At 43.9% G+C, this 60,948-nt stretch overlaps 2 protein-coding genes across 7 annotated transcripts in view; both read left to right on the forward strand.

Annotated features, from left to right (window-relative positions):
- il12ba (interleukin 12Ba) overlaps nt 1-509 on the forward strand; it is a 4,087-nt gene extending 3,578 nt beyond the window's left edge. For both annotated transcript variants that reach the window (XM_026357144.1, XM_026357145.1), the window contains exon 8: nt 1-509. This exon is cut by the window's left edge and continues 444 nt beyond it. The gene's annotated coding sequence lies outside the window, so the exon portion shown is untranslated.
- A 7,041-nt stretch (nt 510-7,550) lies between these two features.
- Nucleotides 7,551-58,998, forward strand: ebf1a (EBF transcription factor 1a). Of its 5 annotated transcripts, XM_026358177.1 has the most exons (17): nt 7,551-7,684; nt 8,564-8,720; nt 9,773-9,836; nt 10,585-10,640; nt 11,929-12,002; nt 13,531-13,599; nt 36,116-36,197; nt 37,054-37,195; nt 39,494-39,624; nt 40,964-41,090; nt 48,203-48,291; nt 51,587-51,652; nt 52,241-52,403; nt 53,610-53,789; nt 55,806-56,003; nt 56,217-56,285; nt 57,533-58,998. In XM_026358177.1, the coding sequence occupies exons 1-16, from the start codon at nt 7,551-7,553 to the stop codon at nt 56,282-56,284; spliced, it is 1,800 nt and encodes a 599-aa protein (XP_026213962.1). In that variant the 3' UTR covers nt 56,285; nt 57,533-58,998. The 5 variants fall into 5 exon arrangements, with proteins under 5 accessions (XP_026213962.1, XP_026213963.1, XP_026213964.1 ...); XM_026358178.1 differs by lacking the exon at nt 56,217-56,285 and having other exon boundaries at nt 57,530-58,998; XM_026358179.1 differs by lacking the exon at nt 56,217-56,285.
- The last annotated feature ends 1,950 nt before the right edge of the window (nt 58,999-60,948 follow it).

Below are 60,948 nucleotides of genomic sequence, written 5' to 3' on the forward strand. Positions count from 1 at the left end.
TGAGTGTGTGGCTACTGGTGGAAACTCTCTGCCTCACTATAAAACAAGTGACAGAGCTTTTCAACTGTTGCCCAGTAGCTGGAGGCATCTGTGGTGCTGTGTGGTTTCTCTCCAGTCACATGCCATGGGTTTGTGTAGTCATATTATCCCATCGACTGATGCTCTTGCTGTCACCATTCTTCTCTTGGTTGCCCACGTTTTTAAAAAGCAGCTACATTAAAAAATTTACAATCCGTCATGTCAGACCGGTCCCATCACGTGCATTCGGTCTTCTGTGACTTGCCATCACCAACGCATACAGATGTTATTTTCTCCCCTCTGTGTCACTATAAATTAAGAGAGGATACAGTAATGTGAACACTTATTAACATACTGATACTTTATTTTTCTTCTTATGTATCTTATGTTGGATGTTGTATTGTACTGTGTTGTGTGTGTTGTCTTTGGGTAATCTACTGCACCACTAACAGTGGCTTTTTGTGGACAATAAAGTTAATATTGATCAATCATCGTGCATCTGCTTCACATTATTGAACACATTAGAACAGTAAATAACTATAACTTTACATCCCAATCAGCTGGAAAAACAACAAAAAGCAGGTTTTCTGTGAAAAAAAATAAATAAAAGGTTAACGAAAAACATTTTTAAACTCCCTTGACTATATATATATATATATATATATATATATATATATATATATATATATATATATATATATATATATATATATATATATATATATATATATATATATATATATATAGTAACCTGACTGAGATTGATGACTGAGTTCACAGGCAGAGTTTCTCAGTATGCTTTGTTTCCCTATGACGGTAAGTCTTGTATTGAGTATATTAATAGAATAACTGGTAACATTAGGGTATTGACCTCTAAAGGCTAAGGGGCTAGAGGCTGCTGGCATCCTACAGCCTTTTGTATGATGTGACTCCTCATCACATGTTATGGACATGAGCTTTCATTTGATATTCTCTGGTTGCTTTTAGATGTGATGATAGTACAAATAAAAAAAGAGTCGAGTCATTCTCTAGCATTTTTTTTAATGAAATGTTTTTTTGTTTGTTTGTTTGTTTTTGTTACTGTATCCCTAATCTATCTTGATCGTTACATCTGGTCTAGATCTAGATTTAATTAGGATTTATCTCGTGAACAAACAATAAAAGGTAATGGCAACTTTTCCCGAGGTGTAACAGAACAACAACAGCAACAACAATGCCAGGAGGAGCTTAGAAGAAATTCACATATTAAATCATCTGTAAACAGCAAAAAACAGTGGCTTTGGCTTTGTGGCTCTTTACCCCACTTCAGGGGAATTAATCACCCTCCAGAGATCTGAACCTGAAATTCCAGCATAACTAATAACAAAATCGATTTACAGACATGTATATGGCCAAAATTCCATATCACATGCAAGAAAAGCCCGAATAGCTTAACCAACATCATACCAATAGAATAGTAACTATCACTCTTCCCTTTATTGGTCTGTAACTTGGCTTGTCAGGAGGTTGTGGTTAACCTTCTGTTCACTTCCCTGTCAAAAGCAGAAGAGTAAGTCATGTAAGCACTTTCAGAGCTGACGTACCACACATATTAATCCTGACACCCCTGACCTTTGCTTTTTTCCTTATGTTAGAGAGGGCACTTACTTATGGGAAATGTTTCTAATTTTGTCCCTCTCTGATTTTCTAGAGCCTAGGCCATACATTACAATAAGCTGTTAAATAACCTCAACAGTTAAAGACACTCACTTTTCAATCAGATATTATCAAAGAAGCATCTAATTCCTATTTGCAAAGTTGGAACCTGTGAGTCTTTGATTTGTTACAGTAACAATGAGTTGAACATTTCATACAGTATGTTCATCCTATAATTAAATAGGATTATCGTAATAAAAACGCACCTAATACAAGAAGCCGTTACTTTTAAATTCAAAGCACACTGTGATGGCAGAGACAGTGACGAAGACAATTCACTTGTGAATACTGCCTATCACTACGACAATGAACTGTGTACAGTATGTTTCAGATGGTTTCCCTGAAACATACTGTATATGTGACAAATAAAGGCCAAACGGTGCCAGTGAAGTCAGATCAGCGGACCCTTCTATGAAATCATTGGCACACAGCATGTTTAGTCATGATCTTCCCAGCTTTGATGTAACCACTTACAACTTCTTGAGCTGCTCTTTTTTGGGTAAGTGAACAAAGTTAACCTCAGGAACTTTGGGTGAGCTATTTTGGGTTTTTAATTCTGAACCATGAAAGCAGAGGGGAAAGTTCCTCTTAGGAATACTTTGAAGCCGACTGAAACTTGTGATACTATGTCACTAACTGAGCAAAATTAGGACTTGACTGTGACACATTTGAGAAGGGCCAATACACACTGTTAAGGAGCCACTTCAAGTGTCCTTGTTTTCCCCGAGAACATCCATGCTTTCAGCTGTGCCAACTAAATTGTTTTCTAATGATCTGTTTGCTTTTTAATTTAATAAACCTGAGTTAGCAAACACTGCAATACACAAATAGTTCGCTGATAACATGCCCCTGTACACTTATAGTCCATTGAAAGAAAAATTAAAAATAAAAAACTTTCCAGCTGTGATGGTTATTTACAACATTTACAATGTCCGCACTGTCTTTCTGATCAATCTGCTTTTCTTTCAAAAGAAGGGAAATTTCCAAGTGACCTTGAACCTTTGAACAAGGATGTTGTTAATAAAACAAATTGTTAAGTCTAATTAACCAAAACAGTAAAAAAAACAAAAAAACAATCATCATCATCTAACAATCACAGGGCTCTCGGCTTATTTATTATTTACTTTATTGAATAAAAAGTCTGTGTGTGTGTATATATCTATAACTATATATATATATATAATATATATATCTATATATAGATATATATATATTATATAGATTATAGATAGATAGTTATAGATATAGATATATAGATGAAGAAATATATATATATATATATGGGTTTTATTATATGTGTGTGTGTGTGTGTGTGTGTATATATATATAGATATAGATATATATACACACACACACACACATATATATATATATATATATATATATATATATAGTGTGTGTATATATATATATATATATCTATATCTATATCTATATGATAGATAGATAGATAGATAGATAGATAGATAGATAGATATAGATATAGATATACATATATATATATATATATATATATATATATATATATATATATAGATAGATAGATAGATAGATAGATAGATAGATAGATAGATAGATAGATAGATATAGATATAGATATACAAATATATAGATATAGATATAGATAGATATAGATATATATAGATATACAGATATATATATATATATAGATAGATATAGATATAGATATACAGATATATATATATATAGATATATAGATATAACCCACTAAATGAATCTGTGGCTGTTTTGATGGTAGGATCAATTATACGATCAATGTAGGTCTCAAGTATAGTAATTATTCTCAAACAAACTTTTTATTTTGCCCAAAATTGTAATGTTCTGATTAGATATGACAAACATTGCATTGTTAGAGCTGTTCTGAATTTTAACCTATAGCTGCTATGTGTCTGCTCAGAAATGAAACTGAGAAGTTGACCTCTGCCTTCTGTGGCTATGACAGGACAACTGTCCCCACAAAAAACTAAAAGTTCTATCATTAAGTTGAAAACTGAACTCAAAACAAAGACTTTCATTGAGTCAGAACAAGAACCACAAAATCAAGAATGTTTGTAAAGCTCCGGCAATTCCCCTTCGCGCCAGTTTCTGTGCGTTGAGTCATTTGGTGGCTGGAGGGTTAAACCTGACTCCTCATGATTTATTCTAACACTTTACCTTGTGATGTCGACGAAATCAATTAAATTCCCAACTTGTTCTCTTGAATCCATAGGCCCATTGACCTTGCCCGCATTTGTTGCCCATGTTAATTAATGGGCACAGAGAAACAGCAATTTGGACAGATGGCATTTATCTGCATGCTACTTAGTATGCAGGCTCTCCACTTGAGTGAAAGTTGATCCTACACGTTTAACCGTGCAGTGTCTCTTTACGTCCACTAGATGGCAACAATGCACTAAATACAGCAACAGTGCGAATTAAAGAGCCCTGAAGTGAAGTGGAAGAGGTCACAATAAAAGTACCACAGATGCGTTGCACGGGAAAATCAGTTTACTATTTTACTAATAATACAAACTATTTATTTAATACAGTTATTACTAACGTTTCTAATCAGATTTACTTTACTTTAAATCTGTACTTTTCCCCATAAAGTGGTAGTAAAATATTTTCTTTTGCGTTTTAAAAGCTGTTTCCGTGTACACAGCCACTATAGGATGATTTTTAATGTTAGTATGATGAAACTGCGTCCAGCTGGCATCCTGTCCACATGTCTAAATGGTTAACATCTATATTTGTCTTTTTTTTATGTCGACTAGAGAGCATATTGTTAGACAGAAGGCCCATTCTCATAAGCATATGCCTGATTTTTACAACTAGTTATTTTTATGACTCTTCAAGTCGATCAGGCCATTATTATCATCAGCCCAACCTTTTGATTTACGACAACATCTGGTGGTTGTACAGGAGGCGGGCGGCGGCGCCTGCATCTTCTTTCTGATCAGTTACTTCAAATTGTCTAATAGAGTTATAACACAGGGAATTTATAACAGCCTTCCCGCATGTGGACACCTGATATAAGTCTTCTACACGCACGTCTTTGCATCATTTACATTCCGTGCGCATTCCTGCGCATGGGCCCTTTTGCAAATCTGCGTGGGTGCCACGGAGTTGGTAAATCGCAACATTTACATGGCTGGATCATCGAGGCAAAAGTGACATCTCTGTTTTTGGATACTGATACGGTGATATTTGGGCTAACAGTGTGTGTTGGTGCCCGGGGATATAAATATAGGCCACCCCAGGGGCCTGGAGTGTTCGCACTGGCCCCGCATGCCGACCAAGGCAGACAGATCATGGAGAGAGCCGGTCACAATCAAACAAATGTGCTGAAGGATAGCTCTGAACGTGTGTGTGTGTGTGTGTGTGTGTGTGTGTGTGTGTAAACCTGGGGCAGGGTGAGAGACATTTTATCTCATGTTGCTTGTATTTACCACCATTTATTGTACCGTGCGCTCACGTGGCGGGGTGCTCACATTTCTCCTCTCACAGCAGGAGACATAAATAAACAGCTATAGACAATGACGAGATGATTGCGGGGGTTTGGTGCCCAACCTTGACCGTTTATGGCATTTATAAGACTCCTCACAGGGAAAGAGGACACAGGCGCCTCGGTCACTCAAGAACATGTCACATCAGTTGCGCAAATCTCAGTAAAACTGGATGCGGATGACTAGAAATACAAAAGTGTAGTTCAATATTCAAACTGTACGCGGTTTGTTGTGATACTCTTAACATTTTGGGGCCTCCTAATTCGACAGTTTTACTCAAGTGTGATCCCGATGGCACCGACGTGTCAAAACTGATGTAATTCACCGATTCCTGATAAAAAATCGTCATTTTCAAAGATGCCCCCTTGTGATAAAAGCGACTCTCTCGTTCTTCCCATTTCATTATAATTAACCAAACAGTACTTATTGAACAGATGGCCCCCAGACAATTCAATTTGACAATTTCGAAATGACTCTGTAATGATGGGGGGGGGGGGGGGGGGGGGGGACCAGGACCAGGACTGATGGACAACATGAGGAGAGCTGTACCATCTCCACTATCTTCTGTCTTTCTTTCTTTCTTTCTGCAGGATGAAGTTAAAAACAGATGTCGTGCACTTGAGCTCACTTCGCAGTTTCACGCTTCTCTGCGCAACCATGCAAATGTTTCGTTACCCTTTTTTGTTGTTGTTGTTTGTTTGTTTGTTTGTTTGTTTGTTTGTTTGTTTTGGGGGGATGTTGTTTTTGAGTGATTGCATTATTTTGGACAGCGGGACACAACAGAGTTTAGCTGTAATCCTCATATTTATGTTGGATTCAGCATTTAGTCCCGCAAGATTTATGTAATGCATCTAATCAAAGCTGATTTCAAACCATCGGGCTGTAACAGAACACTGGGCGCAGCGGCTGCCAGGCTTTTTGGGGAGCTGAAACTTTTCGTAAGCTCATAATCTGCCAGAGTTGATACTCTGAATGAGCACTTGGACTGCGCAACACACACTTGATTCAGTTCCTACGAGAAAACACTATCTAAATTCCATTTGACGTTAAATTAAGGAAATTTGTGGTGTCGGTTGTGCACAATGTAGACAATTGTCAATGTTGAGCTCATCTGACGCACAGGACATAGTGAGGAAATCTGCACACAAGGTGCAACTGCTGCTCACTTTAGTTTTGCCCGTTGTGGCTAAAATAATAACGAGGTGAGATGCGTTTTATCTGAAAAATAAAGATGGAGTCAAATGGTTTAATGTTTTAATGTCTCACTCCACTCTTAACATTTCGGCGGACAAACTGCATGGATTAAACCCATGTCCTCCCCTGAGCTGATGTTTGATAGCCGTGAATACATTAATTGCAACTCTCAGCACATGCACTTAAAAGACACGGCGCGTACACACACACACACACACACACACACACACACACACACACCGTGCTCAGCTTTCGGTTAAGCGGCCGGGGCGGGACACTGCGTGGGGACGAGGCGGGGACAGCAGGCAGGCGGGCGGGCAGCGAGCTGGTCGGGTTGGTGGACAGCTGATAGTCCGCGGTATTAACTGTGTTTGGGGGCGTTCACGCTCGCTCTGCAGACCACGCCTCTCTCACCTACTAGTTCTCTGCTGTTTGGCATCCCAGAGATGGTCCAAAGTGATTCCTCAGGGAAGAAAAGAGCGCAAATCACCCGAGCAGGAGCTGACGAGCAGAGGAGACTCTGTTACCCAGGACTGCCTCTTAATTGCGCGTAATCTTCCGTTTCATTCATCTGAAGAGAGGAGAACACAAATAAATAAGCGGAGCGAAGGAGGGTGAAACGTCTTTCATCTGTTTGGTTTTCTCTCTCACTGTGGACTGTTCCTGATTTTTTTTTTCTTTCTCTTTTTTTTTTCAAAACTGACATTTTGCTTGTGTTTTTGTCAGCTGCACCTTGATCCGGGGGACTGTCGCCAACTCAGTGCAGCCTCTCATCTTGCGCTTCCCCTTTCATCGCTCTCACGTTGTTCATCTTCATAGCTGCCGCTTCCCCTCTTTTTCTTCTGGAGTCGCTGACATGAGGTGCAGCTAACCTTGGATGCTGACAGCTCCCCTTTTTCCTTCCACATGTCGCATCTTTTGTTTACTTTGACAAACACGCGCAACTAAACGCCAAGTGAAATAGACCACGCCACTTTGCTCCTCTGACAGCGCGATCAAACAGACACAAGAGGAGGGGAGGCAGGAAAAAAAAAAAAGGAGGTAGCCAAGGAGAGGAGGAGAGAGAGAGTGAGAGAGAGTGAGAGAGAGGGGAGAGAGTGTGAGAGAGAGATAGCGACAACGTGAAGGTGCGTTTTGATGTTTGGCATCCACGAGAGCATCCAGAGGAGTGGGAGTAGTATGAAAGAAGAGCCCATGGTGGCCGGGATGAACGCGGTTCGGACATGGATGCAGGGCGCCGGAGTGCTGGACGCCAACACAGCCGCCCAGAGGTGAGCCCGAGGCGGCCTTCGCGCTGCGCTGACGCCGGGGGAGAGCGCGTTAAGATCTGCGCTGTTAAACGCGGAGCTGCTGTGTCACTCGGGGCGGCACGCGTTCCCAGAGGATGTAGTAGTTGGATAACCCCAGTCCCCGCCGGCTTTAGAAGTTTTCAGATCTAATTCCGTGTTATCGTCACAAAGTAGTGCATGTGCCTGAAAACTGGGTTGAGATATTTCTGGATGGAAATCACCGGTGTCTTCGAGCGTTTTCAGGCTGGTAGAGTTCAAATTTAGGCCCAGATTAACTTCGGTGTGTGGAAAGTGTTCTGTGAGTTTGTGTTCAGGCTTGTCAGCTCACCTCAGTGGTTGCATCTCAATTAGACTGTGAAAAGCAGCACAGGTTCCTTTTAATCGACTGACTGCACCTCTCAAGCTTAGATTCAAATATTTTAAAATCTTTTTCTTAAAAAATAAAATGACAATGCTTTAATATTTAGCGTATTATTAATCAAGTTATTGAGGTTTAAAATGAGAAACATTTTATCGACTGTAGGCCTGTCATCAAGAAAACAATTGATGTCTTTAAATTAGAGTTTTATTAGTATATTTAACACTTTTAATCTTGTAGCCTAATGCTATAATTTACTTATTTAATTACTGCTGCTAATTTAGCTTTAACTGGTTAAACGCGCGTTTGTGCGCATTAGAAATACGTTTCTTTATTTTATTAAATGAAATTGAATTCCAGAGAGTGGAGTCGAAGAGAAACACGAGCGGCTGAAGTTTGCGTTTTTTAAAGCAGATCTCACTCATGTTGCATTTCTTTGTTGAACTGATTTATTTTTAATTGCCGCCGTTGTGGATGGTGCTGGTTTGTGCTTGTGTCCGCAGCGGAGTGGGTCTCGCTCGGGCACACTTCGAGAAACAGCCGCCCTCCAACCTCCGCAAGTCCAACTTCTTCCACTTCGTCCTGGCTTTATACGACAGACAGGGTCAGCCGGTGGAAATAGAGAGAACCACCTTTGTCGACTTTGTGGAGAAGGAAAAGGTGAGTTTGAACATTTCACCAAGACTTTTTTTCACCACATGACAATTTGTAATAAAATTCTGACAATAAGCCCTCTGTGTAAAAACTGTAGCGGTGCATTGACTGATGACTGACACACTATTCTGGCCTGTTATGTCAAAGTGATAAATTACCAGACGTGTGTTAACAAAGTGGCCAGACGCACACAGCAGGGATCATTGGTCCTGAAGGCTTCCCTGATGTGATTTTTACATGTGGTTTCCTGAAAGCCTTGCACACTTCAGATTATTCCTATAATTGCAAAGCCTCCTAAATTATTTTTAACTAATTTATTTGAACGTAAAAAAAAAAAATCAAGTGCATAAAAAACTTTTAGTTGCCACTAATAATATTGACTCGTATATTTTTTTTAATGACAGTTGTGCACAGCGTGGATCCTGCAGGTGTTGTCAGGAAAGATATCACATTTTTCAAACAAGCATCAATATTAGTGTGTGATATGTGTAATAGAGTAATATTGATCTTTTTGCACTGGCGTTAAAGGCGAGTGTTTACTCGCTTTCTGAATGTCTGGGTCATTTCACAGCATTTAATGTCGGCTTCTTTATTATTTATTAGATCCAAATGTCCCTCTACTGTTGGTCACTACTCACAACTTATTTTAACATTACGCCGTCCTTTATCGAATATAGAAATAATAAAAATCTTTTAAATATGTTACATTTCTGCAGCAATAATAACAGTAACACTAACACTTTCCATCTCCACCACATGTTTATTAAGTTTTAAATATGTCCATTAAGACGCTGTATTTTCAAATGATCTCATTATTGCCAAAGTGGAGCTGCCCGCGTATATTTTGTCAAATGTCCTGAAAAAGTTGCTGAAGTTTCAAACAGGCACTTTTCTTTCCTTTCCCCCTGCCTGAGAAGAAATGAAGTGATTTCAAAATCGATCCCAAAGAGACGTGACACGTTGGTCATCCACAAATTCGGAGCTCGGTGCGCAGTAAAAGTCCCAGGAGGAGATGGTTTTCTGGCTCTGACCGAGTCTGTTTGGTTTAATTTTCATAGGAAACGACGGGGGAAAAGACCAACAATGGGATCCATTATAGGCTTCAGCTCCTCTACAGTAACGGTGAGTTTGGCTTCCCTAATTTTTATGGAGCTCTAACAAAAGCAGTGAGTGAATGATCCGCCAAAGCAAAGCGAGGAAACTCAGGAAACAAATGTTTTAGGAGGTCACATCGTTCATCTTTATTTATTTTAACTGTTAATCTCCACGAATCAGTGCTTCATATGCTTAATAAAATGCTTTAAAATGCTTTTCTTGATTTGAACACTATTATAATTATTATTATTACTATTAATATTATTATTATTATTAATATTATTATTATTATTATTATTATTATTATTATTATTACTATACTGTTAATCGTCTTTGGTTGGCCTGCTTTGGCAGAAGTAAACAATCCAAGGCAGCAAAATGAAATGTTTCTCATTCTCCTTTTCATGTTTATTTTTTTAGTCTCAGTGCTTCAGTTGAATTATTAAATTATACTGATTACAATTCAGAAAAACGTGTGTTTCTTCCATCTGTGGCTTTTTCGCAAATCACTTATCAATAAATGTTTTTATAGATAAAATCAACACGGTGAAGAGATTAAATTACATTTTCTATTTTCAAGCAAACTGACAGGATGCAACATATGCTGAACGTCATTAGTAGCAGTTTGGACTCATTCAGTTTTGCTGAAGTGCCTCATGGGGAAAGTCTGAATGAATAAAATCTGAAATATCCCCCATGAAACCTGCAAGTTACATGGTAACCATTACTCACTCTCTCTCTCTTTCTCTTTCTCTTTCTCTCTGTCTCTCTGCAGGGATCAGGACTGAGCAGGACTTGTACGTCCGTCTCATTGACTCCATGACTAAACAGGTAAAAGGTTTTGTCTTAAGCTAAGAGCTCAAAGAGCCAAACTCCACACCGCTTCTTTGGTTGTGTCGGTCTGAATGTTACCCCCAACTCCAAAGCCACCCCCCGATCTCTACCTCCTCCTTCTCCTCTTCCTCCTCCCTTGCCCTGCTGCATGCCTATGTCTGAGACCCTCAACTTCAGCACAGCACAGCCGGCTTGATAAACGACCTGTCTTACCTGTGGAATACATTTACAGAGGCCCAGAAAAGTAGAGGACATGTGTCCTCATACTATACCTTTGCACAGCAGCCAGTAAGTGGAGATTGTGTGCGTGTGTGTGCGCGTGTGTGTGTGTGTGTGTTTTTACAAGCTCCAGGCAGTATATATGTATGTGTGTGTGAGAGAGAGAGAGACTGTGATTGTGCACATACAGTGTGTGAATATCTCAGTGAGGTGCACAAGCAGTTGTGTTAGTGTTTGAGAGAGACAGTGATGCATTCCAGCTCACTCTTTGAGGACCTTGACCCTCATTTCCTCAATGTGAAACAGAACAAACTATCCCAAAGTGTGTTGTGGCCAATTCAATCACACAAAGAAACACAGCGCTGCACATGCAGGCTGGTGTACCCTGATGGAATTCCCAGTTAGGACGAATTAGACAATGAAGAGAATAAGACTCTGCTACGCTGTTTTCATATCAGGTCGTTTGTTTTGCCAATTGTGCCTCTAGTGCCATTAGGCTTGAAGAGAGTTTGCCTTAGAATGAAAGGAGTTGGAGGGGATGTTGTTTGTGTGTGCACATGGATGTGTGCATTTGCATGTTTATCTGCGTGTGTGGCTGTGTGTGTCTATGTGCAGGGTGATCACAGCCCTGGAGAGCATGTTGAGTGGGGTTGGAGGGGTAACCAGACTAGATTTTTGGACGCTGTGCTGTATGGACCAGATGGTGCACTATACTCCAGTCTGGCAGTCCAACTGCTCACTGTACACTGCGTATAAACACTTGTGCACGCACAAACGCATACGCACACGCAGGAGTACACACACGCACGCATGGGCGTGCACACACACACACAAACAATCTCTCTCTTACTGTTAGAACAGAGCGTTCCTGTTCAGGAGGACTGGATTCCCACGATACACACATTTGCCAGACAGTCTACACTCCTCCCAGATGAAACATACACACACTCTTCTGTTTTTTATTTGCTCCTGCATGATGGTTGACTTTTTTTTTTTCAGCATGCCTCATAAAATATTTAAATCACCGTTATTTTAATATTCTGTTTTTGTTTTTTCTCTGTTTTAGGCAATTGTTTACGAGGGTCAGGATAAAAATCCAGAGATGTGCCGGGTCCTGTTGACCCATGAGATCATGTGCAGGTAAGACAAAACACACCCAGACACAACTCTGCTTTTTTTGCTCAGTACTTTATAGTCCAGATCAAGATGAATGTTTTTCTCATCTTAGCGTTGTATCTGCTGGTGTAAAGAGGGGGCATGACATAAGGAGCACTGCTAAATTACAATAGAAATCTTATCATTTTCCTCAAAGTGGGTTGGGGAGATGGGCCTTGGCCTATTTCTGTTGGTAGGGGTGTGTGTGTGTATGTATTTGTGTATATGTGTGTGTGTGTTCATCCCTCTCATGTTCAGCTAATTAGGACAAGGAAAAGCTCATTACTCAAACCCATCCTCCTTAGTCTGTGTAATACATGCAGTTTGCTGTGTCCTGACAGTGAGCTATGTGCAGAGGAGAACAGACTCGAATTACACATAAAACACACACACACACACACACACACATTCACAAACTCACTTAAAAGTAGTAAGCTAGCAGAGCCCTCATAGGCCGTTGCCTGCGTTTAGAATCGATAAAAGCATCGCACAGCATGTGATTGCCTCTCACAAATCAGCCATGTAGAAATACATGTAGGGCTACATGTAGAAAAATTGCTGGTGGCTAAAGTGTAGCCACTTCCTGGTTATCACACAAGGCAATTTAGACCACTTGTTTTCATATGCTGCAGGAAACGGTCAAGATCAGAAATTTGATCTGGCTCTCCAAGCCTCCTGTCCTGAGGGACTCCAGAAAGTAGGGGAGGAAGGGGGCAAATCTCTCTCTCCCTTCTTCCTTCCCTCGTTTGCGTCTTTCTCCATCGCCTCCCACACACATACAGTTAGGCACAGGTACACACACACGCACGCACTCGCGTACTGTACAGACAGATGAGCAGACAGAGAAGAAAAGGTAGACACAATGATACCTTTTGGGGGAAATAGGGGGGTTGACGTCTCACAACACACAGTTACATTGTGCTGCAGTCAAATGATTCAGAAAGGACTCGTCACATCAGTATGCAACCCCCTTCTACCCAGCATGCACTACTCCCCTGGTCCAGTGGGACCACTCTGTGACCCACTTCTGAGAGGAGAGAAAGAGCGAAAGAGAGAGAGGCGGGATAGCGGGAGGGGACGAGCACTGAGGGAAAATAGAGAACATAAGATGTCTGGTTATGTGATGTCTGACAGAAATGGAGCTAACCTGAGCCCTGGAGGCTAATTCAAGTTTGTATCCAGCACCGTTCAAGCTCAATGTTTTTTTTTTTTTAGTCTTCTCCTGCAAACTTTGCCTAAGATCATCCCGCTGATCTCACCTGCTGTAGCGACAGAGCCCTAGCTTTAACTCGGCAAGCCGACAGAAATCCATTTCATGCTCGGTCTTAAACTCCACAGAAGTCTCACGCCCTTTTACTTCTTTTTGTCTTTCCTTTACACTCATCTGACTTCCTCTCCTCTGTGCTGCAACTTATCTTGCTCTCTGTGTTGTTCACATCTTGCTGAACTAACTCCCCTTTGTCCCTTTGTCTCTGCATCCCCCCCCCCCCCCCCTTCTTTTGCCTCCCTGCAGTCGTTGCTGTGATAAGAAGAGTTGTGGCAACAGAAACGAGACCCCATCAGACCCTGTCATCATCGACAGGTAAGAACACTTTGCCCTTTAACCCCTGCAGACGTGATGCTGCGCTGTCGTCGTGGACACAAACAGCGCGTGTGACTGTTTTGTTGTTTAAGAAGAAATGTGCACAGAATACACAGAACAGATCAAAAAAATCATGAGACAATTTCAATGCAGTTTCCAGTAAAAAGAAGCAGCTAGAAGTAATTTTGGACACGTGATCCGACTGAAGGCATGTAACCTGCAGGCATCATACAGCAGGCCACAGGTTGTTTAAATTTCAGCAACCATAATCGTCTCTGTTAGCGAAATGTGTGAAACAGCAGTAAATAATATTCCAGTGGTATGTGTGTGAAGTGGAGGAGCAATCACAGAGCCACTGAGCTCTGCTTCAAGTGTGGTCAAACAGTGTTTGTGTGGTTGGGCTCATGACTTCGCTGATGAGCAGTTAGGGTTACAGCTACAGCCTGGTGTGTTTCTGTGTATAAATCTTACTCAGGGACTGGCGTGCCACTGCTTCTAGTGACACTCACACACACACACTCACACACACACACACACGCTCTTTTTCTTTGAGCGTACACCTTCTCCCTGCCGTCATAAAGCACGTCTGACTGATACAGCAGCTCACATGATTTACAGCTAGTTGGACAAAAAGCAACGCCTTGCAGATTACAGTCCAGCCTGTGCTGCCTGCATGTGTGTGGCACACGTGTGAGCGAACAGTGTGAGGGAAATTATTTGTTTATACTCGAACAATTGTTGAAGCGTGCAGATTTAAGACTGCTCTGATCAAGGCACATGCCGAAGTGATTTTCTTTCCCCTGAAGAGTCACAGTTTCTGTAGTTTGTGATTCATAACCCGTCCAAACAATGACATTATCAGGTAAATAGAAGTAAAACCTGGATTCTTTTGAGTTTTACGTCTGATTTGAATTTGTCACATTCAAGTGTATTTTTGTGTGAGTGTTAATGAGGCAGTGACCTGTGCTATCTGATGAACACAGCTGTCCTGTCCTCGCTGCTGCTCTGTCAAAAGCTACTCTTTACCTGTGTGTGTGTGTGTGTGTATCTGTGTGTGTGACTTTGTGCGTGCATGCGCCACCCTGATTCCGCTCCAGTGAAGCGAAAGGCCTCACCTCAGCGCTCCCTGAGACAGCTGCACCCCACCACGTGGCCTCAGACAGCACGCCTGCCTATCACTCTGTGCCATATTTTTGATTTTTGTTTTGCTGTGTGCATACTTGTTGAATTCATCATCTGCTCACCCAGTCGCTGCCGCCTTTGTAGCCGCCAGCCCGACGCGCCACGGCGAGACTTGGCCTTCAGTTTAAGAGAAGCCACCTTGGTGAAACAGGCTGATCTGTGCTGTGAACAGCTTTCCCATACTGAGCATGTGTTGTGGTTGCTCACTGGCGGTATTCCCCCGACACCCAATGGCTCAGGTGTGAGGGCAGCATTAACGAACAACAAATTAGAACAGGGGCAGGGAAAACAACAGCAATATCTCTGTTTTCCTCTCCAGCGAGCACTCTTTCTGGACAGGAAAATAGGTCAGGTGAGAAGAGAGCAGTTGGGGGGTTGGTAGCTAGTTTTAAAGGACGGACTGAAGGGGAAAAAGGAGAGAAGGGTTTTTACGTTTACTCATTTAGAACGAATATATTCTTGGCAGTTGTAATAATCAGGGATTCATAAACAAACAAACAACTGTAAGGGTGAAACTGACTCAATTACCACGAGTTCCCCTCCAAATTCATGAAGAAATACCATCAGCAGCCCCTCTCCACCCTTGAAGTTATTTAGTTCGTTAAATAAGGGCTCGTTAGCCCTCTGCTGTTTCGCAGAGATGATTAGATTTTACAGCCCTAATTAGCTGGGCTAGCTCTAACTCTTCTGGAAGAGTAATGGGTCTGATTGCCTAATTAGCTCTCTCGTTAAGATGGGAGAAACAGGCCACTGCAGCAAAACCGCAGGAATGAGGAAAAATAAAGTCAGCTAATGAGAAACTTATTTGATTGTTAGGAGAACAAATCTGGTACAGTGTGGATCGGCAGCGCTCTGGGTACTGTACTCGCTCGGTGGGAGAATCTCTCTCACCCCCCTCTTCATCTCGCCTCCTGTTTAAAAGTGAATTTGTTTGTGCTTTAAAGCGTCTACAAGGAGCAATCTGAGTCAGATTTTAATTATGAAGCATATTTGTTTAGACTATGATAGAAAAAGGCACTTTGACTCAAAAAAAAAAAATTACTGAAGTTGAAAGAAACATCCCCGCAATCTGTCCTGCTTTCTGGTTGTGCTGTCATTCAGTTTTACTGTATCAGTTTCAAAGTCTCTGTGATTGGAATCAGTGCTCAAGATGAAAACACCTCATGTTGTATTTCAGCTCTGGGGTTGTAAGTTGTCTGAAATTCAGAGAGACTTTGGCAATGACACGTTCTGTCTGTGCTCGACACTGGGCAGGGGAAGCAGCTGAAAGGTGAGGAGCTCCTGCGCGCCTCTCAATGTCTTCCCCAGGGATACGTGTGGTCCACTTTAGCCTCATACAGAAACTGGATAACATGAGGGGAGCCCTTAACCACCCCACTTCCACCTCCACCTCTTTCCATCACTCCTGGTTAGTGTGGGGTTAAGTATATGCAGCCACTGCCAGTCAGCATATCATTCGCCTGGAAGGGCCTCAAATCACAAACACATTTCCCTCTCACCCTTGTGCACCTTTCCTGTCTCTCTGCATAACCTCTCTCAAATCTCCCTCACCTTTGCTGCCGTTAATTTCCATATAATTGTGGACTAATCTCGCAACTGTCTGTCCCTCCATCCCATGTGTCCTCTCTTGGCTCCTACCACCTGTGTCCTGTAGCCCTTTTCCTGCCTGTCCAGCTCCCCCAAGCCTGCTGCAGGGTCTCCCTCAGGCTGGGGGAGCCTCTCTAGAGGGAGAAAAACTCTCTGTGACCAGAGATAAGGATCCACTGGATAGCCCTCCATATCCCATAATAATCCCCTTTTTCCAGTCTCTGTATGGAGGCGGTGGGTGTCAAGTTTACATGCACAGACAATGTTATTTCAGGTTTATTGCTGTTTTTTGAGTGTGCGCTTGTGTGTGTGTTTGCATTTGCACACACGCTGTTGATGTGGCCCATTTCCTTGCATGCGTGTCTGTACTTGTGTGTATCCGCATTGATGTTGGTTGTTTCCCCAGGAGTGTGTGTGTGCGTTGATAGAGGCCATTTCCTGGTGAGTGTGTGTGTCTTGAGTGAAGAATGTCGGGCAGGAAGTGCTCCTCCCGGGGAGGATGATGTCATGGCCGACGGTTTCCTGTTCTGTTAGCCAGTGGAACGGGCTGACTCTCAGCTTCATAGTGAGCAGTTAGCACTTGTGGATCAGAAACGTGCTGAACAGTTTTGCTTCACCTCTCTACACTTGGTTTGATGGTGCACCAGTTCGCCCAACACATCTGGGAAGAGCACCTAAACTTCGCCTCTAGTAATGGAATGCATTTTCTGAATCCTCCTCCTCTCTGTCTCCCTGTCCAGTGGGGAACCCCCTCTTTGTTTTGGTTGTTATCTTTGCATGCACTTCCTGGGGTGAGAGGTCATGTGTTGCCTTGGCTGGACTAACATGCGCTAGTGAATAATGTATGTCATTGACTTTATGTCAGCCCTGCCAGCCCCCCAAGCCGAGCCCACCCATGTTTAATTCATCCATCTCATTTGTGTGTGTGTGTGTGTGTGTGTGTGGCTGCAAATGCGAATGTGTGTGTGTCATTTAGAGGCCCAGTCTGCACCTGTCCAGCCATTAGCCCCCTTCTCATTTGCATTTGATGCTAATGTGGTTTACTGGCAGCGCCTTCCATCCCCTCAGCTTAGTTTCACTTTTATATCCGTGTCTGTGTGAGTGAGAGGGTGAAAACACACTTACACCGCTATCATCTATTCTTGTGACTGTATCTGCTGATTTGTCCTAATATCATCGTCATTATGTTCTGTTTTTTATCTTTTCCACATCTTGGCTCTGTTTAATCTCATCTAATTATTTTCCACCTCTGATCAGCTTTTTTTTTCCTCACAGCTGGTTTCTGACCATCTTTCACTAAATCGACGTTTCCCTCCAAGACAAAAAAAAAAAAGAAGAAGCTAGAATCAGTGTCACAAGACCACCAAGAATGATAGTGCTTTGATTGGTGGATTACATTATCTACTCCACTTCTTTTAAACTTGTCTAAGTTTCTTGCTCGTTTAGGTGTTTCTCTTTAGGAGAGAGGCGATATGCTGAGGTTGTGCCGTGATGTTTGGCACGACTTTCACCTTAGAAGATGTTTTTTGTTTGTTTTGTTTTTTCCTCATTGATGTGCTGTTTCTTTTTGTGCTGTCTTAAGGGAGGGGGGCAGCTGCAGTAGATGTTATGGGAGGTTTTGAAGAGGACTGGCCCTGGGCTTGTTGTGGTGTTAGTTTAGGGCTCAGAGGCAAAGAGGCAGAGTTGCTGGCTCATCGATATGCAGGCAGAACTCCCCTCCCGCAGGTGCTGGCAGCCTCACAAATCTGCACACACACACACACACACACACACACACAAAACACAGATGCATCTCTCACCCTCAGATAAACTCATACACAAATACATATGCATATAAACGCATGCGCAGTCATAAGAATCCACAGGCGTACAAACATATAACGCTCACACATACATTGACCTGCAGCTCTTTGCATCTGTTTGGTTGTGTTCTTTTTTCTCTGCGGTGGTTCCACCCCCCCCCTCGAGGGTTGGAGGAAAGCGTGGCCCCAGGGGACGGACTGCTGCGCTGATTGACAGCAGGGAGTTTGGAGGTCGAGGAGCCTCTAAAGCAGCGCTGCCTCTGTCTCTCTCATCCAGACCTTCAGCACTCTCGCCCCAAACAACTGGATCACTTTCATTTGCAAACACCCCACGAAAAATTAACACATCATTCCCAGTATACCAGGGTTTGTTTATGCCAATATGAAATATCAAATTAACACAAGCTGTGTTTGTTTGGTGGTGAGGAAACAGTGAGGAATGCACTGGTAATAAGTGTTTTTAATGATTAGGTTTGTGTTGTGTTTTAATTTCTTCTCCAATAAACTAAAACAGAGCTCCTATCACACTTTATAGGTAGTTAAGCTAATGCTCCCCATCTGAGTTCAGTTAACAAATAGTTTATTAGGGCATATAAAATGTAATTTACAAATGTCACAGCATTGAAAAGTTCTGTGTTTTATGACATGAGATGTTTTTTGGCTGCAGCTACTGTAAATAGCCCAGTTGTAGCTCTATTTTCTCTGCAAACTGCTTTGTCATTACTGCTTGACATTCTCAGCTTGACCTGGCCACTCTCCTTGGCCGTTCCCTCTGCCTTTGTGTCAGTGTTTGTTCTGTCCCAGAATGAAGGGTTTTAGCCGGCCAGAGCTGACCCAAATGAGTAGCGTCCTACTTCTCTGAGAGCTATTTAAGACATTTTGGTGTTGGAAATTGCAGGGCGGAGAGATAGAGATGGAAGGGGAGTTAAATAGAATGAAGATATATTTACCATATGAAAGGTCTCATGTATGATGTGTGAATGTGTGTGTGGTACTGCAAGTGAGGAAAGAGCAACGTTTTCCAGGATTTAGTCCGTGACTCGCCCTAGAAGATGCGCTCAATTTGCTTTTCAAATGAGGCGTGAAGAGCACAAGTGTGCGCCTCTCTGTGTGACGCTATACATTTGGACATGCATGGTTGTCAGTGTGTGTGGCAGGAGCAAGGCTTTGTTTTCTCCGCGCTCTGATGTGTGTGGACAGTCTAGCGCGCGGCCCACTAAGTGCTCTCTCGCAGCCAATGTGCTACATGGCTACCTGTGTTGCTGCTCATAATTGAATAGACACACCAGTTCCTCTCAGTGAAGGATACTCAGGCCTCTTCTCCCAGCAGGCTGAGCCAGTGTTTCATTGAGCAGCGTGGCTTCCAGCTGCTCTGATCTCAGCCCTCATTGATGATTCATTGTTTACTGATTATTTCTGCTAAGTGAGAACACAGACATCATGCTTCATGCCAGCTTCAAACCCCTCCGACCTGACGTCCCACTTCCTATCAGCCAGTTTCCCAACCAGCTCCTCTTCTGGCACTTTACCTCAGCGGTGTAGCCCAGGATGTAAGTCCAGGTGTCCAGGATGAGTGCTGGTGGCCCGCTGTGCCCGTGCAAGATGTATAGTCTGTTGATTGTTTTCCATCAATCCGTTCAGGAAGAATGGATCACTGGCCAGGTGCTGTGAGCTGTGCACTCAGTTTCATGCACTACAATGGAAGGAAGACCTGCACGCCATGGGGGGAGACAGGGAGGGAGAGATACACCGTGTGATAATAGTGCTGGGACTTTGCAACATAGGAATGCTCTTTTTAAAACATTCAGCTCATTCTACGTGTGATTTTCTTCATTTACTGCGTTTTCATTGTCTTTACAGTATAAACTTCAAAGCCTTTCTATTCTGACACATATATAGGCTATTTAGTCACAATATCACCATCACCAAGTTCAACCTCTTCATATCTGCTCTTCTAAATGAGTCTTGTGACATTGAGCTTGACTAAATCGAGCTGTAATGTTAAGAGACAAAAGGAAATCTTCAAGGGAGTAGCTCTGCCATAATTAAACGTAAAGCAGGGACGTCAACACGCAGACGATTATGGTCAACAGCGCTGTTCGATCAAAGGAATCATATATTCTTGCGTTCCTAATATATTCTTTTTACTTTGCATTAATCATCGACAAATGAGACCCGAGCACATGTCATTGTTCTACTTCAAAACGAGTGAGCTGAATTTAAAGGCCTTTGTTTGTGTTTATGTAACTGATGAGGGGAGACAAAGTAAAGCGGAGGAAATCGACTGAGACACTTTGTTGTTTTACGCCGCCTCACCCCCCCTTTGTGTGTGTGCTGCTATCGTTGTTTGTTTGTTTACCGAGTGTCTTGACCTCGCTGAGAGGAATGTTTACTCGTTCTCTTTCTCTCTATGTTTGCCTCTGTGATTTTCTCCATCCATTCTTCTTCTTCTTCTTCTTCTTCTTCTCCTGCTCCTTCTCTGTCTATGTGTCTTTTTGCTTTTGTCCTCCCACTCATAACTCCAGATTTAACTCCGAAAGTTTCTCGTGGTTAATCACACTTGGAATCTTCCCCGCATTTGAACGCTCTTCCTCGGCAGCGCGTTCTTCCTCGATCTCTGCGTGCAGCACAGGAGAGAGTCACGCTAATTATCCCCAGTTATTGGCTTCTCCGACGCAGGAGCTGTGATTTACATGAGGTGACATTCGGTTCAAACACGCAGACCTTTGCAACCTTTTTCTGGAAAACAATTAACAGAGCCACTTTCTCTTCTGCTTCCCTCCTGTACCCTCTTTTTTTTTAATCCTCTCTCTCTCTCTCTCTCTCTCCCTCTTGTTACACCACCCCCTCTCACTCTTCCTCTGGCTATTGTCTTCACACAAACACAGAAGATTTACTGCCAAAAAAGCGAGGGGTGTGTGAGGAGGAGGAATTGCTGGTGCACGTTCTGTGGCAAGTGATTACTTGCTGCTTAATTGACAGTTTTTCTTTTTAGGTAGATATTCAGAGAGGAGTTTGGAGGAGCTTTTGAGTGAAACTAGCATGAAGGTTGCAGTAACAAATGGTTTTTGTGATGTCAAAAAAAAAAAAAAAAGAAATCTAGTTTATCCATATCTTCTGCCACTGACCAGAAGAAATAAGATACATGCTCTTACATGCATGCTTATGGACAGACATATAGCCCACACGCACATGTTCAAACACAAAGACCAACTTACAACCGTGCCATTAATGAAGCACGTCTCTCTTCTGTCACGGCGCCCGTGTAAGCATGACAAGATGTTTACACACACAATCAGGGATGCGCCTCTGATGTGAGCCAGGATAAAAGAGAGACAAGAGGAGAGGGAAAAGAGGATGCAGAGACGTGATGGTGGGCGTTGGGTATGGACTACTTTTCTCTGTCTGACAGGAAGACAGTTGTAATAGTACCCCACTGAGAGCCAAGAGAGAAGACATAGGGATACACACAGATAGACAACACGGGGAGAGTGATGTACTTGGAGGAATATCGTATAAAAAAGAAAAGAAGTTTCTCTCTCTCTCTCTCTCTCTCTCTCTGAACTCAACCACATTCTCGAATCCGGAGGAAAACAATTAGATCCACCCATTTCCCCTTGTCCCGCAGTGTAGATTACAAATGAGCAAACCTGGCATTTATCACATTACTACAAACATTTATTAAAGCCGGTTCCCCTCTAAAGCTGCAGAGATAACAGTGGGTAATTGCAGAGACTGGCTCTATTAGTTAAGTATGCCTAATGTCACTGCCTCAGAGCATTAATGGACGCCGTAGTATTATGTTCCTGCGCTCATTACCACCCCACTCCCCTTCAAACAGATACACACACACACACACACACACACCATCGTACACACACAGATATTCACACACCCTCTCCCCCCCTTCATTGACCCTGCAGCAGGAGTCTGTGCCACTCTAATGAGAAATGGAAAACACTACTCCACAAGCTACAAGACACACACACACACGGACACACATACTCGGCGGGAGCCATTACAGGGTACAGAGGGGTACAATAGTATAATCACACATGCCCAGGGAAACAATTGTGCCGTTATCAGAGTGATCACATTATAAAAGTTTAATAAACACCAAACGGCCTAATGGTGAATTAGCCTGCATCTGCCCTGTGTTGTGCCAGGCTATAATTAGTGATTTAACAGAGACAAACAAATGTTTTTAGCCAGAGCTTTTCATAGTCAACAGATTTTTAGTTGGACATAAATTATTGTGTTTGTCCAGAATTAAAAGAAAATGTGTCGCTGTGATGATCTGTGGGGCTTAATGTTTTTTTTTTTTTGTTTGTTTTTTAATTTTGTGATCTTGACTCCAAGACACCAAAAGTCACACACACACACACACACACACAGAGAGTCGCACAAACACTGAACCACTGAGAGGAGAGTTTGGCTCAAGCCCCAGTCTGGTTTTCTAAGTGGCACTTGAGATGTGTATAGAGAGAGGCGGACGGGTGCTTGAGATTGTTGAGGAGGAGAAAGAGAGAGAGAGAGTGAAAGGGGGGAGGGAGGGTGGTTGGTGGAAAGAAGAAAAGAAACAGTAAGGGATGGCAGTGAATGACGTGGAATAAGTTAGTCAAGAGAAGGAGGAGAAAAAAATGACTCCTCTCCTTCTCTCTGAGGCATAAATGAACAGTTGTAGGTCTATTCTGATACTGTGTGTGTGAGTGTGTGTGTGTGTGTGTGTGTGTGCGCGTGCATCTGCATGCGTACCTGTGCGGGCATTGACTTTAAATCGATAACAATTTATAATTTACAATCACAAGGACCTATCAGTTTTTATAGGGCCTCCATCCTCGCTCATCAATATTACATCAGGACCGAGACTCTCAGTGTGAGGGAGCAGGAGGGTGAGAAAACGGCTGAGGGGAGAGAATATGGCTTTGGTCCAGTGTGTGTGTGTGTGTGTGTGTGTGTTCGTGTGTTCTGGCAGGGGAGGGTGGGGGCAAGGGGATAGTGTTAGGGGAGGAGGAGGGCATCTGCTGAGGTTGTAGAAAACATCGCTTCCAGCATACACAAATGTGCAAACGCATACCATACCTCATATGTGTGTGTGTCTGTGTGTGTGAGTCTGTGTGTGCCTGTGTGTGTGTGTGTGTGTGTGTGTGTGTGCTTGCCAGCTGAGTGACAGCTTAGTATTGATCTGTGGGAGGCCCCAGTGTCATTAGACCCAGTATGGACCAGCAGGCACACGTGGAGGTCAGGGCACAGAGTTTGTGTGTGAGTGATTGAGTGTGTGTGGAGGAGTGGGGGACCAAGTAGTGACAGGCTCAAGCCTCTGAAAGAAAATCAATCATGTCATAAGAGGAAGGTTTCCTCCAGCCTCCTTCTCCTTCTTTCTCCCCTCCCTGTTCCTCTCATCCTGTCTCCTCTTTTCTCCCTTTTCCCTTTTTTATTTCTTGTTGCTTTTTCTCAGCTGGGACTCCACAGACCCTCCATTTTTTTAGTTTCACTACCTCCTTTTCTTTCTTTTTGAAGCATTTCTATCTCTGTGCCAAATACACACACACACACACACACACAGACACAGAGAGAGAGAGAGCACCTCCTGGGTCAAGACAGAGGTTGCATGTGTGATGTGTGGATCAATCCAAGGGGTTATCCTGGCAAAAGAAGAGCCATTAGTGGCAGAACTGATCCTGGATCAACCCTCATTAACTAAAAGGGCATAGGGGCTGTTTGTCCAGATAAAAGAAATGACCCCAAACCCGGACCAATTAACTCCGAGGACAGACACTAGTACAGTTAATGGCACGCACTGTTTTGTTTAATAGAAGTTTGATTCGAAAATAAACTGACTGGTTCTATTGTGAATTTAGGCTGTCCTTTAGTTATTTATCACTAAGCACGAGCGCACACACACTCAGACACACACAGGGCAAGCATCCACCTGTTCTCCTCTCTCGCCTGAGGGGACTAGTGTGGTAGATAACAGTTTGAGTGGGCCTGCTGCAAAACACTAATCAGACCTAACACTGCCTAATTAGCACAGAGTCCGCTGATTGGCTTACAGCAATAATTAACACAGGTGAGAATAATTAGCTCCCCATAGACCTGTTTGTGCCTCCGTGTGTGTGTGTGTGTGTGTGTGTGTAGAGGATGTTATTATGCAGTCTTGGTCCCCAGTGAGACTGAGGAGGCAGAGAGAAGAATCAAACTCATTACTGAAACCAGGCCAACCTGTGTTAGGTGCTCTGCTTTCCCACACCCAGAGAATTAGCCACAGAGAGAGATCCACCTCCCGTCTCTCCCTCTCTCTCTCTTTGTGTATGTGTGTGTGTGTGTGTGTGTGTGTGTGTGTGTGTGTGTGTCCTCCTCTTTCTTTCTCTCTGTCTCTACATCCCTTTCTCTTCAGCCCTCCCCTGGCTGATGACTGAAGGTGTGTTTGAGGAATCTCACCGCTAGGTGAACCTGCTAAGATAAGATGAAACACGGACACAGGGCATCTTTCTATCATATTCTGTCTCTCTGGTGGTCGGCTTCTCTCTTTTATCCCCCTCCCAGCCCTCTTTCAATCTCTCTTTAGAATGGTAAGAACAAAATGCAAGAGGAAAAAAAATGTTGGCAAGCGCTGTCTTTCTCTTCATATAAAAAGCTTCAGCATATAGCTACTCCCTCCTCATAAAATTGTATACCATACACCCCACGAACTACTACTTACTGCCTGGCTGTATATAGAAGACACTGAATCATGCTCAGCCAGCGCCTCATGTTCCCCGTCCATGAGAGAGAAAGAAGGAAATAATGAGAAAGACTAAGGAGAGACAAAGAAAAAGAAAGGGGGACAGTGTTCTGCTGAAAGACTGGCCGTCGTTCATCAGTCTGTAAGCAGCATGGTGTCCTCCATCTTACTCTCCCTGGTTATTTTTACCAAAGTGCCGCTTCTTTGATCAAGGCAACATCATAGAGAAGGAGACGTGCACACAGACATTGAGAGGGGGTTAATATTGGAACACAACTGACGGCTTGTCACTTTTAGCTCCGAGGCACCAACATCGCCGAGGAGTTAGTTAGGTGCTGGGGAGGGAGATAGAGGGGGGTAACACACACATGCACACCTCCAAGAGCTTTCTGAGTGCTAAATAAATAACAAGCAACAATGTAAATTGGTGTTTTCCTGGCGTGCGCAGCTGCTTCTGGGATGTACTTTTTCATGTCAAGACATTTTAGAGTGGTTTAGGAGTGCGGGATGCACAGATAATTAATTTAATCCCCCAAACTGTGCACAAACACAGTTTTGCGCTCATACATACACACAGGGAGCAGGAGAGGAGTGTTCACCTGACCACAGGTGCACCGCAGCGTTATTGTGCGGCACACTGAGGCTGTCTCCCGCCCCCGTCACATTCTCTGAGCTATTATTCTCCACCCACCGGAGCCCAGGGAGGTGCCAGGGGCGACATCAGCCTATAACCATACACAAGTAGAGACACAGTGGGAGAGGAAAGCTCATTGTTGGCTGACTGATCTCCAGTCTCGCACTGACAAGCCTCCCGTGTTCGCTAGATTTGTTTTTTGTTGTGTTCGCTCGTGGTAAACACTTGCCTCTCAAAACAGGCAGCAGCTACCTCTGTCACACCGAGGCTGTCAACACAACACTCACCTGCACTGCACTCCACACACACACACACACACACACACCTAGAGATGTATATATGAGCGAAATGGATGTACTCAAAAGGAAGCTAAATGCATGTAAGAGCTGTTAAAGCGGTGTTTATGGGAGGCATTTGCATGGTGTTCATAGCACTTTCTGTCTCCCATCTCCTTCTCATACACACACACACACAGAAACACACTCATAAGCACATTTGCGTCCTCCACCACTCTCAATGTGCTTTCCTGAATAAAGAAACAAAATGAAAGAAGGTTGATTGGGGCAAAACAAGGAAGGTTGCTTTTTTTTTCATATTTCCTGTTTCAATAATTAATATGCATGAGTTTTATGGCCGCTTAAGATGCAATCAATTATTCATTAACAGCATGTTAATTGCATCCACAGTCGTGAATATTTAACCAAACACTAAATCAATGGGGTCGAATGAGCAGCAATATGGACATTTTATAAGCCTTGGCAAAAATTAGGTTAGGCTTTAATGAAAACAGCAGCGAAGACATTGAAAAGGGACAAATGTGAGAAGAGAAATAACTTCACCAAAGGATGGAAGGTTGTGTTTAGGAAGCAGCTCATATGAATAAATGAAAGGTTGTTGACTAGTAATAGTCAGTGACTCTTAGCCTTTTCTTCTGCTTCGTCTCTTTATTTCCATCTCCTCCTTTTTTAAATGGAGAGGATGTAATCTCTTCATCTCTGCCCACTGTAGCCAGCCTTTTTCGCTCTCAAAGACTCCAGACTCCTTTGTCCTGGATCTTTGTGTGCTTGTGTGTGTATGTGTGTGTGTGTGTGTGTGTGTGTGTGTGTGTGTGTGTGTGTGTGCGTGTGTGTGGGTGTGTGTATGTGTATGTGCAGCTCATGTTTGTGCAAGTGTGTGTCACAGCGGTGTCTGGACAGTGACATTTCTCTGCTTGGATAACCATCGTGCCCTCTGTCCCTCTGTCCCTCCAGCCATGACGCAGGGTAATGTCACCTGTCAGTCTCAAACTCCTACTAACCGCTGTTCCCCTTAACTCCCCCACCCACATGGAACACCACCACCAGTCCACCATCCTCTTACCCCGACCCTAACTGCTCCTCCAGCAGTCCTCACCTGGGAGACAAAGCTTTTACCATCTCCCCCTTCCCTCTCCTTTTGTCTTCCTCTCTTATTCCTCATATGACTCTATATCCTCCTGCTCTTTCACTGCCTTATATCCAAATGGCAGCCCCACCCCTTCATCACCCTTTACATTCGCCCGCAGGACATCAGAATGTGGAACAGGAAGACAGCACATATAGTGAATGGGAAAGTCAGGGGTGGGAAGTTGACTTTTTGCCTGGACCCTAGTGTGTTCTGCGCCTGTTTTCAATTACTCTCCTGGCACAGGCGGGGTGGAGGTTTATGCATTATATGGGAATGTAATTGACTATAACTGCCCTCTTAACATTAACCAGGTGTAGTAGCTGAGTGTGTGAGATTAGGCCCCGGGTCTTGGCTGTTCTGGAGAGCATCTATGTGTGTGTGTGTGTGTGTGTGTGTGTGTGTGTGTGCGTGTGTTGTTGTTGATGTATTTATACCCTACTCTTCTGAGGTGTGCCCATTAGCACCACATTTGAATCTGCCATTTTTCCTGTGTTTGCGCTGTGCACACGTGTTTGCGTGTGCACAGTCCTACTACTTGTCCTATCATTGCATCTGTCTATGTGTGCATATAAGAATAAGAAAGGCAGGATACAGATCCAACCCACTTCAAGGGGGGCCTGACTTTACAAGGACAAAGTTAAAATGGGCCCATTCACAAGGCTGACACAGTGTGATTTGTATGTATAGTGCTGTGCAGCCTGTGGGGCACTAGCCCAGGGGCTATCACAGACACCCAGACCAGTACATGAACAGGGGGAGGTGGTAGAGGTAAATGGTGTGAGTGTGTGCGTGTGTTTGTGTGTGTGTGGTGGTGGAAGGAGAAGCATCAACAGGCTGTCAATCAAATCCCGACCACAGCCTGTCAGTCCTCGATAGAGCTCGTCTAGGGGAGAATGGGAGTCCCTGGGACCCTGAGAGGAGAAAGGAGGAGGAGATGCAGGAGGGGAGGTGGAGGAAGCAGGGAGGAGGTGACTGTCTGTCTGTCTCAGTGACTGGAGCTTGATTTGATATTTGATACCAAGCATGTGGCATTTGAATGCAAATCTATTTTGATTGTCCCACTGTCTGATAGGGTTAAGAGGACTCTATGGGGGATATGCATGTCTGCATGTGTAACAGAGGGCTGGTCGGACACAAACACACACACACACACAAAATGAGACTGGGAATTATTCAAATAGATTATGTGACTCACCCATTCACTTATATCCGGCTTTTTTCATCTCAAAGCAATATAAAGATATTTAATCAGAATAAATATAAAAACTAATGGGGCCAGAGGTAACAGAAATGTACACTGTGTAGTGTGTAGTGATTATTGTGGTTATGAGTACATATCTTTATATGCACAGAGTATGTATATATATATATATATATATATATATATATATATATATATATATATATATATATATATATATATATATATATATAAATTCTGTACATCCTGTACATTTCTGTACATACACGTTTGAAAATGTGAGCTCGTGCAGGATCATTATTTCCTCTGTGTGCATGAGGAGGCTTGTGTTTAAAAGTAAGCTTGCCAAGTAGGTAGACAGACGGACAGATAGACAGACGGATAAAGCTGGTATTACTGCAGTATGGAAATGCGAGGCTCTGTTCCCTCCCAATTAGAGCAGTGACTTCTGAAATGCCATAATACCCATTAATTAGCAGGCTGCTATTTTCTCAGTGATTTGGCTAATTAGCCTGCGAGGCTCTACACTATCTGGACCATTATTATTGGGTTGAAGCCATGCAAACGCACTCACAAACACACACCCATGTTCAAGTTGATGCGCAAACACAAGTGCGCTTACATTCATATACACAGTGCATACAGTATAAGGGGACGAGATACACATGCCAGCGCACACTGCAACAATTTCCCACAGTTGAGTGACCCTAATTTAAGTGCCACCATTATACGCTTCAGTAGCAGCACGGCACAGCATGATAGAGTTAATGGTGAAGAAGGGGATGTTGATGAACAGTTGCAGACTGGTCTCACTCTTCTTTAATGATATGCTCCTCATAACATGTTGTTATATACTGATAAAACCCAACATGCAACAGCACAGCCTTGGTTTACTGTAAAAAACAACAGGCAAGCGTTTTAGCACCCAGCAATGACTTGGCATGTGTGTGTGTGTGTGTGTGTGTTTGTGTGTGCGTGACGCTCTTTTCTGCCTCGACAGTCCATCAGTGTCTCCCACCGGACAGACAGGCCACTGACACAGCACCAATGGCCGGGAAACCTTTTCAATCACTCCCTTACTTTTCCCTCTCTGTCAGGTGGCAGAAAGGCGTGATTGATCTGTTGTTTCTCTGTGGTGGTAAAAGAGTGGAAAGAAGTTGTGTTAGGTTAAAAAAAGGTCTGGGATGTGTGACAACCACTTTCATAAGTTTATTAATCATCGTCATCAATAATGCAGCCCCTGCCCCGCTGTTGGTCGTCACGCAGCTTTTGTGTGTGTTTGCACGCATGCGTGCAAGTGTGTGTTCACACTCCTTGCAGCCTGATGAACTTCATAAGTGTCCCATCACCACTTTAATCAAATTACTTATGAACCAAAATTGACAGTTTTCATTAATTATAAAGGATTATTCTAATTGCGATTCAAATTTATTCATTTAGAACAGACGGCATTCAGTAATGTTTCAGGAAATTTGCATATTAAATGGAGAGGGAAGGCCATTAGCTATGCTAATGTATGCATGATTCCTTATTTTGTGATTGGTGGGCCATATGTAGCAGGCTGGGGGTGTGCAGGTGAGGAATCTAGAAGGAGCTGTAATATGTTTGATAAACACAGAGGGACGCAAGGCCAAAATACACACGTGCACATGTACACGCACACACGCAGACACACACACACACACACTGTAGGAAGCCATACGTCTCTGTTCAGTATCAATCTCCCTCTGTCTTTCCTCTGTCACGCACTCTCTCTGGCTCACATTTTCTCTGTGTCTCCCACTCTGTTTTCATATTCCTCCCTCAAGACCCATTGGAGGGAACAACTTTTCACCTGAGAACAAGCACGGCACACTAATTAAGTTTCTGATTTCTGATCCTGCTGCATTTAGAAACATAACCTTGAGCCCGTGTACAGTCACAGTCATAGTTATGATTTAATACAGTGCTTAAATGGAACAAAAAGAAGGAACTTTTGCAAGCGGCACATTCATCCACACAATGTATGGGGCTGGTCCCGGGTTGACACAGTGCTCTTTATCAAGCTATATATAGCCCATGCATTATGCATTAACTTTAACATGTGCTTAAATCAACACTATTCAATATGAATACATCAGTCTTCAACTAAGGTAGAGAGGAGAACAGTTAGGGTAAATGACTGCGTTGGGAGGCACGCAGGCGGGCATAAGCACACGGTCACACACACGCGGTCACACACACCCTTCGGCTGAGCAGTGGCGTCTACCCAAGCTGATGACAGGGCCATTATTCACTGGTCAGTCCCACGAGGGCAGGGTTTGGGCTGGACAGAGTAGCGGAGTGTCCCTGCATGGCAGGACAGCACTGAGGTGAGAGGGACCAGGACCCTTCATTACTCCCGAGGTCTGGGGACCTGGAGCGTTTCTCTCCCGCTCTCTCTCACTCTCTTTGTCTATGTCTCCATCAGATTAATGGGCCAGGCCCGACAGAGGAAGTGTTTCAATCAGCACCGCCTGCCAAGGTTGTCCATCACCCAGACAGCCTCTTATTCATCATGGCTTTGATCCACACACACACATGCACAGATGTTTATTTGCTTGCATTTTTTTCCCCAGTGCTCTAGTGTAAAGTAAGGCCACAGGTAGTGATGGTATCAGGCTACAAGTTGTTGAATCCAGTGCTCTTCTCTTTAATGCTGCTCCCAAGCAGCGGAGATCTCATTTCTTGTCTTTCAATGCTCCCTGCACGATTCCTCAGTTGAATTTTGAATGATCCTTTTTGGATGAAATGGATGAAACACAATTGGATAAGTGTCTCTGGGACTTCTGTCCCCAAGCTGAGACTGGAGCTCCAGCTCCGGGGGAAGTAAGGAGCAATCTCTCCCATGTGGGGCTTCTCCCTGAGCGGCAAAGGCACAGCACGGTCTCTCCCTGACCGACCGTGTCCCTCCTCCAGAGTCCATTTGTTCTGAGAAATATTTAACGATGGGGCAAATTCAGCTGACATGTCATGCACACACACTGAGCCGGTAGAGACGAGGAGGAAGATGGGACCATGCACGGAGCGAGCGAGCTGGAAATGAATTTTTCAGCTCAGGGAGATGTTCTATTTGAATTAATCATGACACTTAAGATAGACATGGGGGCAATATAGAGGTGCTCGCCACTTCTTTGAGGAATAGTACTGCAAAGGAATGAAGAGACGTGTGTGTGTGTGTGTGTGTGAGATGGCCTCTGTCTCTTTGTCATCTGCCCTCATGTAGTGTGTGTAGTCGCTGTGTGATTTGCATGTTTTCTTTTATGTTTTGTCATTTCCTATCAAGGTTTCTATCTGTCTATATATTGAGCTATGTATCTATCAGGTACTAGTAGAGAACTTGAAACTGGATGTTGCTCTGCTCTCCCAGTATATCTAAACTGGGCCACTGCAGCCTGTTAAAGCTTGGTGTCCGAGGCCCAGGGCCAGACCCAGAGACAGACCTGGTTCTGGATTATTAATGTCCCCCCCTGTGGAGCCAGCCCCCTTCTCCTATCCAGTGCCCCCCTACACCCCTGGGGTCAGTCTGCATGGCTCCTGGTGCAAGGCCTCAGTCATAAATCTCCCTAAATTAGTGTGTGTGTTGTGTGCATATGTGTGTGTGAGTGTGTGCTTCCATGCTTAAACATATACTCCAGGCAGGGACAGGTCACCATGAAAACAAGCCAGTCAGGCTCTTGGTTGAAGTGTCAGTGATGCATGGCGGAAAAAGCCAGAGAAAGAGTTGCAGAGAAAAGAAAGAAAATGAGAAATGAAACACGAGGGGAGGAAAAGAAAATACACAAAACAGAAGCTGAGGAGGATATTTGATTCTCCGAGAACACCGGCACTCACTCTTAGTTTAGATCTCTATTCATCACTCCTATTTTTCTGCTGTAACATTATTTTTGCTCACAAATATTTACACTTAATTTGAACTTGCCCCTGACTTCATTAAGATCAATTTCCTCAACAGATCTTAATGCTTAATTGCCGAAGTGCAGGATCTTCCATGCATCTACCTGCTTAGATTAGTTCAACATGTCCCACGGTGGTAACAGGCATGGGGAAATGCTGTTGTGTCACTTAGTTAACCCCCAAGACAAATGGCTCCCCTCTGGAGCACAGTGAATTACACACCTCATGAAGCATATTAGGAGCCAGACACAGTGCTTTTCTTCTGGAGATGATCTGTACGACAGAAATGGATGGAGGGAGAGGAGAGGGCTGAGTTATGGCATCACCCACAGCCATTTTTACAGCGCATCAGCATCAGAACAAAACAGAGAGAGCAGAGAGAGGAGGGGCAAAGAATAAAGAAATGAGGCCCGAAGATTTACAGCTTGATGCGTAACAAAAGGCTGGAAAGATGAATAAACTAGAACTACTGAGAAAGATAAAACCACACCATTCTGAAGTTACCCGTGTTAAATTTGACAAGGAAAACAACTCTTTACCTCATTTGTGGCTAATGCAGGAAAATTATTAGAAAATATAACAGAATTGTCCCTCGGAGGCTTCCTTGCTGTTAGCTAATCGCTTATACAATCTTTATCGCTGCAGTAATAATATTTAGATGCTACAGGGATTACTTAAAAGTTGTGTTATAATTGCTTTCCTTGTTTTGTTTTTTATGGGCAGAGGGTGATTTTGTGTTTAATTGCTCCAAAGTGACAAATAATGCCCGTTATGATATGATGAAACTGTGAGATCATTAAATTACTACGGCAACTGGCTGCATGTGTTTATTCGTTCTTTTTTCGCTCTTACAAATTTATGCCATGAGGCTTCAAGAGGCCAAGCAGTTATTTACACAAATTCACTTCCACAGCCATTCCTGGATTTGGGGGTAATTACGTGAGAGCAAAATGGTTTTATTTCATTTAATCCGGCTGGTGCAGCAATTTGCACTGGTAATATCTGTAGCCGCGGAGTCTGCACTGTAAAACAGCTTGAAACCAGCAAGAGTCTCAAATACAAACAAGGTAGCGGAGGCAATAATCAAAACAAGAGTCTATCCAAGACACAATATTGTCTATAGACTGAAAAGATAATATGGGGGAACATGATATGCAGGATTGGAAGTAGGATTTTAGAAATACTGTAGCGTCTAAATATGATCAGCACAATCAATATGTGCTTCAGTAATCACAAAACCGCCTATAAGATTTTCAGACTTTTAGCAGTTTCATTATGAATTCTGTTTCACATCGCCACAGTTTCAAAAAGTCATTGTGAAATCTGAGCCACTGCATCTGAAGTTGTTAAAATCCCCAAATGTGGAGAGAATGAACCAAGCCGAGCTTGTTTCCTCAGTAGTAGCTACGGTAGTGATCACATGGTTATTGAGTCATGACGAAAACTCAGGAAATGCTGCCTGAGAACAAAACACGTAGTTCTGGTTTCATTCAGTGTTTTCTGTTTTTCCTTTTAAAAGCGGGATTTCTGAAATTGCAAGTGCATTTCTGCCTTTATCTATCAAGTCTACATGAGAAACAACAGTTAACAGAGCAATAAAGTAGCTTTTGTATCGAATAAACAAGTGAAGGAAAACATGATAATAGAAAGCACAAGCCCAGTAAATAAGAGAATTATAGGCTATTGGCCGATATCTGTCTGTATTTACTGGTCAGCTGTCAATCAGATTATCCATAAATCCTTATGGTAATCTCTTTGCTATTGCATATTAACACGCACTGCTCTTAATCCATACCGCCCCCACCACCACCACCACCACCACCAGCACACCCACTCACACTCTGTTGATCATGTAAATGTGTGCAGCGGTGATTCCAGTCCCTCGACTTCCCAGAAGACAAGAAAGAGCACAGAGGAATCATCATGCTGCAGTTTTGTAATGTTGCCGTGCGGCTGTCTCCAGACACCTTAAGTCATGTAAATAATGAATCAGATGATTCACGCATGCAGGAGATCGAGGGGACATGCTGACATATGGCACAGCAAATGAGGCATTTTCTTCTTCTGTAGCACAGTCTCAATTTTCCTTTTCCCACCACCGCCGCACACCCCCCCCTTCCCTCTCCCTCTCCAATCTCTAATATTTAACCTCCTGATTTGGTCACCCCTGACTCTGGCGACCCTAACTTTTCTCCTTCCACTTATCCATCACCCATCCATCATGAATACCTCGGAGAAGGAGGAGGAAAGTTGGGGAAACAGCAGGGTTCGATGAATTAAACAGGAGGTGCAGCGAGGAAGGTGGAGTAAGTTGGACAAGTGGATGTAGTCCACAGCTGTCTGCAAGGCTGCTCTTTGACCTCAAGGAGATAAGAAAGTTGGAAGACCCTCAGCCTGTGGGGTCCAAGAGCCACTATAAGAAAAAAAACTCCATCTTTCTGCTTCATGAATTATTGAGATATTGGCCTACAGCTTCTAAAATATACAGGAGGGTGGTCTGTCTGTCTTTTTTGGTTCTCACATACTCTCCACCTTGTGGATCTTTCTATCATTTTCTTCTTTCACTTCTCCTTTCCCCTACCCCCCTGCACCAGCACCCCACAGCCTCCACCCCCTGGCCCCGCTTCCCATTCAGATTTAGCCTCTTGCGCCAGCAAGAGTGTAAATCAGAAGACAAACAAAGGCACAAGATAAAAAAAACACAGAGAGAGAGAGAGAGAGAGAACAGCGGAGAAAGACAGTTTGTTATTCAGATCATAAGAGGCTGTTTCTTCTTTACCCGAAGAAGAGCGTCTACCACTAACCAGCTGTCATGCATTTAAAAGTTGTCAGGGATAAATGTACAAGTCTGTGTGTTACATCAGATGCTTGTAATGCGCACAGCAGTAGGCTGGCCCTTGAAATGAGACAGAACTCTGGTCTGTCCATTTATCTTCTTTGCTCCCTTTTTTTTTTTTTTCCCTACATGAAGCAATTGTCCAACGCACGCTGCTGCTTACTGTGTTTCTCTTGACATGTCTCACTGAGGGTGTGTGTGTGTGTGTGATGCCTTTGCATGATTATATCTAAGGCTGTTGGCTCCAAACGCGCTGCCCAGTGCAGAATCCTAGCCATAACAAATGAACAGAGGGGAGAAAATAAGACATATGAAAGAAAAGCTGAGCAAAGGAGTGATTCTCTCTCTGGCTGGTGGAGATCTGTATTGTAAGCAGTTTCAGCTGTCAGCACTTCTTTGAGCTACCTCAAAGGGAGGGGGAGGGAGAGGGGGAACCAGGAAATGTTGTAGTTTTATTTTCCCCCTTTTGAGGGTTCCTGTTTATTTGTACATGGCACTGTTTATTTTCACAGTTCATTTGATATAGTTTTTTTTTTTTTTTTTTTTTTTTTTTGTCAGAGACAGACAATGCAGTAGGGAGAGTGGGGAAATGTACAGTACTGTAGTTTCAGTTAAAGAAGAAGAAGTTGTCATGCTTCAAGCCCTGGGGTGGAGCTAGGGAATGAAATGTCAGCCATCCCCTTTCTGCTTTTCAGGCCTCCGGTGGCCCCCTCCCCGTCACACACACACACACACACACACACACACACACACACACACACACACCCTTTTACTTCTCAGACCCACCCTCCTCCCTCCCTCATTAAGTATTGATGTGGGTAGCCATACTTGCCATCTCAGCCTATTAATAATGCATGGCAGGTGCTGTTGATGTGGTCTCTCACACTGAGATTGAGAGAGGCAGGAATGGCAACACTGTGCTGCATAGTAGCTACAGCACAACCTCTGTCACACGTTTCTGGAGGGGGGGGGGGGTGAGTTTATGGCAAGCTGTGACAGCAGCTCAGAGATGGATATACAAGGTAGCATCTTACTCAGTACCCCCGAGCTGTTTTTACATAGAAAACTGCCTTTGTCATAAACAACTGATGGATGAGTGTGGGATAGTGTATGAGTCTTGTCTGCCATGGCTGTTTTATTTGTGTTTTGTGTTTTATTGAAGTAGCTCGCGTCATACTTGTACTTTCATTGTCTGTCTCTGTGTATGCAGGTTCTTCCTCAAGTTCTTCCTGAAGTGTAACCAGAACTGCCTGAAGAATGCAGGGAACCCTCGAGACATGAGGAGGTTTCAGGTGAGATGCAGCTGTCTGCGTGCATACAGTCTGTAACGTGTCTAACTCAAAACCTCGAAACAAAAGCACACTTCCTAGAGCTGTGGTCCAGCGTTTTGTTCTACTTAACATCTCCGCAACTGTAGGGAAACAAAATATTCACAGCGTAAAAAAATTACAAAGTTACAGCCTAAACTAAACTAGTCAACCTGGTCTCAAGTGTCCTAGTATTAAAAGTTACACAGCAAAATACATAAATGTGCTTAGACAAACTTCTAATTAGCACATGTGCATAATTAGAACTTGAACTGTAGCTATGAAGTATAAAAAAAAAAACAGTTTTGTTTTTCCAGCTCACAACTTTACTCTTTCAGTTCATTCTCACAGCACTCGTAGCATCATTTTCAGTTGCAGCTGTTTCAGCAGAAAGCTATGAGAGCGCACTATACACTGGGCTGCCTGGCACTAAACGACAGACAGACAGACAGTGGGTGTACATAGGGAACATATGGGCAGCTACAGAGCCACACATTTTGCTCTGGAGTTGTTATGTGTCGTCGGGTACGTAAACAGGCAACTGTATGCTAAAAAGTTCGCAACTTTAAAGTCACATATGTACAGTAAGAAAACCAGCAGACCTGAGCAAATGCATACTTTCTCAGGGGAAAAACCCAAAACAAAAAGAGAATGCAAAGCTAGGGACAGCACAACCCACACTGTTGGTTCTTATGATTTTAGGTTTGCCTGTTCACAATACACTGCCACATACATTTTGTAAGTGTCTGTATCAAAGTGAGATTTGTTGTTTCTCCATAGTTTGTTTTTCATTGTGGAACTCTAGGCCCAATTGTTACAATGGATATTTCCCCCTTCTCAGGTGGTTGTATCAACTACAGTGAGTGTGGAAGGTCACGTCCTGGCCGTCTCCGACAACATGTTTGTGCACAACAACTCCAAACACGGGCGCAGGGCTCGAAGACTGGACCCCTCGGAAGGAACACCATCCTACCTGGAACACGGTATTGAAAGCAAGAACAAAATACCCAGGCTGTCTCTCCTGGCTTCCTTTGTCTTCCTCACTTTCCCTCTCTTCGTTCAACTCCCCTCCCATCACCCCCTCCCCACCGTCTGGCTCGGCACTCAACCCATCTTCTGTCTCCGCTCTATCCCACTCAAACCTACTCTCTTTCTTATCTCTCTCCTGCTTCCTCCCAGATTCTCACTTTCTTCTCTTGTAGGGTTTCTAACTCACTCTAAAAGAGGAGAGAGTGGTAGCTAGTGAGTCTTTTGTCTCTCCCTTGTGGCTTGCTCCCCTCAGGTCTCAGCCTCTGGGCCTTCTACTCTACCTCGCATAAGCACTATGTGTCTTATGAGGTCTGTTCTGCTTAAAGCCAACACTGGCTTTATTTCCTCGGAGACCTGCTTTTATCCTGCAGCCCTCCATCACTCCCCATCCCTCAGGTTTTCAAACACACCCGTGCACACACACACAAAAAAAGCCCATACACGCACACACACCCCACGCATGCAGTCAGACCCAAACCTTTAATACTTCATAATGACATGTGCACATGATTTAGGAGCATGCACTGATTCCCAAGTCCCTAATCCAGTTATTTTCTCATTTCGATTTCCCAGACATTGAATAAGAGAAACATATTTTTTTTTTGCTTTGAGGAAAGTCAACCTCAGGGATAATAATGACAAAAAAACTAAGAAGGGATTTACATGATGGCCTACAGTAGATTGCATTAAGATTGAATGTTATGGTTACGTCTTTCTAATGACTGCTCTCCAGAGGTAAGGTGGACCACTTGTTCCCGAGACTGGTCTCACAGACAATTAGAGAGGTTTGCAAAGATGAGACATATTGGAGACGTCAGTGAGACTTGGATCTTACACAGAAAGCAGAGTACACGCAGTACCCTAACAGATGTTCCCCGTGTCAAAGAGATTTGTTTGGGAATTTCCTCTTCTCTGATTTTCTGTTCTCCTGATGACAGGGGTTAGAAGTAGGAACAACCGGAGTGAAACAACAAGACAAGAGGGGGGAGATGGAATGATGTAGGCGTGATGAGAGGAAGGGGTAAAAGTGCACAATGGTATACAGGGAAGATGAAATGATAAGAAAGAAGACAGCGGTTTCTTTTTGTTTTTCCCTCCCCCTTCTCTGTGTAGCATGTGTTGAGTTTGTGTGCAGGATACTCAACTTTGGGGGCCCTTTTCAGGCGGTAAAAGATGAGCAGCGCATAGAGTTGAACAGATGGCACAGAGGAACACCCCAAAGTATAATCCTATCACATGGATTCACGTTCCACCATCTGGTTAATCCACATACACACATAAACACACACATGCACATGGAGCGCACATAATATCAGCGGCTGTGAAAAGGAGGCATCTTAGGCCATGATTACGGCCACAGATTGCTGCTTGGTGAACGCTGATCTCTGCAGGCGTATCGGGGGGCTAAATATCATTCCAGCTTGTTGGGGAGGATCAACAGAACAGGGAGTCAGGCAAAGAGCAAAGGCTAGGCTTCAGGGAAAAAAAAGTCAGCCTAGTCTAAAGTGGATTATGCCGCTTTACAGAATTACAGCATGTCTGACAAGCTGCATATCTGTTAAGGAGAGGAGATTTAGCTTGTATAAACATGTATTTTCCCAGTGCTGTTCTTTTCTTCAATCACATCAGTAATCTGCAAGTCCATAATACCAACAGATCAGATCAAAAAGCACATTGAATACCAGTTATTGAAAATGTGGTTTATTGTTGTTATTCCGTGTACTTTGTCTGATAAGATATAAAGAATATGTTTTTAAGCTCCACGCAGGAGATGAAATGAGCTGGTGTGGTCACACAGACCACGGCTAGATACTGACAGAAGCTAAAGAGACATACGAAACAGGCATTTGAGCAAGAGCTAAGTGTTTGGTTAATGAAGGAGGTGTATTCAGAGGGCAGAGCTACTGTTGGCTCTGCTCTGCTCCCCGGTCGCGTGGCCTTTGATCAGACACTCAGCACACCTGACATTTACACGCCCGCACGCTTTGCCACGTGCCATAAAACAAGCGCACCGCTGCTGCCCTCGCACACAGGGCAAGGGTGATGTTTAATAACGGGGTGCGTATAATCACTCTGATTAGTATTCCTCGCTCGCCCCCCAACCTCTGGGAGAGAGGAGAGAGGTGATATGTGTATGTGTGCGTGAGCGAGAGAGAGAGACATAGACAGAAGAAGAAGAAGAAGGCCAATAGCAAATTCCTTCATGGGGTCTCATTAGGTTAGTTAATCTGTTTTGTCTGTGAATCCTGCAGCGACTCCAAGTATCAAAGCCATCAGCCCGAGTGAAGGCTGGACCACAGGGGGTGCTACAGTCATCATCATCGGGGACAACTTCTTTGACGGCCTGCAGGTCATCTTTGGAACCATGCTGGTCTGGAGTGAGGTTAGTCACCTTTAGGCTGCGATCCTTTATGGCTTAGAACACCTTTAAGACAAAACCATGTCTGCTTGTCACCCCTTGTCACAGGTTATGATCTTTGGGTAGCCATGATCTCATCTCTGATTGCTTAATTTGATTGATTTTTAAAGATGTAAAGCTGTAGAGGTCTGAAGAGGTTGGTTTGTGTAACCAATATATATTTTTCTGCATTTAACGGTATTTCCTAACATTTTATTGACTATGTAATCAAGTAAGTGGCAAAATAGTCAAAAGATTAACTAATAATGCTAATAATAACAGCCCTGTAAGCCCATATAAGAAACATTTTACAATCTGAACAGCTGCCTGCTTGCTCATTTCTCTCTGTGGCAGCTCTCATTTCTGTCATATCTCTGCTCAGCCCCCCTCCCTACTTTTATTATGTTAGTATCTGCCTTTATTATGTTAGTATCTGCACACCGTACAGTATGAATCTCTTTGTAAGGAGCATCTGCCACATGACTAAAATGTAAATGTAGTGTATGTGTGAAATTGAAGGTCAGCGAGCGGCGCAGCTAAACAGCTTTCTCTTTAGTAAAAGAATAATTCTATAAAAAGCTCTTATAATATCTCACTGAGAGGTGAGTGGGGGCAGACAATGGTGGAATGAAAGCCTAGCTAAGTGAGCAATGAAAGGGACAGTTAGAACAACACATGCACACACATGCACACACATGCACACACACAGGGCTCTGGCAGCAGCATTGATAGCTTTTGAGCGCCGCTAGCTTTGAGTACTGGTTTGCTGTAGCGTGCAGAAAACAAGCACTCAGTGAGGTCTCGTCGGTGTTTTGTCTTGTTACCGTTTTCCTTCAAAGACCCTTCAGCGTGCACACACGCACATGCATGGCGAGCGGGCTCATCAGCCACACTAAGTGAGCCTGTTTAAGACACAGTGGCGCTTTAATGTGGCGAACGGCAGCTAGACAGCCTCAGCTGACAGACACAGAGATAGGGGTCCGCAAAGACAAGCATATTATACATTTACTTATAATGCGCAATAGGCACAGACATAGGAAGGTGTGTTTTATTCATAAACAGATAACTGCTTCTGAGCCCATCTTACAGAGTCCATGTCAGCACTGATAACCATCCCCAGCCTCACAGCGACATTGCCTTGGGCTATGGGGCCACCTGAGGGCTTTAGCGCTAACACATCATTTTCAGGCTGATTATAGCAAGAAAGAAAGTCAAAAGGTGCAAAAGAAAGGGCCCGAGACAAGCCGAGAACAGTCCCCTCGGCACGTGTTCGGATTTGACGTTTCACTGCGTTAATCTTTCTGCCCTCTCCGCCTCTCCATAGCTGATCACCCCCCATGCCATTCGTGTGCAGACTCCACCCAGACACATCCCCGGGGTGGTAGAGGTCACGCTGTCCTACAAATCCAAACAGTTCTGCAAAGGCACACCTGGACGCTTCATCTACACAGGTACTCCACTTAATAATTACACTGATTTCTAGTATAATCTAAACAGATAATGCTGCCACAATCTACCAATCTGCTGGCTGACAGTAATGCACCATTCACTCTTCTTTTCTACTGCTGTTTTCTCCTGGAGTCTGCAAACTTCATCTTTTTAAAAGCTATAATCTTGTTAGAAATCTTCACATAGGGGCTTTAAATTTTATTAGTTCTGTATCTGTATGTATTTGCACTATCTGCTAAAATCAACCTGGTAGAGTTTATATGCTGTCATTTTCTCTACGCTGGTTCTGGGAAAAAAAATGTGCATGCTAAACAATTTAAAATTCAATAACATGACTCAATAATTCAGCGCAATAGCCCACTGATCACAGGAGGAAAAGTGTTTGCCCTCTTTTATGAAGGGGGTGAAGGTCACAGGGAGGTTTAACCTTGTGATTAGTGGCATTATTGAGATTTAACCCATGTCAAAGACATGATTCAGAAACGAAGAGGTCCATGTGGAGAGTGTGATTTTTGACTGGGAGTTCAGGGGCATGAATATCTTGAGCGTTACATCAGACTGTATCGATGCAGAGTTATAGCTGTGCGTTAAAAAGAGCAGGAGAGAGTGAATGTGAAGCAGTGATTAACCAATGTGAGGCCACAGGTCCCCGGGGAGTTGGTGAATCACATAAATCTGTCTGTAATCTCAACCACTGATAGACTTAGGCTGTAAGCCCCAACTGGAATTGCCAGCATTTGACAAAATCACCATTGAGAGAGCGAGCGTGTGCGCCGTATCGCCAGCATGCATTTTCTGCATCTTGTATGTGTCCTAATTGCTGTGCATGGACAGAATCCATGGCCATGCGTCATAATTATGACTCTGTGTTTGTGTATTTATGGTAAAGGCTGTGATAGGCTGTGTTTATTTTTTGTGTACGTGTGAACGCACCCCAAAATACACACATGCACATTTAGAACTAACTGCATTACTAAGAAAGAGGGCAGATGGGTGGGCAGCCTTTGCCATGCAGAGCTGTCCAACAGCCAGCACTGCCAAACTCATAGAGCCGTGTGTAGGTGTGTGTGTGTGTGTGTGTGTATGTGTGTGTACAGTCATTTAATGTGCCAGACATGTGGGAACCGTATGCATAAACGCCCTGTCTCTTCCCAGCCCTCTACTCTTTCACCTTGTCACATTCACTTATTCAAAACTTGCTTCTCTGAATGGATTCATCCTCTCCTCTTTTCTCGGCCCGGCTCTTGGCTTAGGTGGAGCCACATAGAAGAATCTCAACAGGTGAGAGGTAGCAAGAGAGGTCATCCACTTGGAGCAAAACACACACACACTGTGATGCCGCTTGCCAAGCGCTGGCACCTTCACTGTGACACAGTCAACCGTGTCGAGGCATAGATCCCAGTTCTACTCTTCGCACACTTTACTTCAGCCATGGCCCTGTACTCTCAGTGGGTATTTGTACCTCCTCCCACAGCACCTTTATCAGTTCTTCTCTTATTTTATCGAGGAAAATTCTGCTCACATTCGGTGTCTGGAATTAGAGGGGGGAAAGCGGCGGGAGGATGAGCAGAGCATTTGGATGGAAAAGGCAATTGATGAGAGTGGGAGAGGTGGATAAAAAAGCGGAGAGAGGAGAGGGATGGGATAGAGGATTACCATGGGCCATGTTGCCCTCCTGGGTCTGTTTGGCACCAGTTTGAGCCCAGTTGCCAGTGGGTACTAATCATGGAGGATTGGCAGCACTGCGTGGCAGCTGGCAGCTAGCGCATACACACACATCAACACAGCCCCACACTCACACACATGCATATACTCATATATTACATGTGCGCACACACATGAGCACACTGAATTACATTGGGGACAGCTGGCATTGCTAATCAACTTCTGCTGAGGAGAGGAAAGCGAGCGGCTCACAGACCTAATTAAGTCAACACATACTCAATACTGCTGCTACTGCTACTTTGCAAAAATACCCAACACATACACACACGCATAACCTGTCTATAGGTTTACCTCCGCCCTACACCGCGCGATCATTGATACTGCACAACCAGTCATCGTTGAATGGAGAAAACAAATGAGCTGTAGTCTGGGACAGAGGAGGGAAGCAGGAGACTTTTGGTGCAGAGGATATTCGGAGAGAAGCTATTACAGTAATGTGTCCTCTGCCGTCTCTGAGGACTCCTCTGCCATTAGACTTCAGAAAGCTCCAATTAGACTCATCAAAGGCAATTAAGCTCTCCACTGATAAGAATAAAAGAATGTTTTTTCATTCTCTGCTCTTCCTCTGTCTTTTTATCCCTTTATCCCCCTTCTGTTCCCCACTCTGCCCTCTGCCTTACCCACCTCTGGGGCTGAGAGCTCTCCCTAATCTCTATCTCTCTCTCTCTCTCTCTCTCATTATCAGGTCATTTCCCTCCCCATCCCCATCCCCTCTCCCCTGTACCAGTGCATCTCCATGTTTGGTTGTGTATCACCTTTTACTGGATTACTGTCTTTGTAACATTCATCAGGAAAGCTCTCCCTTTTCTTTTCTCCATGCAATATAGTGTGATAATACTGTCTGCCACCCGGGCCCATGTGGGTGTATGCGTATGTGTGTTTGTATGTGTGACACTGGAATACTGGCCATAGATTGGGGGGAGTTGATGAATCACCCTTGTCGTTCAAAAGGCAATCCCTCCCTCCTCAGTATGCAGCCGTGTCTGCTTAGTGCTTCCACTACAGCCTCTGCTGATATTAAAAGGCTGTGCTGGCTCACATTAAGGCCGGCATCATGCACGCTGACTCGCATTCGCACACACGCACGCACAAACATTAGGGGTAGTTTTTCAGCGCTGAGTGCAGATTAGGTGTGTAGGAAACATCACTCAGTTTCTGCGAGGAGGAGCAGGAACAGCGAGGGAAAAAGACAAAAGTCAAGAACAGAATTTAAACCAGCCGGGATGCTACTGACATCTCTCCCTGTCTCTCTCTTCCTGCCCCTGAGCAGCAAATTAGTTTTAGGAGAGGAGAGAGAGGACTCGTGTCTGTCATTTCGTACACGACAGACAGTGGAGTGAAAAACAGATGAATCTTCAGTAAGTGTTGTAAGCATGAATATGCTCTGTAAAGTTTTGATTTACTTTATCTCTAATTAAGCTGTTCCACATAGTGATGAAATCAGCTTGTCACACACATTGAGAAAGATTGTTTTGCTCGGGTGGTGCCTGAGCACTTCAAACGCTCGTGTCGATATAACAATTTCGTTGCACTTTGTGCAATAATCAGTGGGTGAATCTGTTGCCTGTTTTTGCTCCAGACAGAGTTACCATATATTTACACACGTCCCGCATTCATATGCACATGTGATATACCCCCATTCACGCATGAGCACGCTCACACATCACAGACACACCAATGCAGCATGTAGTCATCTGGCAATAAAAGTGGGGTGCAACCACGAGCTGGTCAATTACTTGTCTTGCTCCCATTTGTGAATGCTGTCTTTTATTGAGCTTGGGTGGAGGCCTGCTGTTGATTAAAACGGCTGGTCTCCAGCTGGAGACAGGGCCAGCTGAGATATCTGCACACATTCACGTTTACGGCGCGCAGCCTTAACTGCGAGGAAATTCACACCTCTATTTGAGATTGAGATTAATTTTCTGCACCATGTGGCTTGTCTTCCCTCTTTAGCATGCTCCCTTCTTATTACAGGAGCATCTGCTCCATGATGATGATGTAAATGAATTTTGAACGTAGATTATTTTATACCCTGCTGAAATGAGCAGCGTTCACCGGGGGGGAACGGTATCTTATGTTTTCTTATATCTTAATTCAAGCGTGCACTTTTTATCTAGATTTTTTTTTTTGAATTTACATTCTCCCAGTGAGGATCCGTGCTGTCAGGTATTGTTAACTGTCGACATGCACTTTTTGCAACAGATAATTAGAGCGTAGGTTGTAGTAGCATCCACACCTCCATTGATTTGTAGAATCTCTTAGAATCTTACCCCCCTCCTCCCTTCCATCCTTTCCTCTCTCTCCTCCTTCCTCAGCCTCAACCTCTCCCTTCCTTTAGGAGCAAAAAGCTCTACTCATCTGTTTTCTGTGTATGAATTTCCAGCCATGCATTAGTCTCCCTGACATGTTCAAGCGATGCTTTATTTAGCTTGTCGGATTCTGCAAATAAACGCAATCTCGGGGTTTATGGAAAAATGGATAAAAATTAGATTGTAAGGTATTGATCTGGATTGTGAGTAGTCGGTGGGGGTGTTGTATGTGTGTGTGTGTGCATGTGCATGTAGTGGTGGGGATGGGAGGGGGGGCAGCTCTCATCTGTGTGAAGGGGGGGAGAAATGAAGCCGTAATTCAGGACTATTGAACCCCCTGCCACTGGCGGCATCGATCGCCAGGCAGCGCTTATGAGATCACACCTGAGCACTGGAGACTGCAGAGGGGAGGGAACGCGAGGGGAAGAAGGAGAGAGGGATGAAGGGAGGCAGAGGGGAGATGAAGGAGTGGAGTAGAGTAGAGAAAGCGGGAGAAACAGAAGGTTCGGTGATATGATCAGCTCCTCACCCACTGTCTGAGGGCCTGTTAAGGTGTTAACATCAAGCCTCAGAGCCAATTACCTAACCCTGCAAGTACACTACCCACTCACCTCCACACACACACACAGTGATGTGACACAGCAGGAGAAGGAGACACGGCCTCTGGACACTCACTGTAGTTTTTCCCTCCTTCTCCATCTCTCCTCCTCCTCTCTTGTGTTTCCAGGATGACTCCACCATTCTGACCTCTCTATTACCCCCCCCCCCCCCCAACACCCCACCCCCCTCCACCTGCTTCTCTTTGCACCCCAAACCTCCACCCCCTTTTACTCCTCCCCTTAAAGCTCATACCTCCAACTTCCCTACGCCCCTTTCACCCTGGCCTCCTCTCCTCTTTCTTCTACCCCCTCATCCCTTCATACACACTCCCCCTGCAGCCCTGTGGGTTATTATAGTGAAATATGAAGCGGTGTGGATTCTAGGCTTCATGAAATTTCCATGAGCATTGATCTGATCTGATGTGGGTGATTGCTAGGTGAATCCCTCCAGTCCACTGCTGTTGCTCATCTATTCATTTATTTATGGCAGTTATGTTTTACTGGCTTTGATTTGCTCTTCTGGAGAGCGACAGCTAAGGATTATAAATATACCTGTATAGAAGAGTGTGCTTTGAATCCTAGATTGTACTGGCACAAAACTCCTCTTTCGAGGCAGGAGAGTTTGTTTTTTCTTTTTCCGGCACTAATTTTTGTGGTAAAATGTGAGAGACCGAGCACAGATATATGAACACGTAATGCCAAGGTAATCCCCAAAGAGGAACTGCCAGGTAGTTAGTGGTGCACACTGTCCCCCACATACTCCTCCTCTGGTTTATGGTCCTTGAAAACGAGCTGAGACAATATCACTTCCTCTCTCAATTACAAAAATTGTCTCTTTATTTGTAAAAGGGGGTATCTCTGCATGTCTTGAGGTTTTTATGCTATTGTTCACTCGAGGCTCATTTGGCACATTGTCGAGAACTGATAAAAAATTCATCATAAAAACAAAAGCCTGTGAGACGAAAGAGAGGATGTTGTCGTAACAATCCCCTCCTCAGACTGAAGGCCTAATCCAGGGCAAATCCTCCTTAAGGCTTTAGAGAGATCAGAGAATGGGGAAGTAATGTCAAATATTTGTCCTCAGAAATAATTCATACTTTATTTGTTGCATGTGATCATCTCATTGTTTTGGCTTATTTTATCAGTGGACCAGCTGGCCTGTAATGTGTGCTTTCAAAAGATTCTTCAGAAGTTGAGCCTGCCTATGGCATCGCTACTTCTACTTTGTCCTGTCTTTGTGCTTCTAGCTTTTCACCTTTCCATTCTTTCACTCCTATGGATTACTGGAACGGCCCTCTGGGAGAGCTGTCCAAATATGTTTGTGCTGCCAAAACAGAGCATCACAGATTCCTGTGTCTCTGCTTTCTTTTTGGTTTTGTGTTCGAGAGAGCGGCTCAGGAGGAGCCATGGCGAAGTCACTAGAGGTCCAGCAGGACAGCTTGTACTCATAGCCTCTAGGGGCCTTTTTTCTGAGGGCCGCCTAGTCAGCCTGGCTGCTCAGATGTGAGGCGAGCAGGGCATCAGCCCCCAGGAACGTCCAAGCTGCGACCCACGGGGGAAACAGACGGACAGCACAGACACATACAGAGAAACCTCACGCACAATATCGCCTTTTCTTACTCTTTCAACACAAATACAACTACAAATATACATATGTCAAGGTTACATACATGGCCATAAAGCAGCATCTTAGCGCTAGTAGCCCAGGCAAGTAGTGAAGACTGTTATCCACGTATGCGCATTGACTCCCCAGGCAACCTACAAAGAGACAGAAGGAGGAGGAGGGTAAAAGACAGAGAAGAGAGAGAGTACATTAGGAATGAATTATGTGGAGAGAGCACTTATCCAACAATCCTCCTCTGAAGTGTTTGTACTATAAGCCTCAGATCTTCATTGTATTTATTCTAATGTTTAAATATTCATGGTAAATCTTCTCATATTCAATTACTGTAGCACGACCACAGCATGCCGAGAGAGTGCTTTCTCCCTGCTGCCTGGATGATCTGAGTCTACGTGTGTGTGTGTTTCTGTGTATGCATGTGAGTGTATGTGATTGTCTATGTGTGTGTGTGTGTGTGTGTGTATTTAGCTTGTTCCCCGGAGCGATCAAGCCTTTGTTATATTGGAACCAGGCTCTGTAATTGCTTATATTAGTCGCTGATCAACGCAAGACCACAGGACACATACACACAAACACACATACGCTCTGCCTGATTCCTGACAGTCTTTTTATTAACCACCAAAGCAGGCGACAGAGAGAGATTCATTACATCACAGGCAAACAAAGACACATCCCAGACTTGATAGAGAACACCCACATTTTCAGCGTGTTTAGTTCAACGTTGAAATATTCATGTGAAACCATGCTTAATTCAGTCATTTCTGCCATCACTCGTTTCTCCCGTTCAACAGTAGGTGTTTTCATTATGAAGAATCAAGCATTGAACATTTTTCTCCTTCTCCTTTTCTGCTTGCACTCAGCGCTGAACGAGCCGACCATAGACTACGGCTTCCAGAGGTTACAGAAGGTCATCCCCAGACACCCTGGAGATCAAGAGAGATTACCCAAGGTACAGTGCCTGCACTTCTCTCATGGCTTGGTGCTCATGTTGGTTGCACTTATTTTGTAGGAATTTGTCTTGGTAACACTGTTACAGAGCCATATTGACAATTTCTAGGGTTTCATAGCACATATGGATATACATGGAACAAGGGCAACATGACCTCACATACAGAGGAATGATTGTGTGCCGCAGACAGTAGGCTATACATGAGACTATGCAGTATGTACATAAACATTTTATCAAATGTTCATGGTCATTTTCAGCTCAAACAAACACTTAATTTGCACAGAAAACACACAATCAACTCTATTCATCCTTCCACTGAGTATAAGGTCATTTAGACTGGCAAAGTGGGAGAGGAAAGGGATGGATAGAGGGAGGAAAATAGGAAGAGAGGGAGGAAAGGAGGTTGAGGGGAGAGAGGAAGAGAGAGGCAGAAGCAGGTTAGGTGATCCATCATAGCTGTCCAGTCTTACCTCCTGCTGGGTCAGTGGATCGAAGTCAACCCCGGGTGGACTTTATTACTTCCAGCACACACACACAAACCAGTGCGCACACACAGAAATGCACATTCGCACTTCTGTGTGCCTGTACGTACGTACGCACGCACGCACACACACTGGAAGGAAGTTACCACGAGGCAGAGATGGAGAGCCCAAGTAGATGCAGAAGGAAGATAGAGAAATCACTTGTCCTCACTGTGTGTCATGTCTGGTGGATACAAGCCTTGTCCTGGCGAGTCCTGGTCTTTAGCCTATCAACCCCCTGTATCTTTCTAAATATCTTTGAATCCATCCATCTCTCCTCTTCTCCTCCTCTTCCTCCCTCACTCAGTGGTGTCTCTTTCTCTTCTAAATGAACACCGATAGCTGGCAGGCCCGGTTGTTCATTTCAGCTCTATTGATTTGTGCCTTTATTGAGGTAATAACAGTTTGTTGACCACACTTCTCTCAACTGTTGGCCTCAATCATTAGAGAGAGGGGCAGGAGAGGGGCATACACTGGCAACTACTCAAGATATAAATGTCCATTCGAGGCTACCTTGGCAAAGCCTCTTTGTGACTGTTCTTTTGTCAATTTCTAACCAAGATCAGATTGATTGGACATAATGTATTCCACTGCAGTGGCACCTTTTGCGAGGGGCTTCTTAATGAAGCCGTACACACAAACTGAGCAGGGACCAGGCAGGATATCTGCCAGTGCCTGTTCTATCTCTGTGTGCTGGGGTAATGATTCAGAGTCCAGCTGAAAACAGCCTCCACACTGTGCGGTAGCTAATAGTCGGGCAGTCAAAGTGAGGAGAGAGAGCTGGGTAGCCAGACTGCACAGTGTTGAGCTAAGGCTGTGTTGTAGCTGGGGGTCTGGGGCCGGCTAATGAGTGACCGCCCTGCCAGACAAGACCAGGCTCTGCTCTGGATCAGGTTCCCCTTCCTGTTGACGTCTCTGTGGGCCTGACTTTACGGGAAGAGACCCTGCGCCCAGGAAATGGTCTCCCCTTACAGCAGCAGGGCTAGGGAGGCAGCGCGGCGCTAACCACATTTATCTGTTTATCAGAACGACTCTGGAGCGCTGCCTAATCGCGTTTAGCTGCTGGACAGATCCCTTCGCTAACGAGAGACTGATAGGTACAGACAGGGCACAGGACCACAAGAGAGTGATTAATAGAGAGAATGGGAGAGACAGAGAAGAAGAGGGAAATAAGAGAAAGTAGTTTTGAGATGCAAGGGAAGAAGGATTGGAGAGATGGAGATGCACAGTAGTAAGGGCTATAGGCCCTAAGGAGAATGAGCTGAAAGGCACAAAAAAAAAAAAAATTCAGATGAAGTGACTGTTTCACGTGTCCTCCCCGAACAACGTTACAATCCAGCTGGGGATCTGTTTGTGTCCTAATGCTTCACACTACCCTCATTTCCTCTGCTCCTCCTCCCTCTCTTCCTCCTCCTCCTCTCTCTCTTTTTATCCATCCATCTACCTATCTAGTAATCCCTGGGAGGCATGGGGCGTCGAGGAAAAGCAGAGAGGAGGAAGCGAGGAGCGGTGCATACATACTAAAGAACCACTTACCTACCTAGGGCCTCAACGTCTCTCAATCACCTCGAGCGGGCCTCCTCTCTGGTCTCCCCTCATTCTGACTCCCCTCCCTCCTCCCCCCGCCTCCCACTCTGCCTCCCCCAAATAGTGCTAGTAATGGGAGGTTAACACAGAGGCAGCGCTCCCATTATTGAGTGAATTTAGCACCTCGGACAGCGCTCTACAATCTTTATTGCTTTGCTGACCCTCTCGTCATGTCCTGGGCGTGCTCGACAGCCTCCACATGTGCGTGACTGCGTGTGCGACGGCAACTGTGTGTGTGTGTGTGTGCACTCACGCGCTTGTGATATGAGGTCTGATTGAAAGGCAGTGTGTCACGGAACAGAGAGCACACATGCTCCAGGGCTTGTTCACAGCGAGGGATACACTCAGGAGGGTATAGCGCACAGCGTGTGTGTGTGCGCAGGTGAAAGAGAAGGAGAGAGAGAAAGAAACGAGGGGAAGGTTGGAGAGGAGGGGGCTGCAATTTTCTGGTTGTCGCGCCTCCAGCATATATCCTGGCCCCGGCACATTAACTTTTAAAAAGGGTTTCGTAGGGCTGTAGGTGTCTACATCACACACACACATATAACAACTGCCTGGAGTCACACACTCATACACTCAACGAGGGAAAAGAATAGAGACAGAGAGAGTCGAGAAAGGAGGGTAAGCGGTAGAAAATGATAGGATAGGATAAATGTTTGATGTGGGAAATTCCACTCGGCGGTTTTCACCTGAGCAATGATGTTTTACATTTATCACACAAAGTGGATGCAGGGCCATTCACTTGGATCATTACCCGGGTTAATACAGGGCAGGAGACGGGTGTGTCCCAGCTGACGAGGGGAGTTGTATAGCCGTCAACCTGATGATATGTTGTGTTAAATGAGATTGATGTGTGATCATGGGCTGTAGATTCATGATCTGGTGCTGACAGTTGGTAGGAGAAGATGTGGAAGATGGTTGACTGATAGAGAGATATAGGCTCATGTTTTATTCACAGATAACGGTATCTTCTCTCTGCTCTCCCAAACTGCCCAGCAAGTAACAAAGTGCTGGGACAGGCCCATTTCTCTTCCTCCGCCTTCCTCTGTCTGCCTCTCTCCTCTCTCGCACTCTCTGTTCTGCATTCACAGCATAATGTAAGAAGTGAAATGTAATAAAAGTGACTGAACTCTTTGAGCTGTCACACTCATGATCAATCCCCTTCTCCTTTCTGCGCTTGATTGTAGGAGGTGATCTTAAAGAGAGCAGCAGATCTGGTAGAGGCCTTGTACGGGATGCCTCACAATAACCAGGTAAACACACACACAAGCAAGAAAAAAACACCAAACATCACAAACCTTCCTTAGATAAAATTACGTTTGTGGTTTGGACCACCAGCAGCATCCCAGGCAGCTACTCCACTGGTCCTGCGGCACCCTGCTGTGTTCATGCAAGATGCGGGACCCACAAACACACAGGATGTTAGTGCTTTTATCATATGCTGAGGAGGAAGGGAGGAGAAGTATAATGACAACTAACTCTAGAGGGAGGAGTACGGGAAGACACAGATGAGGAGGACAAGTGGGATTAGTGCTAGACTCTCAGTGAAGAGCAGACGAGAGTGGAAACACGAAGCAAGGAGGAAAAGAGGAAGAGGCAGGGTAAAGATTTGATGAATCTGTTAATGAGCCTTTCCTCCATTTACTGGAACCAATCCCACCACTCCCAGTTACTACTGATAAAAAACACTCAGCCTGCTAGGTTTACATGCACAATATCTCGAGCGGGGATCTAGCATACTTGTGAAACCATAAAGCCTGCATCAAGGGCACATTTTCTCTCTTCTCTTCTGCCTCTGTTGCTAACCACAGCTCTTTTTTTTTTCTCTCCCTCGCTGTCAGGAGATGATTTTGAAACGAGCAGCGGATATCGCGGAGGCCCTGTACACAACAGTGCCACGGGGGCACAACCAGCTAGCCAGTCTTGGCAGCGGCTCTGTCCATGCTGGCATGATGGCTGTTAACTCCTTCACTGGGTCGGAGGTGGCGCAAACAGCCAATCAGGGTGAGCAAACTCAACAGGAAACAATTAATGTCTGTTATGACGGATAATGTGATGTCGATTTATTTGTTTTTGTTTCTTTTTTCCTTTTTCGGACTGAATAGTGCAGTCGGGTGACTCTATTCTTTTATGTGGGAAATCTAGAGAGGGTGATTTAAGATTTAAGGAGGTATCTGAAAAAGGAGGACAGGAGGGAAAGGAGGAGGGTGAGATGGCAACAAGAGACAGGCAAAACTTGAGATGAGGAAAGAACGAAGGTGAGAGAGTGAGGAATGGAGAAAAAGAGAGCCACGGGTGGAGTATGATAGAGAAATATGAGTGGGTCCTAGGGGTGTGTATATTAGACTGGGGTCTGCCCCTGTCTGACAGAGAGAGATGTGGGTGCAGTCAGTGGTGATTCATCACATGTATCAGGGGAAGGAGAGGAGAGAGGATGGATTAGCCTCTGGATGTGTCTCAATACTTCCAATGAGCTTCCTTGCTTGTTTCTCTGCCCTTCGCCTTCATTTGGTAACGTCTTCAGATTTGAGGACAACAGCAGATATCGGCTGCTTGGCTTCCGATCTACAGATCTTACAGCAGATGAGAACAGAGGAGTGGTGGTACCTCCAGTAATTGTGGAAGAGGAGACTACTACACTAGTGAAGTGCAGCCCTCGTTGCACTAGAGAGCAGAAATGTCTGATGTTCTATTCCAGCTGTTTTTTTGTTTTGTTTTTTTTTGTACTTCAGTGTCAGCATGTTTGACCTGTGCTGTATATTTATAGTCTTCTCTCTATCTTGCCCTGCTTCTGTTCATTGCCCTGTAAAGCAAAATAGAAGGGAAAGGTCCTTTAAGAAATACTGGCTTCATTCTTTATAAATTACAAGAGCTGCAGCGGCCCTTTAGTGTTAATTGCCTTATCAATATATCTAATTTTGGAGAGGAGCCAGTAAGGTTAAATGCCTCTTGTTCCAGTAGTTGGGTTTCAGCTATTTCCCTCTCAAATCATTTTACTCCACCCTGTTCATTCCTTTCTTTCTCCGCCATATGCTGTCTAAGATTTTTCCAAACATCTCTTATGGCTTACATTGTCATGTCCATTAGCCACATGGAGTAAAAAAGGCTTTGGCAGCACTGCATTTACAGGAGGCTTTCTCGTTTTGTTTTATCTACCGTCTGCTATTCCCCTAACACCTATTCTCTTTCCGTCACTTTCTCTGTCCATAGGTTTCAGTAGGAGCACAAGCAGTGTCTCCCCTCATGGTTATGTCCCCAGCTCCACTCCTCAGCAGAGTAGCTACAGCTCTGTATCCACAAGCATGAATGGCTACGCTAACTCTGGCATGGCAACCTTGGGCACTTCTCCCAACTTCCTCAATGGATCTGCAGGCAACTCACCCTATGCTAGTGAGTAAATGCACCACATCATTGGTTTTGAAACGAGGGCATGACAAAATCAAGGCACAATCGGCAGAAAGCCTGAATCACAACCTTTTGAACATAAAAGAATGAGTGTTTGAGGAAGGAATGTGCAAACAAGAAGTGGCACACAAAGGGAAACTTGTGCAGTTCAGCTGGCTCATCTGTTTCTTTAAGAAACAGTCAAACACAAATCCCTGCTTTATTGGCTAGGGGAACAGATCACCTAGCACCCCCACGACACCCACACCCCACCACCTCTGCTCACACGCACACACATTCACCCTCTACATTAAAGACCCTTGATTAAATCAATAAACTAATTGCTAGAGAAGCAATTCCATTTCAGCTCTTTGATTCCTGGGTGTTAACAAGTATTTTAACAGGCTCATCGGCCCCACACAGACACTTTCAATCAATGGCCCCTCGGCCTGCCTTTGTAGGTCCAATTTTCATTAATTGATTAGTTAGGCCCCTTCATAAATGGATTATGACTTTATTGCGAGGATTTGTCAGGAAGAGCCATAAAAGCTAAGTGTTGGATAATAACAACAATAAAGGCAGAGGCAGATATCAGAGGGCAGGTGAAATACGACTCAGCTGATTGTAAAATCACTGAGGGGGAAAATGCTCTTAGTGTATTAGCAGACAAAAGACAAACCCGGGAGAAGTGGATGGGATGATGTCAGGAGACAGGGTTTGGGTTGTAAAGATAACCTTCTGGTCACTTTGGTCTGGGGATGAGTCTCATATTTCTAGTTAACAGATTTTTTAGTTTCGCTTTTCAAGATGTGCTGTTTAATGTGTGAAATATTCACATCTGAACATAGGTCTGAAATGCTGCAATTGCACAGATGATGAGATTTTAATTCCCGGTCACACCAACATTTAAAACACCTTTAAATGGAGTTGTGATGGTCGCTAATATTCAAGTTAGGTGAACTTTGTCGTAGTAAGCTGCCTTGTCAGTGCACACTGGATAATCCAAAGTGGAAGGAGTTGTCATCAGGTAACCTGCTCCACAACAGATACACAATACTTGTTGACTGTTAGCAAAGCTTATTTATGAAACCCTTCAGCTTCTCCCCTCCAGCCTCTTCAATGAAGCCCTTAATTAATTGAAATGCTGTACAGTTACGAGAACAAAATGCCAGGGGCACATAAACCGCTTAGTACAGGGAAAATAGAAAGACACAAAGATGTAATGTCAGATTGTGACTAAATGCAGCTAGCTACAGTAGCTAAGTTCGCCAACTAACTGTGTAAGTAACCCCCGCATTACCAAGCTTCTACAATTATGCAAAGACAAGCAGTTAAATTGGGTGTACAACTTTCTGTTGCTGCACTGATTGTGCACATATAGCAGAATCGCATACGTCTAATGTTGTGGCAATAAAAGCACCAAGCAGAAGTGAAGAAATGTCATTTCTGTCCAACAAACGTTTGCCCATTTTTGTTGTATTTATTACAATCACCGGCTCTGGCTGTTAAATGAAACCTCCCGCGTGATAATCTGTGATAAAGATGCTGTTGGAGAGCCTTGTTTGTAAGTTGCCCTGAAAACATATTACGAGCTTACCAGCATCCCAAGTTTGCAAGGAGATGTTTATCAAGTTGCTGCGACCCTTAAGCACAGGATGAGTCATCAAAACAGACTGATCAGAGGGGAAAAAAATGCTTTTGGCTGTTTTCAATGCAAGTTTGCAACTAAACATATTTTTCTGTTAGCTACGGGATATCTCAATGCAAGGTGATTACTTAACAAAAAAAGTCTGAGCTAGCTGATCTGAGTCCAAAATATTATCCCTCCTGCCATCGTCCATTGACCAGTCCCTTTCTGCTCGTCCCGTTTGCCTGTACTCTGCCCTCGGCCCTCTCTCTAACCCCAACTCTCCCCGTTCTGTCTCCATCATTCCTCCCTGTCTTTTTTCCCTGACGCTCCCTGTGACCCCACCCCACCCCCCCCCTCCAACACCATTTTCCAACCCTTTCCTCTTCTCCCAGTCGTCCCATCAAGCCCCACCATGGCCTCGTCAACCAGCCTGCCCTCCAACTGCAGCAGCTCCTCCGGCATCTTCTCCTTCTCCCCAGCCAACATGGTGTCCGCCGCCGTCAAGCAGAAGAGCGCCTTTGCTCCTGTCGTGCGACCCCAAAACTCCCCTCCACCCACGTGCACCAGCGCTAATGCTAACAGCCTGCAAGGTAAGCTGCTAACAAGTAGTATTAGTTGACATGATACCCAAACTTTAGTTTACCTGCCTTGAACAGTAGATGTAATCAGAAACATTCATCCTTAAGCATTAATCCTGCTCTTCTTCACCCCCTTATGATAACAATGTCTCACTTTTACTCCCACTTTTTTTGTCCTCTTCTTCTTCCTCCTCCTCACCCCTCCACTCTCCTGCCTCACTGTAGATCAGTCTTTTGTGGACTCTAGCAAGTACTCATCAGCCAGCTCTCTCCAGGGCCTGGCCTTCTCCTGAAGTACGTTATCCTTCTCGCTTTCATTTTCTTCTTCTCTGTTTTCTTCCCACAGCACATTCGCACCCATCGTCCATCCTGCCCTGCTCTTCCGTCTCTTTTCTGTTTTTATTTGTCTCTCTTGACTTGTCAGAGAGACGGCATGCCGCGCCATATGTGTTCCATTTCCTGTTTTCGCTTCCTGCTTCCTGCCTGTGCTCCAGTGGGTGTCTCTCTCTAAAGAGGAGGTGTTGATGGAGGGTGTAGCGGGTGTTTTGCCACAACGGGTCATTCTGTTCTCCCATTTCCATTGAATGCAGCACAGGGTCTGTTGGTCTAGGCAGGATGTTGTATGGTGTTGAGATCCTGAGAGAGAGAAATGATGGATGGGAATCTTTATCAGAGCCCCAAGCTAAGCACTTCCTCACTTCCTCTGTCGGTGTTGATGAGCACTGACCACGGTGACCCAGGGGCCAGTAGCCACTGTGCACTGATCACACTGACGCACACACACATACCTACACACACACACTCATACACTATTCTGTTAATCCCAACAAGCTGGAGACACTTAGGAAATAACCAGGGAATTAGTGGATTGAAGAGAGAGGGGGAATCAATAGGGAGCCAATATGTTATATGAAAAATTCCACCCTGTGATGGCTTCTGTGTAAAAATGGCGGGGGAGGGAAAGAGGTGAGGGGGCGGTAGGAGTGAGGAGGTGAGCACAGAAGCAAAGCAGAGCAAGATACAAGAAGGTAAAAATGTGAATAAAGGCCTCCATGAAAGACTCCGTGGATTCCATTTTCATGTTCGAGTGTTGAGCGTAATTTCATCACCTCTGTCATCCCACGTCACCGCATTCGCTCTCTCATGTTTGAATTATGCGCCGCGATGCACAATGGGCTTACACAATGTAACTGCTAACAATTAACAGTGGCAGCTCTTGCATGAAGCTATTCAGAAAGCCTGCGAAAAGTTGAATGATGTAGTCGGTGAGCGCCAAGTTAGCGGTGCAGCGGAGAAAAAATGTTTTGATTCTGGGGCCTCGGTATGAAGAGATAATGAGGGAGAGTCGTCTTTGTTCGCCAGATGCTGGAGCACATTTCTGTTATGTGACTGTTGTGATGACAGATGAAACCCAGCAATCACATGACTGACCCCTCTCTCTCTCTCTCTCTCTCTCTCCCTCTCTCTCTTTCTCTCTCTCTCTCTTTCTTTACCCTCATCCTATCTCTCCCTCTTCCTCCCCCTCTTTTCCCACAAAGCAGCAATTCCCGGGATGATCGTTCCACCCATGTAGAGGATCTGGGATAGCTGGAGATTTGGAAATGTTGAGACGAAAAGACACAGTAGCAGAGTCTGGCGAGTCTGTGATATGCTCCGGAGCTGAACTGAAGGAAGTCAAGATAAGATGCAGAACTCTGTTAAACTCAGGCCTTTCCACTGGGATTTCATCTGAAGGGATACAGGAGGAGAAAAGAAGGGACAATATGAACCTTTGTGATGTTATTTCCCTCTTGGTTGAATTAGCATAGCTTCTCTGACATCGCCTTGGATGGAGTGTATGGAGACTGATAGTTTGCCCACAGTGTGACACTGACCTCATAAAAAAGAGCATTTATTTATCTTTGTGTTTATGCCTGTAAGGTTTGGGTTTGATTACTGGAGGCCCAACGCCTTCTCGCAATCCGTAACTCGCACAAACAACAGTGAAGTGTTGGTTTGGCCATGAAGTTTACGTAACCTCTGTCACAATAGAAAAATGCTTCCCCTAGCTCAGCCGGCTTAAAACCACATCACAACGCGCTGGCCAAACAGAACAAACATCGAGTCACAAAACACAAAGGAGCAAAGAAATACAGAAAAGAACACAATCAACCCTTTATTTTGCTGCTAATTATCCCATAAAACAAAAAAAATGGTCTATCAAAATCGCCCTGTGCTTTTTCAACATCACAAACCATGCTTTTCTCTTGCTCTTTTTCTTTCTCTCTCTCTCTCTCTCTCTCTCTTTTTTTTTTTTTTTTGGTTTGTTTGTTTGAATTTTAATAAAACTGTGAGGACTGAGCTGTTTGCAATATGCTTTTCTGCGTGTCATATGAAGGAAGGTGACGGTTTAGCCAAAATTGACATTTTCGTCGGAGATTTTCAGTGAAGACTTGAAAACCCAGAGGATGTGCGCGTCCAGCCAGCACTGTACTGAAGGAGTCTAGCAAATATTAAATTAGAATAAATGCGTATTATATGTGATATATTTTTGTATATAAAAAAAAAAAGTGGAATTTTTTCATTTGACAGTTCTTTTCTTTTTGCTATAGATATAGTTTCAAATGTAAACATTAAATGTCTTAAGGCAGCTTCTCAGTACAGAAGATAGATTTACTGTGTGTTGTCAATATCTCATCTGCTAAATATGAGAATCATGGATTTGGATACAAAAAGAGGGATTCTTGTAAAATAACCTATAAATAATGTATTTATCTCGTGTATTTGTACATTGCCTCTCACCCTCGTTTAGTTGTGTTGTGTATGTTTAATACAGTAAGTGAACATATTTCATTATTTACTGTCTCACTCTCTCACTATTTAAATGTGACTTTTTTTTTTTATCTTTTTTTTGTTTATTTTATATGTTGACTGTTTTGCATTGGTATACCATGCTTTCATTTGTTGATTCGAAACATGCCATTGTCTATTTTTGTATTATTTGTAAGTTAATAAAACATTTTTTTCAGTTTTTTTTTTTTTTTCCTTATGAAAATGTTTATTGTATGGCAACAAAGTAGCATCTTATTCAGAGTATTTGGTTGAAGTAGATTTTTTAAGAATATATACACACATTAATATATACTGTAAATCTATATCTTTTTGTTTGAACTCTTTGGCTTTCAGATTGATACTGTTCTTGAACTGATAATATGCATGGGTTCTTCTCTTGAGTGACACTTTCTTTTTGTGTGTGTGTGTGTGTGTGTGTGGAAACCAAGAGAACTAAGAAATTGCTCTGTGTTTTTCTTTCTTTGTGTTTCTCTTTTTTCAGCCCCTGTTCTTTTTTTTCCCCTATGTTATTTATGCCTGCTTACATACTGTATCTATATACTCTTTCTTTTTTTTTTCTGCCACTGTAATCTTTACCAGCAGTCTAGATGCCTTAACAATGCAAACCCATTCTTCATTCAATCACTTGTACAGTTTTCTACCCTCACCACAATTGTCTATTGCCACAGAGGAATTCATGGGAACTTGGGGACAAAGCACAAACCCACTGTGTTTGGTGGTGAAGCCAGACTAGAATACAAAGAGCCATAATTCAACAATCACACACACCCCGATGTACTATAATACTACAGCGATGGCACGCTTTGAAGGACAGTCGACGCTGAGAGTGCCTGTCTCAGCTGTGCTCATTGCACTTTAGTGTTCACAGAAACACTTTGTCTCTTTTGTAGCGATTGTGTAGCTTTTTTTTTTTTTTTTTTTTTTTTTTTTTTAGATTAGTGAAATAATTTTAACAGCATGATGGTAATATTTCCATAATAACCACATGATCACAACAGTCAGACAACACAGAGCTGTTTTAATTGTAGTACAAAGGGGCACACAGTGAAGACAAGCGCTGTCACAGCACAATTTTAATCTCACACATGGAGTCGTATGTCTGACTCCAGTATCTGACAGTCGATCCCCCAGTCCCTTTCTCCCTGTATTTGCCTTTGGACAATACGGCTTCATTACAAGCTAAACAGAACAAGAGCAAGTGAGGAAGCATGAAAGGGAACTTCTTGGCCCCACAGCCATTTCTGTAGTCTTTTCTTTGTGTCTGCCGTGTGTCTTCAAGCTGTTGCTGGACAGAGAATAGGGCTTTTCTCTCTGCTTTTCTTTTCTAGAGCCTGGTTTTGTTAAGTGGGTAGAAAGGACCGTTTTAACAGAGGCGCCTGCTGACAGATGAGTGTTTTTCAGGCACTTGTGTTCCTGTGCTGGTCTGGCCCAGGGCGGGAGGGGCCGCACCATATCTGTTTCAAATGAACTACAGAGGTCTGTTGTCATACAATGGCTTCTTTGTAAGCAAAGTTCCATCCTGATTATGAATATTGGTAATGGGTGACAAAGTTTTGTATTTAGGTAAGAACAACAACAACAACAAAAAAAGATGCAAACCAAATAGCTGGTGTCTATTTTTTTCCTCCGTTTTGTCTTTGACTGCAAATACACTGAACAGCTCTATGATATAAGGGAAGAAAAAATTCTACTGTATAGATTGTTATTGTTTTTGATGAAATCCGAGCTGTAAGATAACTTTTGGACTCTCACAATGTTGAATTAAAGTTACCTCTTGTCTGTGACTTTGTCATTTGTCATGGTGTTATTTTAAAATATCAAATGTGCCATCAACAAATCTAAAATGAGACACGGCATATTCAACCCCACTGCACACCAGAGTTTACAGTTTTTCTGTCTTTATTCTCTTGTTTGACTGAAAATGTCAGAGCCAAGTAGAGGAGGACTGGAAGACTAATACCACTGGTCAGAAACAGACATGCATTCCCTCCCCGGCTAGGCTTCTTTCTCTAATGAATCTAATTCATTAATGCATTACTGATGGTATGGTGAACATGGTTAGCCTGACAAGTTTCCTCCTAAACATATTAGTTAATGATGATTCCAAGGTTATTAATTGCAAACG

This window comes from Anabas testudineus, chromosome 10 (genome assembly GCF_900324465.2).
Source record: "Anabas testudineus chromosome 10, fAnaTes1.2, whole genome shotgun sequence".
Lineage (NCBI taxonomy): Eukaryota > Metazoa > Chordata > Actinopteri > Anabantiformes > Anabantidae > Anabas > Anabas testudineus.

Coding starts and splice junctions, on each gene's coding strand:
- ebf1a (XM_026358177.1), top strand. CDS start 7,551: ATGTTTGGCATCCACGAGAGCATCCAGAGGAGTGGGAGTAGTATGAAA. Junction 7,685..8,563: donor GCCAACACAGCCGCCCAGAG/GTGAGCCCGAGG, acceptor TTGTGTCCGCAG/CGGAGTGGGTCTCGCTCGGG. Junction 8,721..9,772: donor ACTTTGTGGAGAAGGAAAAG/GTGAGTTTGAAC, acceptor TAATTTTCATAG/GAAACGACGGGGGAAAAGAC.